Below are 72089 nucleotides of genomic sequence, written 5' to 3'. Positions count from 1 at the left end.
ATTTTTTCATGTGAGATCATATATGTTCATTTCTATAATTGAGATAGTCCACTTGACTTAGTACTAGTTGAGTATGACTTAATTGAATTGATCATTGAAGCTTCACTCTAGACTAAGGACTATTCCACATTTGATTCTTACACACAACACACAAGACTTTGTTCAATGAATGCTTATTTCATTTGTGTGATTGTACATGATCAAATGTGATGTGCATGCTCAATTGCTTGCTGATCAAATCCAAAAAGATTTTTAAGTATTTTATATGTTTTTTAAAGTGATTTTATAATTTCGTGCTTTAAGTTTTTGTTCAAAATGCATTTTGTATTGTTCTTCAAAAACTGGCTCAAAGGCATTTTCTTAAGAAGCTCGCGACTAAGAGCTTCCCGCGAAAAGAATTTAAGGGAAGTCTAAAAAAAAAACTCATTTTCATACAAAGAGTATTGCGATTGTCTCATGACTATTTTGCTACCAAGCACTTCCCGCGAAATGATTTTTAGGCAAAAACTGGAAAATACATATTTCAGATAGAGACTTTCGCGACAAAAAGCTTCCTGCGAAAGTGTTTGTACTTCAGTGGTGTTTTTCGCGAGTAATTTCGTGACTGTCTAACCCGCGAAAAATGCGTGTTTTCAGTTTTATAGGGCTGATGTGATTGAGTTTTTAAAAAACACTCTTAAATTCACACCCTTTACCTTACTCGAACCACTCTCAACCTAAAACTAATTTTTCACACAAACCCTCAAATTTCAAGTCCAAATATCTGCAAAATCTCTTCAAAGGTATGTTTCTTAACATTCTTTTAAGCTTTTCATTCTAGAATATGCAAAATATGTGTTAGGGTACTTGAATTGGGATTTTTGATAAAGGGGTTGGGAACTATGATTTTTGGGCAAATGTTTTTCAAAATTTTGTTTGGGATGAGTCCCATTTGATTTATGTGTAAATGTGTTGGCCCTTTGTCGCATTTTACTCTTGTATTTAGGCAGATTTCTTTGTGTTCATGCATTGTCCATACATGTAGAAGAGTGTTGCATGCTAAGTGTTTGACAAAATATTCAAGTGACATTTATGTGTTGAATTGGACTCAAATAAGTTCCAATGTTTTGGTTTACCCTTGATTGAACATGCTTGGCATGTTTTGATCATTAGATGTATGTTTTACACACTTTGCCCAATTTGTGCCTCAATGCCATGCTATGCATCACCTAGGCACACTCCTTGCATCACCCCATAAACACACATGATCAATTGATATATTCTTGCATTTTGCTAGTGTTTACATGGTGTAGATCTTAAAGCATGTAGTTTTAACACTATTATGTTCTTTTTTAAGTATTTGTGCTTAATTTTTGGACTAACTTGATGATAATCAAGTTTGTGTTCTTGTCTTTGTGTTTTTGCACTTGTTTTCTCTTTGTGTGTTTTGTGTCTGTTTATGCAAATTTCACCCTTCAAGAAATCAGTTGTAAAAGAGGGAAGTAGCAAAGGAAAAGAACCCGTGATAGATCTTAACAGTTTTACCCCGAAGCCAATGAGGACCAGGTCTTCAATAGGGCTTTATGATGTTGGCAAGTTCAGGTCATACGCCGCATCTCAAGATTATGAGAAATATTTCATAGATGCCCCCTTGTTGGTTGAAAGGGCAGTTAACCAAGCCTCTCTCCTCGATACGAGCATTCCAAAATGGTTTGCTGAACCGTACAAGAACATGGTGAAGGAATTCTATGTGAATGCCATTGTTGAGGGAGATGAGTTGAAATGTTGGGTTAGAGGAAAGAATTTCAAAATAACACCCACTTATCTTACTGACATTCTACGTATCAACCGGCCTACGTTTTTGAAGCCTCCGATGTACGATAAGTTAGAACCCGAGCAGGATTATCTTCGGGAAACTCTAGGGAAGAACTTGGAATTCTCTTCTAATGGAAAAGCGGTGAGTGTTGCGTCACTATCACCCAAATTGATGTTGCTCACATCAATCATGTTCCACAACTTCTATCCTCTCTCAAGTACTGGTTACATGAATCTTGTTTGGGCCTTATTTCTCCATGACTTGGTCATTGATGAAGAGATTGTTATTTGCTCTCATATCTTCCACTTCTTACGCAAAAGAGCCGAGAGGATTGCCTCAAGGAACTGCCTTCCCTTCAGTTGCCTTATCTCAAAAATTCTGAAGCTGAAAGGTGTTCACTATTTGGAAGGTGAGAGACCATACCCACGACCTAATCCAATCAACGCCCGTTCTCTCAATGCCAGCATTAGTCACACCTAGAAGGCAACCTTGCAAGAGAGTAATGCTCTTCATTCTAGTTCAAGCTCTAGCTCTCATGCCCTTGATGAGAAGTTAGACATCATTATGTCATCCATTCAAGACATCAGCACTAAGCTATCCGGACTTGCATCTATCATGCACTGTCAACACATTCGCTTCAACACGAAGTTCACTTCTTTTCAAACTCAATTAGATCAAATTCAAAGGAAGCTAGAGGAAGATGAAGACTAACTCCTTTGGCCATTTCGGTCAAAAAGGGGGAGAACATTTTGAGGGGGAGTTGCACATTTTGAGGGGGAGCATAGCATAGCACATGCACTTTATAGACATATTGGTTAATTTTTGGTGGTTTAGTTGTTTACTTTCTTTTGCCATAGTCTAGAACGCTTTCATTTACATTGCTTTCTGTTAAAACTTTAAGTACTTTGGTTAAATTTCAGTTTAATATTCAATACTTTGTGTTTATCTCATAGCTTTGTAGCATTTTTTTTTTTTTAATTTTAGTTTATCTTGGGTACTACACACTTGTGCCCTTGTTGGCTCTTGTATCCATAATGCAAATACTTTGGTATTTTGCATTGGCTGTGTGTTTTGGACATGCAATTGATTTTTTCTTTGCACTTGATTGCATTGTGTGTCTGGATGATCGTTTACTAGTTAAATGATTATTTTAGTCGTTCCTTAATGACTGTTCTTGTATGATCAAGTTATGCTTCATAGTTTATAGCTTGTTGTTTACCTTGATCGCATTATACTTGCTCCTATACGTTCCTTATATTCAACTTGTCATGAGCTTAATGAAAGTTTTGTTTTTGTTCAAGTGTTTCAAGATATTCGTGCAAGTGCTTCACAGCTTCTAAATTAGGTGTGAGTGAGTTTTTCCATTGTTCCCAAACTCACGTTTAAGTCTAGTCTATTATAGGGTGTTTTGTCACGAAATAGCCCAAAGGGGAGATTGTAAAGTTGTAATTTATAAATATTTTGTGTTGGTCTTAATCCGTGCCAAATTTGACTATAATTTTATTCAATCTTTTATACCCTGTATTTTATATGGGATTTATTTGTAAGGACTGTGTGTGTGAGAGAGAGCATGAAGACTCAAGGCATCTATTGAAGACAAAAGGAGTTTTCGCGGGTAGCTCACGACTAGCCATCCAGCGAAGTGATGCATTTGCTTAGCACATGACTGGAATGCAAAGAGTCATGACAAATGGTGACAGCTGGTTTTTACAAGTGTCTCGCGGGTAAGGCCTTCCCGCGAGATACCTGCGAAACAGTCTGTTTTGCTATTTTGTCCTATCTACTCTACTACATCCTCATACACACTATATATACCATCATTACCCACATATTGAGTAGAGAGCTTTTCAGAGAGAAAACCCTAGCCTCAAACCCTTGAGAGTGTGAGATTGCCATACCCACAGTTCTCTACACCATCCATTGTGGTTTTCCTCTACTCCTACCTCTCAATTTCCAAATCCTTGAGAGGTTGATAGCCCAAACACTTATCACACCCATACTGAGTATCCAATGAGGTTTTGGTACTGCTGGAAAATATTAAAGAAGCCAAGTTTTGGCGGATACAGTCAGGCGCATTGCGGGATCTAGAAAGCTAAACAAGACACGATTCCAAGAAGCCTTGTTGGAGTAGGAGCTTAAAGGGCTTAGGTGCACTGGGTAAATTAGGCTTAGAGGGTCTCTTGATATTTGTGTAACCCAACTTATTGTCTAGTGGATCAATTTATCGCTTGGAGGGCGGCAGAGAGGTTTTTCACCAAGTTCTTCGGTTTCCTCTTCGATAGCACGTCGGCGTGTTAAATTGTGTTTGCATCTATCTTCCCTACTCTTTTAGCTTTCATTTTACTGCTATGATTTGTTAAAAATGGCTTAGCATAGTTGTTTTGTTTGTTCTCTCGCATTTACTCTATTCTGCACTTAATTTAAGTTAGAGTAAAATCAACCGATCCGTAATTTTTAATTTGGGGTCTAAATAGCTCTTGTCTTTTTAACACAAATCCAAGCTTTCAGAAGTGATCATGGTAAAGAATTCAAGAACTCTTACATGGAGTCCTTCTGCACTAGATCAGGTATATCTCAAGAATTCACTGCATTTATTACTCCTCGGCAGAATGGTGTGGTAGAAAGAAAGAACAGGGTTATTCAGGAGATGGCTAGAGCCATGTTGCACAACAAGGATGTGGCTAGAAACTTATGGGGAGAAGCCGTCAACACTGTGTGTCATACGGTAAAAAGGGTGTATTTTAGACCCAGTACCAAGAAGATGAGGAAGCCCAATGTTACGTATTTTAGAATCTTTGGAAGTACTTGTTTCATTCTCAAGGACAGAGAGAACATGAAAAAATTTGACTCTCGAAGCAATGAAGGAATATTTTTAGGATACTCCTCTACAAGCAAGGCTTACTGGGTATACAATAAGAGAACCAAGAAGGTGATGGAAATTGTAAATGTTGTTATTGATCTTCAGAGTTTGGTTCTAAGAAAATTAGTGAGGAAATCCTTAAATAAATTCTTCCTCCCGAGCCCAAGGATTTTCAAGAACTTATTGATTAAGAGCTTGGATCTCTAAGTACTCTCGGCACTCCAAGTGTTGTTGAAGGTTTAACAAACATACCTACCTCACCTGATTCTAAACCCATTAAGAGAAAGGACCTTCTTTCAAGATTAAGTTGAATCATCCTCCTGAAGTTATTGTGGGAAACATGAATGAGCTTACTCTAAGGAAGCATACAGTTGATAAATGTGTTGCTAACTTTGTGTCATATTCTTATTATTTGTCGCAGGTTGAACCCACCAAGGTTGAGAAAGCTCTTTAGGATGAAAGCTAGATTGAGGCCATGCATGATGAACTGCTTCAATTTCAAAGGAATGATTTCTGGACTCTAGTACTTAGACTGGAAGGTGAGCACATCATTGGCACAAAATAGATATTTCGAAATAAGACTAATAAGGAGGGTAATGTGATCTGCAATAAGGCTCTTCTTGTGGCTCAAGGATACTCTCAAATGGAAGGAGTAGACTATGATGAGACATTTGCTCTAGTAGCCTGTATGGAGTCCATTAGGATTCTCCTAGCCCTAGTATGTCACTTGAAGTTCAAGCTTTATCAAATGGATGTAAAGACTGCTTTTTTGAATGGGTTTCTTAAAGAAGATGTATATGTGGCTCAACCAAAAGGATTCATTAATCCACACTCTTTGAACCATGTGTTGTACATCAAGAAGGCACTCTATGGTTTAAAGCAAGCACCTAGAGCTTGGTACGATCGGCTCACACAATACTCGGTATCACATAGGTTCACAAGAGGAAAAGCTGATCAAACTCTATTCATCAAAAGGGAAGATGGCAAGTTGATAGTTGCTAAAGTCTATGTTGATGATATCATTTTCGGGTCGACAAAGGATGAACTAGCTCATAGTTTCTCCAAACTCATGCAAGTCGAGTTCGAGATAAGCATGATTAGAGAGTTGAATCACTTCCATGGGTTGCAGATCCATCAGCAAGAGTCAAGTATATTCATATCTCAATCTAAATATACTAAAAACCTGATGATGAAGTTTGGTTTGGAATCTGCTAGTTCTGTTATAACCCCTATGAATCCAAATGTCAAACTCACTATTGATTTGTTGGGCAAAAGTGTTGATTCATCTCTCTATAGAAGCATGATAAGTAGTTTTCTTTACTTTAATGCTAGTAGACCTGACATTAGTTACAGTGTGGGAGTGTGTGCTAGATATCATGCTAATCCCAAAGAGTCTCATATGATTGCTTTGAAAAGAATCATAAAGTATGTCAAAACCATTGCCGACTTTAGTGTGTGGTATAGCAAGGACACAAATGATGTCTTAACTAGGTATTCTGACACAGACTAGGCTGGTAATGCTGATGATAGAAAGAGTACTTTAGGGGGTTGTTTTTATGTGGGTAATAATCTTGTCTCCTAGATGAGCAAAAAGCATAATTCCATCTCATTATCCACTGTAACGGCTGAATATATCGCTGTCGGTAGCTGTTGCACCCAACTTTTGTGGATGCCAAAACTCTTCCTTGATTATGGTATTCAATAAGAATATCTCACCATCTATTGTGACAATACTTGTGCCATCAACATCTTTTAGAATCTTGTTCAACATTCTCGAACTAAATCCATAGAGATTCAATATCACTTCATTCGGGAGCTTGTCGAAGATAGTACTCTTACTCTTGAGTTCATTCACACTGATCATCAGAAGGCTGACTTGTTCACCAAACCTCTTGATAGCAAACAATTTGAATTCCTTTGCCAAAACATTGGTGTTATCTCCATGGATTGATCTCCTATTCTCCTCCTCCTTCCTCATGCATTTGCATCTAGTTTTATACTATGCTTTGTTTAACATGTTTTTGTTTGCTTGTTTTTAGTTATTCTTTATTTTGTTTTTCATAAAAAAAAATTGAAAAATAAAAAAATACAAAAACAGTGTGTTTTGTGTACATTGGTACTTGTGTACCTTGGACGGCCAATGAAACAAAGTTTTCTAAACTTTATATCTTGTTTAGTTTAGATGAGCATCTTTATGCACAACTAAGCAAGTGTGCTTTGTGGCTCATGTTTGTGATGAGTAAGATTAAGTAATTTCTTGTACTTAACACTCATATCACCTTTTTGACGGGAAGGACTAGAAAATCCTAAGAGAAAGACATAAATAACCATCTTGCCACTATTGCCCTCCAATCATGAAATGACATTTGTATACTTCGGCATAGCAAAAGTTCAATGTCAAAAGTTTAAAATCATTGGGTATTTCTTCTCTCTCTCTTATCTGCCCATTCAGGTATGCTTAAAAGAAAATATGCAAAGAAAATCAAAAGCAAAAAAAATCAAAATGCTTTATATATGATTGCAAGTGTGTCTTCTAGGAGATGTGGAAGTTATAGGATGTACTTCGAAGGTGATAGTCCTCATCAAGCAGCTATGATTGTGTATGTATCTCAACATGTAGACACTTATGTAATCTTGCGATGTTTTTCACACACAACACGCAATATTCTTTGCTACTTTTGATACATGTGCGGATACAATGTGATTTGGTCATCACAAGGAATACATGTGTTAATGTATACTCACTAAATTGTCTTGGCTTGTTTTCAAAATATAAAATTGGTTAAAGTTGTTTAGTGTGTGTGTGTGTGTGTTTTGGATCTAAATGCTTGTCATTTTTTTTGTTGAGAGATGTTTTTGTGAGCTTAAAATGTTGATTGGATCTTTGGTTGAGTAGCATGCTTGATTGCATTCATGTTTGTGTTCTTCTCTTCTTTGAAAACCTATTTTTGAGCAATCTTGATAGCTTCTCAATACCTCTCAACAGCTAGGCTCTCTATCGAGCCTTTTGATCTTTCTTTCGCAACAGCTGCTATCGTAATTTTGATCCATCGAAGTTTCTGAGAATTTGTCTCGATAGCTTCTCGACAGCTTTCCTATCCATCAAGATAGTTTCTGTCTCCTTAATAGCTGCTCGATAGCTTCTCAATCCATCAAGGTCATTTTGTTGTAGACACCTCTCGATAGCTCTTCGATAGCTCCATCTATCGGGAATTAAATCTCAACACCTCTCGATCCATTGAGCTTCATGTTTTCTATATATAGTTTCTGCGCGATTTCTTTCTCATTTCTCTCGATAGAAACACTCTTTTCTCTCTCCCAAACACTTCTCACTAAACCTCTTCTTCTTCCCCACTCATTCTTCGGCCTCAAGAGTGATTTCTTCATTTGGTGTGATCTTCCTTCTTTCATTTATCATGCATTTCATCTCTTTTGATCTAACTTTTAGGGTTTTTGAATATTTTTTGGTTTTTTCAAAATTGATGATGTTTTTTCAAAATTTTGGGTTGGGTTTTTGTTTAAATGATCCTATATGCTCATGCATTACATCACATTTGCATTTTAACAATGTTTCATGGATTATAGATGTGTGTTCTCTATGTTAAAATCATATGTGCTAGTACGTTTGGATTGGGCTAAGCCCATGATGTTTTTATCGTTGCATGTCACATATTCATGCACTTTTCATACATACGTACCTCTCTTTTCTATCTTCTTGATATTGATTGTGTTGATACTCTTTTGCTTCTCTCTCTCTCTCTCTCTCTCTCTCTCAGTTCCAAGGCATTTACTTTTGATTCTACCCCTTCTCATGTCAAGTTTCGTGATGATAAAGCCCATAAGGATTTTTCAGAGAACTTTTCTCGACATGGCATTCATTTGGAATTCCAAGTCATTCTATCGTATTTTTTTTTATACTGACCTTCCCACTGTAATCTACAGTAAGGATTGGGAGTCCCTTTGTAACGTCCCGATCACTTGTCCCTCCGTGATCATATAGGAGTTTTACTCCAATATGTACGCATTCAATTACACCGTACCTCAATTCTCTACTCTTGTTAGAGGTACGCATATTGTAATCACTCCGGATCTTATATCCTAGATGCTACATGTTTCGAGGGTAGCACATCCTGATTACCCCAGCTATCGTCATCTTAAGACTGTGTCTAAAGACGAGCTCATGTCTCTATTTTGGAGTAGACGTTAAAACACCTCTTGCTCGACCTTTGCAAAAGGTCCGAGGTTCCTGAATATGGTGATGACATATGTTTGGGCTTTTTCTCATAACCCTAAATATATATATATATATATATATATATATATATATATATATAAGGATTATTTTAAGGGTCGTCAAAGGTTGTGCAAGAGTGAGTAAAAATTTTTGTTCATGCAAATTGTGACAGGAGATAGAATTTTCCTTAGTTCATCTTTCTCTTGAAGAAGCTACTGCGTTTGTACGCTGTTAGGTTTTGTAACCAAGGAGCTTCGTGATCTTCATCATGTTGATGAACTGAAGAACTTTACAGCCAACATCCTTCTCAAGTTAGTGTGTTAGTCATGTACTTGGATCCGTGCAAAGGAGTAAGCCACGTACTAGGATCCGTGCATCGATTGGTTAGTCACGTATTGGTAGCTGTGCATTGAAAAAGAGAGATTGTCACTATAGAACAAGTCCAATTGTATATTGGGGTAAAGGTTCAATCATAGGTTGGTATAAGGTATTGGGATTTCTTTACTTATAATCGCTTGTTGTGACAATAATGGATTTTCGAGAATGGTGACCTTAAAATCACCCGGTGGGGTTTTTGCCTTGGAGGTTTTCCTTATTCGTAAACAAATCACCGTGTCAACTTTATTTTTTGCTGCATTTAATTTTGTTGGTGATTTGTTTGAGCTACCATGGGTTTTGCATGTTAATTGAATAAATCAATTAACTTGACTAAATTAATTGATTAATTTAGCACAAGGGGTCAATACATTCTTGGTCTTTCAGAAGCTATGTTAGCAAAGCAAGTATAGCGCCTATTACATGATACTAGTTCTTTGTTCTATAGAGTGTTCAAGGCAAAAACTACAACAAAATGTATTTTTAGTAACGAAAATTAGTGAGGAAATATTTTTCGCCGCTTAAAATACAGCTTTAGTGACGAAATATGCATTTTGTCACTAATAATGAAAAAAATTATAACATTTAGTGACGAAAAATAAATTTCGTCACTATTGTGATCAGAAAAATGGGCACCAGTGGAGGGAAACTTTGGCACGAATTTAATTAATCTATAGTGACGAAATATTTCGTCACTGTAGGTATTGTTGTGGATAGTATTAGTGACGAAAATCTTTTCGTTGCTATAAGGAAGAATTAGCGACGAAAAATATTTGTCACTAAAAATAATAAGAGTTTTACACTTAATGTTTTTAGTAACGAAATCACAATTCGTCACTAAAAGTATGCTTTAGTGATGAAATATAAATTTCGTCACTAAAAACCTTAACAAAGTTGGGTTCTTTAGTGACGAAATTGACATTTGTCACTAAAAACTTAAAAACCTGATACCTTTTACTTCACTTCCCTTTCATTTCATAACTTCTTTCTCTAATTTTAGCTCCCAAAAGCCTCCCAAATACACCAACGCCGAACCCAATCGACTATTCCCATCATGCCGATCTCGAAGATTCACAGTCGTCGACTCCCATTCGCGAAGATTCTTGGCGAATCTCGATGATTCCCATTTGCGGTGATTCCCAGTCGCCGATTCCCAGTCGCAACGATTCCAATTCGCGACGATTCTCGGCGATTCTCGACGATCTTGGCTCCCACCGTCGCCTTTTCGAACCCATTCTCAGAGATTCTTGATGATTCGAACCCATTTGTCACCGATTTGAACCCATTCATCGCTTATCCGAACCCCTTCGTGGCTGATTCGAACCCATTCGCAACGATTTTAAAGTTTCAGACCCATTCGTCGTCGATTCGGAAATATTTTTCAGCTCCCACCATCGTTGATTGTAACCCATTCGTTGCCGATTAGGAACCTTCATGACGAAGTCTTCACCAGTGATTCGAACCATTCACAACGATCCGGACCATTCGTGACAATTCGGACCATTCACTGCCTTTCATTCCCTTCAGCTTATGTTTGTTGAGAATGGGTATTTTTATTTTTGTTGGGAATGGTATAAATCAAATGAACCTTTCAAAAAAAAAAATCAAATGAAAAGGCATGGCTCAAATGCTCACATGTTTGTTTTGTTATGGTGTGGCCCTCGTTTGTGTTTATTGTTTAATTTCGGATTGGAGGTTAATAATGTGTTGGTGTTTGCTCAAGTATGAAGTTTATGCCTTATTTGGTTGCCGAGAAATGTGAGAGAAAGTTAATAAAAACCCAGTTTTTGTTATAATGTTTTAGTCAATGGCGGCTCCAGGAATTTTTTCAGGGTGTTTCTCAACAAGTATAAATTACACAATCTAATAAAAAGAAAAATTTGTATATTGACAACAACAACAATAAAAAAACACACAAATACATAAAGTTTACAATTGTCTTCTATGTGGTTTTCTTATCAAATATTTGTCCATAATTCTAGCAAAAGAATAAACAATAAATTATAAGTTCATTTCAAATATTAATAAAATAAATTATTGTTGTTTAGTTGTTTCATTAATTTGTTTGTCTTTTATAAATTATAATTTGTTATATTGTTGTTTCATTAATTATAAAATTATTAATTGTTGTTTAGCCTAACATAATTTAATTTGTTTATCTTTTATAATGTATTGATTAATCAAATTATTATTTATTATTTATTAGTTGCTTCTGCCAATTAATTATTGATTAATTAAATTATTGTTTATTAGTTATATTAGCACACACCCATGTGTAGATAATCTTTTTTTTAGAAACAATGATGCAGATAATCTAATTTGACACAACCTATATATATATCAATCAATGAACATCAGAAGAGAAAGTGACCTAATGAGAAAGTACTTTGATAAAAGGAAATTCTAAATTCCTAAATTGCCCAAGACCAATCCAGTTTTTCCTTTGATTTTTTTCCTTTCCACCATTTTTTAAATCTCTCATCTTTATCTTCTCTTTTTTTTCTTTTTTCTTTTCATTTTTCAGAATGGTTCTCATCCACACATTTAAACTTCTCTTACTTTCCCAATGCCTTGACTAGTTGACTTACACCTTCCTAGCTCCCAACTAATCATCTCTCATCTACACAAAGGTTCTCTCTTTTTCCTATCTTTTTTTCTTTTCTCTTGCAAGTGTCTTCCTCTCCACCTTCTCAGTCTCTTCATTCTCTTCCTAACAAATCTCTTCCTCTCCCTCCTTCTCAACGTCAGTTACAAACAACAAAAATGCAAGATTTTTTCAATCTTTTGTCATAAAAATCTTGCAGAAACATTGTGTCTTCATCCGATGTTGGGCTTGTCGTGGGCTTGGTGTTGGGCTTGCCGTCCATTGTTTTTTTTTTTTTTGAGAATCCGTGGGCTAAGGGCTTGCTATTGCTCTGTTACAATTTTTTTTTTTTTTTTCAGATTTTAGTTCAAATATCTTTTTTAGGATTTTTTTTTTTTTTTTTTTGCTTGAAAGTAGAACAAATATATTTTTTTTTTTTTAAATTTGAGGGTGTTTCTAATTTTGATTGATGATGTTCCTCAATTTTTTTTTAAAGGTAAACAAATAAAAAAAATTAATTATTATATATAAAAAAAAATTTCCAGCTTAGGGTGTTCCTGGGAACACCCTGAGCTGAATATGGCGCCGCCACTGGTTTTAGTTAGTTCAATAGTTGCAAATCCTCCCATCCAAAGTTCTTCTAGTGTGGAGGCACAAACTACTAGCGCATTAACTAGCACGACTAGTAATTACATAGAACATACTTAATTACAACTGCACCCTGTTTTTACTATTGAGATTATACTTCACTTAATGTAGTAATAATATACATGGAATGTATAATTTCTTAACATTAATAATGTTTAAATATGATCTGCTAGCAAAAATACCCGTGGAACAACACGTGGTATAGTAGTATGGGCACTTGTTGAAAAAAGTGGTATGTTGCCAGTACGTATAGCTAAAGAATATGATACTCCTGTTGGGAAGAATGCGTGCAAGCTTGTCAATCACATTGGCTTACAAGTACAAAGTAATTTGCCCAGTTACAATGTAAAAAATTGGAAAAATGTTGATGCTGCTACTAGAGATGTGGTGTTTCAAAATATCGCGGTAAATTTACATTGATAACGTCTAACTCATCTTTGTTGTCACTAAACATATTAAATTCATATAACAGTATTTTTATAATACATATACACTTCATTTTACAGGATTAGTTGAGCTACAAGGGGATTCTAACTTGGTAACGAAAACATTAAATACAAAATGTGGAAGATTATTGAGGTTTAGCTCCCACAAGTTGCATCAAGCTTATAAAAAGCTTGTACAATCTCATGATGCTGACTATGCAAGAAGCCACCCGCCAAAGAATGCCAAACTTGAGCTGTGGACTGAACTCATTGATGGGAGATGGACCAACGAGGATTGGCTGATAAATTATTTATGCATATATTATTATTAACCAATATTTACTATATTATGTTGTAAATTGATTAGATTAATACTTAGATAAAGTAAATGTATAGTGTTTTATTCATGATCTAATAAATATCTTGAATGTTATTTATTAGAAAAAATTAAGAAAGAACTTTGAAAATAGGAAGAAAACTTCAGGCAAACATAGATGCGGGACAAAGGCACTTGCTGTTAAGGTTGATGAAGAGGTGTGTGTTTTTTCATTTTTCTTAAGCCTTAGTATATTACATGTTGTGATTAATTAAGTATATTTATCTAACACTTGAATGTTAATTAATTAGACAAATAGTAATGACGGTCAAGTTCCTGAATTGGTAAAAATCTTCAAAGATGTTCATTTCAATCCAAATACAAATATGTGGATACACTACGAGGATGAAGCGACATATGTATGTATATCATTCCATCCTTATCATTCCATCCCTATCATGTTTGTAAAGCTATAACATGTGTATTATTAATGTTGTGATTGTTTGTTTCTTTCTCTTTTTCAAATGATAGGAAAATATTCTCAAAGTGCAAGAGGATCATTGTCAAAATCCTAATGTAATTCCCCTTACACAAGAGGAGATCTCAAACTTGGTTTTTAAGAAGAAGTTCGGTATTGTAAAAGAACTTAGCATGAGATCTTCCTCTTCTCTAGTAACCACCGCCTCATCTAATTCCTCAGTGGAGTATATTTAACGGTTAGAAAATGAAATCATTGAGCTCAAAGAGGCAAGAGCTAGGGGCCAAGAGGAGCAAGCTAAGCAAGAAGAGGTCCAAAGAATATTCTTAACTTTTTAAGGAGGAATGGTTATGATGACGCTCTTACCTATGGGGGTGGTTCAACTTCAAGTTAAAACATTTTTTGGTTAGTACTTTCTTTTAGCAATTGACCAACATTACATGGTGTGACTACTCTTAATGCATTGTTAGAAATGTTTCTTATAACATAATTAATGTTTTTACTTTACAACTTTAATGTAATATTGTTTTTATATTTGTGCAGATTTCTTATTGGTGGCTTTTAGGAGATTTACTTTTGGCATTACTTGAAGACATATGAGGATATCTTCTGTTAGTTCTAATTATATTATGCTACACTTTTTGTATTATTATAAAATATCTTGAGTTATTGTATATGTTGCAAACAATTATTGTATGGAAGGAGTTTGAATTAGATACTTGTTTTATTTTTTTACTTGTGGACTATATGGATCTTTTTTTATAAATGTGTTGTTGAAATAAATGTATTATTCAAATGTGAGGTTTTAGTAATGTAATAACAGGTTACAGGTTAATATCTAAGCCATGAAAAAAATAAAAACAGAAAATAAGTTTTAGTGATGAAATATTTCGTCATATAATGTAGCAAAATTTTGTAAGAAATGGTTTTAGTGACGAAACTTTTCGTCACTATATGTGCATGGATTTTATTAAAAATAATTTTAGTGACCAACTTTTTTGTTACTATATGTACTCGAAAATAGTTTTAGTGACGAAATTATTCGTCACTAAATATGATTTAATAAACAAAAAAGTTTTTAGTGACGAAATATTTTCGTCACTAAATGGTGTTTTTAGCGTGGAAAACATTTAGTGACGAAACATTTTCATCTCTAAAAGGTTTTTTAAAAATAATTAAATTGGACTTTTAGTGTCGAAATTTTTCGTCACCAGGACTTTTAGTGACGGGGTTTCAGTGACGAAATAAGTTTCGCCAGTAAAAGTCCGAATTCGTCACTAAAGGTTCTTAGTGACGAAAAAGTAGACTTTTAGTAACGAATTTTTTCGTTACTGAAAATACATTTTGTTGTAATGAAGCATTTTCCTTCCGGAAATATCTTGGAGGAAAAAACAAAATCAAGGTCCTATGCATGGAGGAGTATACTGGGTGCTTGCAAGGTTATCTCTGCTAGTGCAAAATGGAGAATTGGAAATGGTAGATCGACTCTCATTTATCATGACAATTGGTTGCCTGGGGTGGATTGTGGTAAGGTGGTATCTACTCCTTCCTTTCTGCCAACTGATGCAAAGGTCACAGACTTGCTAGACAAAGATTCGGGGTGGTGGGATGTTTGTTGATTGATAGTCTATTCCAGCCTTTTGAAACCAAAGGAATTAAATCTATACCTATTTGCACGACCCCTCAAGAGAACATCCTTTTCTGGCCAAAATCGACTTCGGGTTTGTACAATATGGTTAAATCAGGATACCAGCTTTTCTGTGATCTTGAAAATAAGGCAGTTGCATCAGGTTCAAGAAGTGAGGAATCAAAAAAATTCTAGTCGGGAGTATGGAATTTGAAAGTGCTGAATAAAGTGAAAACTTTCATTTAGCGAGCATGTACAAATTCACTTCCAACTATGAATAATCTGGTGAAAAGGAAAGTGGTGAACTCAGCCTTATGCAGTACTGCAAAATGGAGGAAGAGACTGTGATTCATGCCATGTGGGGTTGTAGTCGTGTTAGACTAATTTGGGATAAGGATTTTCATAGGTTAAAGGTTGATAATTATAAACTAACCTCTTTCTCTGATCTGTTTGGCCTGACAGCTTCAAGCACGTGTGGCTCGGAGCTCTTTGCAATGATATGTTGGTCTCTGAGGATCAGAAGGAATAAATGCCGAAACAATGAACCAGCTGTACCACTAGAGAAAGTCGTGGGATTCGTGAGACAACACCTCCAAGAATTCCAGCAGCAGCACAGCTGGCGTAATCACCAAAGAGTCTCACGGAGTACAATTTGGAAACCCCCTAAACATGGCTCTGTCAAAACCAACTTTGATGGGGCAGTTTTTGAAGATCTGAATGCAGCAGGTATTGGCATAGTGGTTCACAACTCTCAGGGAGAAGTTCTAGCAGCTTTGGTCGAGATTATGCCTTTACCCTCCTCAGTTGTTGTCCTCGAGACCCTTGCATCACGAAGAGCAGTTTGCTTCGCCCAAGAGTTACAGCTACACAGTTCAGTCTTCGAAGGCGACTCAGAAGTATCCATCTCAGCTATAAAGAACAAGTGTTTTTCGCACCCTTCCTGTGGCCATATTATTAGAGACATCTTGTCTTTAGCTAGTTCTTTTCAGAAATTCTCCCTATCATGCACTCAGGCAAGGCAATACTTTGGCTCATGCTTTAGCCAAGAGAGTGAGAATGTCTTTTCCAATTGTAATTTGGACAGATACTATTTCTCTGAATGTTTTTAAGTTTTATGTTTCTGACTGTTTAGCAATAAAATGATCTACCACTTGGGGCTGTTTCTCAAAAAAATTTAAAAAAAAAGAAAAGAAAAAAGCTGCAATTATCCTATACTAATGCTTTAAAATAAATTTCACAAATCTTATAGAACCCAAACAAAAATCCACAAAAGGAATCAAAATCTAATAAAAAATTTGAATAAAGAAAGAGTACTTTTTGTGAAAACATGTAAGTATTGAACAAAAATTGAGCATGAAAATTCAAAACTAAGCTTTATATATTTTATATTTTACTTTTTCTCATTGGGCAATGCCCCCCTTGGACCAAGCATAGTTCCGTCGCTAATGACAATGAATGAAGTGGGTTTGGAGAAATTGGGTTTCAAGGTGGCTGGGTGGGTCAAAGTGGTCAATTGGGTCCTGTGGTGGGTGGGGGTGGGTGGTTCAATGGTAGGCGCAAGGCTGGTAAGGTTCTATTCTCTATGCTCAAAGTGGTGGGTGACCGAGTGTAAAATTCTGGGACTGAAATTGAATTCATAAATTGTTTACGCCAAAAGGACCATTATTTTACGGCCAAATGGAAACCATTTTATTGTGTCACCTAAGCCGTTGAGTTGTCCATTTTATGCAAGTTAAATAGTTTTGTATTATAAATTTATAATTGAGTGGCAAATAGGTGATTCATTGGACACGTTAGCATTTCCATGAGTTAGATGATAGTGAGGGTCACAATAAATTGTCCTAAAAAAAGTAGGAATTGAATTGGCATAATCAATTTACAAAACGAAATTAACCCTAATTATAACCTTTTTTTTTTTAAAGAAAACTACTTTTGAGTCCCTTTTTAAGATAGTTCGTAGGCTCAATGCTGATGTGAGGCCTTAAGTCACTAAGGTGGAGTTTGGATAGCATTTCCCAACTTGGGTTTATGTTTGCGTTGTTTTTCTGTGGGTCTCATGCATTGTTCATGGGACCTGCAAGTACTTTTTTCAACAAAAACAACTTTAAAATTGAGTCTTACAGCACTATTCACACATTTAAAAATTATTTTGTTACAGTGTTTTCAGTTTTCAGTTTTCAGCAATAAGCAGTATCCAACTAGGCCCTAAGAAGGGGCTGAGGTAGAGGTTGGGACTGTGTCCGGTTCTCTGCGGCCTATTAAGGTCTTTATATGAATCGATTTATGCACAAGTCACATAGAATTCCACAAGGCCACAAGATCTTTCTCCATGCTTACTATACAATGGATTTTTGTCCTTTCCCTTAACCTCTGTAGGTCTTGCATAAGAACAACTATACAATACAAATATCCTCAGATAGTTGTTAGTTTCTCAGTTTAGGATATACATTCCAAAGCATATACATATATGTAAATGAACTTCATATAAATGAGTCAGCCACAAGGTCCTCAGCTCCAATTCTCACAAATTTAGTGCTTTTTCACAAGACTTGTGGGATTTGGAACTCAAGTCCAAGTAGCTTTGCTTGGACATTTCCTTCCAAGGCAGCCAAGTGAGGAGGATTTTGTGGGAGAGAGTGATATTTGATGTGTGCATGTTTTTGTATGTTTCTTTGGAAGCTAAGTGATATTTTGAAGGACCTCAAGGACATTAGACAAAGTCCTCCTCTTTGGCTCTCTTGTTTTATTCCTTTTTTCTTCTTTCTCCCCTGTTGAACCTTTAGAATTCTTAGAACTTCCCTCTGAACCGTTGAACCCACCCCCTTCTATTATGCTTTAGTGTTCCTTTTATAGTGGACACAGTCTGGTTCCCCTAGGTGAAGATGTCCTTGGTCTGCTGGGTAAAACCATATCCTTTGACAGGAATCTGAAAGAGTTCATTGAGCAAAGGTTTAGCTTAGTTTGGCAATTATAACTCAAAAAGAGTATTTAGCTTAAACTACAAATGGAAGATGTCTTTTTGCAAAGTCAAAGGAGTAGGTGGGACCTTCAATATAATGGGTGACAGCTTTAATTGAAAATGATAGTTGAGAGGAAATTGAGGAGAGATGCCATGCACATGAAGGAATTGAGTAAACCATTGGTTCATGCATTCTAAGAAAATACATTAACCAAGAGAAAACTTCAAGTTTCTCATTTCACTAGAAATCACTCCCCTACTGACTAAAGCACTTCTCCCTTACTACCAATTCAAAATTCCATGGGCTTGGATCATGGGTTGCAAAGATGATATCTAGTTTGCTAGATATTTAATGACTTTTGCTAGGAATCTGAACATACACCTTGGCTTTCTCATGTGTAAACCAAGGTCCTCTTTTCAAGGCTTTAAAAGGACACATCAAGGTCCTAGGGCCTTGATGTTGACTTTTCTTGGTTTGACCTTTTTCCAGAGATGGCATAGATTCCTCCTTACAATGGGTGAGCTTAGAAAGCCTCTAACCATCCTCCCTTTTGTTGCTTGTCCTCTACCCTGATCAAGGTCCCTTAGTTCCTTCGTCAGGTTCTGAACCCGAGGACACCACTTGTCCCTTTTACTTCTCTTTGCCTCTTCATTTTGATAGGACATCTAACGAATCTTTCATTCTTTTCCTTCTTTCAAGGATACATGTGAGTGACTTGTTCCCAGCCTATCTTCTGGGTCGCCCATGTCGTTCTCAGGATCTTCTAGGATGTTTGCATCCTTATCAAGATTTTCAGGCTTTCTCTCAATGGATCTACTTCCTTGAAGATGGAGGACCTGTTTTCTGGCCTAAGTCTGCGTCCTCTTCTTATTTATTTATTATTATTTTTTCCTTATTTTTGGGCCTTCATGGTCATTCACAAGCTAGGTCTTCTTTTGTTAAGGTCCATAGTCTTCCTTACTTTTCATGGAATGGGATTATTTGTCACATTGTGGTCCTCAACACTACTCTAATTATAACAACCAAAAATTTCAAGGAATTTAAAAGTATGCTATTTATTTCAAATTATGTTAATAATAAATAAATTTATTTTTAGTTTGGATAAAAATTCTATCTTATACATTATTTACTATAAAAATTATATTAATTTTTGCCAAATGATATTATCAATACACTTTCTTTAAAGTAGATACAGTTTGGGTTAATTACTATTTAGCCACATGTTAGACCCATTTTAATATTATTTACCCATAGTTTGAAAGTTGTCACTTTACTCACTTGAGGTAACCTCTATTAACCCTTCATAACTCACCTTCCCCCTCTCTTTTAGAAAAACACTTTTAAGACTTAAAACATAAAAGAAAATGGATTAAATAGCCTCTTAAGAAAAACTTTGTCTCACTATTATGAACTCCAAGATCCATCATCTGAAAAATAACCAAAACAAATTGAAAGCCATTTTAATACATTCCCACATAATTTTTTTACCAATTAAAAAAAAAAGCAAGCACATAGCATCCTACCCCTCCACAAATACACAACATATTAGAGAACTAGATCAGATTAAAAAGAAAACGAAAGAAGAAGAAGAAGAAAAAGAATAACAGTGAAAAATACTATTTCTTGAGCTAAATATAGAAATCAAAAACTCACATAACTCCTGAAAAAATAAAAATAATAATAATAATAATAAGTTAAAAATAGTGATTTGACAAAAAAAAATTGTTGCAATGTGGAACTCATTTAATGAACACTGAACAAAAATGGAAATAGATTTGGTATTCACATCCCAAAAAAAAAAAAAAAAAAAAAGGAATGTCTTTTTTCAGTTCTGCCAAAAAAATAAAAAGTGTACTGTTGTGGAACAATGGATTGAGATCTTGGAATGAAAATTGAAAATGCGAAAATGCAATGCACAGTATTAGAAATCGGAGATCTCTCTCTAGGTTTGTTTTGTTTTTGGTGTTTAAAGAAGGAAGCTATTTGTTTCTTTTGCTCTTTACTTTCTGTCCTTTTTTTTGTCATTGAACTATATGTGGGGGTCAAATTGAATTAGAGGCAAAGTTTCTCATGAGTGCCCTTTGATCCATTTTATTTTATTTTTTATGTTTTAAAAGTGTTTAAGAGGGGAGAGGTGGGTTACAAATGGCTAACAAAGGTTACCTCATATGGAAAAAATGATAACTTCCAAACTACATGTGCCTATTAAAATGGATCTAACAAGTGGGTAAACTGAAATTAACCCATATTGTTTTTAATAAACTTACGCATTTGTATCAATGATGTACATGTATTGGTATATATCTTTGTAATCTAATTCTTTATGCAAATCTGTAGGAAGCCCATATAACAAAATAAAAACACAAAAAAAATATTTTATTATTTAAAAATATCTTTTTCTGCCTCCAAAATTTATTTAAGAGATAATGCAAATATTACAGATTCCTTTGGTAAGGATAGATCGGGCTAAGTCTAAAAGGAAAGAAAAAAAAAGATAGAAGAGCAATTACACTTGTCTACCCTAAACCATTATCTGAACTACACTTTACTCTCTGAACTACTGAACTGTGCACAATAACCCCCTACTCCAATAGTCCAATTCCAATTATAATTTATACATTATACTTAACCTCCTACTATCTATTTTTTTTTATTAATTCTAACATAATTTAGCATTAAAATACCAATTTACTCATTAATAGTAAGTTTTTATTGTAGAAATGGATAAATTGACATTTCAATGCTAAGTTTTGCCAAGCTTAACACCAAAACAAAATAATAGGAGGGCACTAAAACATAATTTCAATTTTGAAGGTTCAAACTTGCATCTCGATGTTCAGGGGTTAAGTGTAATTGAAATCAAAGTGATAATTTAAGATGAAAAATGTAATTTTTTCAAAAATAAATGAAATGAAATGAAATAATTTAAAAACTTAAAATAAAATGCCTTCAAACACACACCCACACCTTAAAAGTACAATTAGCTCATGGCATATTATCTATAACATCATCAATTAATTGTCCCAATGAAAAGTGAGAAGACCCACCATCCATCAAGGCCATCCTACTTCTTTCAGTCATTTCCTTCACCCTTTTCCTAATCAAGTTGTCACTCTCCATTACTTGCCTTATTCCATTCGCAACATCCTTTGAGGCCACATTTATTTGATTATCAATCATAAAATCTCTCCTAGAATCCAACATGATCTCCACAGCTAAATTCAACTCCTTCACCATCTCGAAGGCATTCAACTGTTGTTCAGCGTAAAGTGGCCAAGCAGCAATTGGCACACCAAACCAAAGGCTCTCCAATATAGAATTCCACCCACAATGCGACACAAACCCTCCAATTGCAGGATGTGATAAGATTGCCACTTGTGGTGCCCAACCAATGACCTTTCCAATCCCAGCTGTCCGATCCAAAAATCCTTCTGGCAAGACTTCCTCCAAATTCTCATAATTAGTGGGAAGTGCAATCTTACCTTTTGGAGGGGGTCGGCGTAGGGACCATAAAAATCGAAACCCACCTCGATCAAGAGCTTGTGCGATCTCCCTCACTTGATTGTCATCCAAACTCCCCATGCTCCCAAAACACAAGAACACCACAGACAATGGAGGTTGATTATCAAGCCACTTCATGATATCATCAATTCTTTGATCGTCCGATCCACTGGACCCCACATGACTATCGTCGCTCTTCAAGTTTAAGATAGGTCCCACTGGGTACACTGGAGGAGTATTTTTAGCATTAGAAATGGACAGAAACGCATAGGATTCAAGCTCCATAAACGTGTTCACAATGATGCCTTTAGTTTCTTTCCACCTTCTAGCACAATCAAGGATCAGAGATGCCCCTTCCTTGCTTAGCATTATGGCCCTAGCCGGGACTGGGTTAACAAAACTCGGCACGACCAACTTATCATCTGAGTCTTTGAATAACTCGGATGTATCCTGGTTGTGCTCATCACGAAGGGTTTGGAGATGAAGCACGAGACTGAGAAAACCTGCACTTGCAGTGAAAAACACGTAAGTTGGAACCCCAAATTCATTGGCGACGTCTACCATCGTTGCACAGAACAAATCGATCACAAATCCGGCGAGTTGAAGCGAGTTAGAACCTGACCTCGATTGTTTGAGATTGGTGACTGCTTCTTTGACGTGGGGTTTTTGACTTTCGATGTATAAAGAAAGAAAAATCATGGGATTGGTTTCTTGGTTTAGAACATACTCTGGGAGATCAATAAACTGTATATGTTCTGCATAGGAGGAAGCGTTGAGATTGAGAGATTCAGTGTAGGCAGCAACCTTGGGGTCAAATGATTGTTTCATGATGAGGACCGTGATGTAGAGCCTGTGATCCCGATCAACGAGGAGCTTTGCAATCTCTACCATTGATACAAGGTGACCAATACCCAGAGAAGGAATGAGAACTAGCTCTGCTTTCTTCATTGTAAACACTGGAGATTAATGGAAAGAGAGAAATGATGTAAAATGTTCACTCTTATCCTTTCGTTTTGTGTAGAGCTACAAAACGTGGTTATGAATAGGGCTAAACTGCCAAAGAATCTTTTGAAAACAGCACCAGGAATAAAGGGATCGACTTTTCCTGCCTGACATTAGTGGCCAAGTGTTTGATCCACTCATTACCATCATCTGCCGACTGTCATGACCCACTGATGCAATATCAATACACTGTAAGGATTGATGGCTGAAAAAATAAACTTTCAAACTCAACTATTCAATAAAAAAAAAGTTATAAAAAATTTAAAAAGTTAAAATTAAAAAATAAAAGTGATAATAATTGATATGAGGCTGTGGTGTAATTGCACCCAATGCAATATCTAAGATATTGCATAACATCCAAATCCATAAACAAACTGAGCAATGACCCACTAGTAGCTAAAGCCTCGTGCAACACAAGTAAATTCTCTGTACCTAAACGCCACCTACCCAACAAACCTCTTTCCCCAAACTCTCCTTTTTATTTTTATTTTTATTTTTTTTGTTTTTCACGCTAGGAAGAATAATCAAGAAGACCTGGATAGCTTTAACAGCTGAGGCCAAAAAGTGTTGGTGTCAAGAGATCCAATTAACATTGAAATTAATCTTTTTTATTTTTAATGTTTTTCACACCAGGAATAATGATCAGGTCATTAACAGCTAAGGCCAAAAAAGTGTTGGAGTGAGTTTGGCATCCGCTTTTATGTACAGTTATTTAAAATTTTATTTTTTCCTGCATCTTTTCATATTTTTAAATTTTTTCAAAGTAAAATATTTTAGCAAATTTTTGCAAAAAACTAAATAAATTGTACCTAAACAAACTCAAAAGCAATGAGTGAAAAGATCCAATTAAGACTGAAATCAAGCTCTTACTAACGGAGTCAACAAACTGGTGCTAAAAGCATATAAAGTCATCAACAGGAACAAACTGTCAAATGGGTTGGATCAGTTTTGGTAAAAAAAAACAGGTTTTAAGTGGGTTGGATTTTACGGGGTATGGGTTGGATGAGGTAATGGATTAACCTGTATTTTTTAATATGCAAAAAAAAAAAAAAAAAAAAAAGATTCAAATGTAGTTAGTAATTTTGGATAGTTGATGTCATATTATCACATGATTTAGCATTTAGAATGATTTACTAGTCTTTTTTTTTTTTTTTAATGGATCAAGTCACAGGTTAGACAATTTGATCTTTACTTCATGTTGGTTCTAGGTCAACCCGTTTTGCTCTTAGTAAAAAATTCTCAGGTATTTTTCTCTGGGTTAATGTGTTGGGTCCAAGTTTTGCCAAGTCTAGTGATATTCCACAAAAATTAGGGAAATGATCTCCTCCAATTGAATCATCAAATTCTCTCCAATTTTTAGCCAAACGTACAACACATCACATTTATTTATTTATTTTACATACTACATGTCTTACATCTACATAAAAATAAGAGAATTAATTGGAGGATTCAATTAGAGGGGATCTTATCCTTTTGAGTCCAACTTAATTATCCCGAATAGCATATCACTTACACAAGCAAAATTTCTCATGCGGACCGCTATCTTGAGAGCATAAGAAAGGCTTATTACTGAAAAGATGGACTTATTGAAGCCCATCCTTATGGCCTGTTTGGATGTTTAAAAAATGAGGGAGTGTAGAGTAGAGGGAAGGGGAGTAATTCAATTACCTCGTTTGGGAGTTTTTTAAGGAAGGAGGAGGAGGAGGGGTTTGGAGGGGTTTCAACTACCTCCAACCCCCTCATTTTTAATTCCCCCAAATTGGAGAGATTTGGAGGGAGAATAGAGCACATAAAATTATTAATAAAGTAAATTACCTAATTTACCCTTATTATATTTATAAAATTACAATGTTAAAAACAAGGGGAAAGGGCTAATTAGCCCTTCCTCCTTACTAATTATAAAAACATCCAAACAAGGTGGAAGGTAATCATTCTCCTCTACTCTCCTCCCCACTACTCCCCTCCCATTTACTCCCTCTACTCTCCTCTCTCTCTAAACTCCCAAACAGGCCATTAAAGGCTACATTTTTAAGATGGGAGAACTAAGCATCAACACGAACGGCCAACTGCAAGCTAGAAGCTAGAGGCAATAAGCAAAAGAGAAAATGCAGGGACAAAGAGCGTTAGTAGACCTCGCAAATTAGACCTAAACATATTAAAAACATGCACAAAAAAATAATTGTAAGAATAACAACCCATTTTTGTCTTATAAGTTTATAATGAGAGCATTGCATCGAAACATGATTTTATGCGTTAAGATAGTAGATCTACTTTAATTATGAATTCCTTATAGTAAATGACATCTCTTCTTTTTCTATTTCTTTTCTTTTAAATAATCGAGAGAAATTTTTGTTGAAAACAAGCTGCCAAAACAGCAACACATAATACAACAAGCAGATATGATAGCAAACACAAAACAAAACACTTGCTCATTAGGCTAAATAGAGGACCTACAAGACCTAAGAAAGTCCATAGATAGTCCCCATTAACAAATAAATTTCTTTGCAAGGGAATCGAATGACCCTTTCAATGCAAGGGATGACCATTTGCACTCAGTTCTCATTTTCACCTTCTTAATGGAAGTAACAACACTATTCAAAACTAGGACAACCTTGAAGCAGCACAGCATTCCTGAATTCCAGATTTCATAGACAGTAGCCCCGAAGCCAAGTTTACAAATTACAGCCTTTAAGCTCTGCCCTCTCCAACTGTTTAACAGTAATAATCTAGTCTTCAGAAACGTGTTGTGCATTATTTATAATAAAAGTTCCAGCATGTGTTCTCAGTATTTCATTGCATAAAATAATAAAATCAAAGAAGATAAAAATATGTTTTAATTTTCCTTGTAATTTGAGTTATCTTTTAACATTCAATGTAATTTCCATTTTTTTTTAAATAAAGTTATTTATAAGTTTTTATTATAATTAATTAGTAATGACTCCATGTAAGAATTTAGATTAGGGGGAACAATATCGACAATTGAATCTTCACCTTAAAATTTTCTTGATTCTTTTCTTTACCCACTAAAAAGGAGAATCTAACCAATCATCTCGCTATTCTCACATTGGGTGATATGCCTCTTCCCATATGTGGCTGGATGTATAATGTATTGTTGTGATGGTGGAAATACAAATTTCCAATTAGAGATGGTGATGGAGATGGTTGGAGTTGGGACTCAAGGGTGTTTTGAAAGGAGGCACCTACAAATTTCTTACGAAATTATAGTTATTAAACGTAAATTGTATCGTGAATTGATTTTTTTAAAATATTTTTTATATCATGTTTTTTTTTTTTATATCATGTATTATATCGTATTGTGTCATAAGATACACAAACACTTAATAAAATTTATAAAAAAATTATATATATAAAGAATATATTCATTATAAATTTTGAATATATTTAACTAAATTTTTTCATCACTTATGTAATTATATTTAACAGGCTAACTAAATAAATCAAACTAGCATGTGCTTATAATATACACATTCAAATTGATTAAACTCAAAAGTGATAATACATTACAAATGACCCAAAATAATAATTCATTATTATTATATTTGATGAAGCAGAAAACTGCCGTTTGTCAGTATGCTCCTCGTCACGGGTATGGACAAACACCAATACCTATTTCAAAGAAACAATGTAAGAGGGCACCTGGGGAAACAGAGTAATGTAAGAGATAGTCTCAGTATAGTAAGTGTATGCGTCCCCCCCTGCTTACTTGTAAATGCTCAGGACATTTATTGTGCCAGACATGGGAGGCTTTGAATAGTCTGTTGAATGCCATTATATCCTTGTTTAAAGTCTTGTAACGGTTTTACAACGGTCAGCTTAGCTATTTGAGGCTATCTGCTGAAGTTCGTAATGTTCAGACCTTTAGGAAAGGATTTAAGACCAGATCATTAATGTATTCAATGCTCATCAGTATTATTGACGACTTATTTTACTGATGGTTTGTAATCTTATAGTTGACCAAATTTACAAAAGGTCTGCTAATCAAATGTGGCTCTTTAGTTGCCCCATTATTCCTTAATCGTTCCTTCTTTGAGACGAGTAGAGGAGTAACTCTGGCATTTTTTATTGCTTTCCCTCTTCTCGAAATTTTCGTCCCATCACATTAATGGAGACATAATTTTTTGTCAAGTACGGGCCACATGTAGCTCATGCCTTGGTTGTGCATGTGAGGGCTTTTATGTGTTTTCAGCTTTTGGCAACATAATCCGAGCTTTCCTTTTTAGAGAAAAGAAAAACTCTTCATCTCCTTCCTTCCCCTCTCTACACCGGTTTCATATTTGAGGTTTTGAAGTATCAAAACTCCTTGCTTCTCAGAATCTCAGTAAGATTCTTCTTCTTAGAACTCCATTTATGGTTGATTTGTCTTTGGTTCGGAGTGAGTGTCCTTCTGTTTCCTTCTTCTTTGCTAGATTAGGAGTTTTTCTTGAGAAGTCTAGTGGAAAACGCCCTTGGGTTGGGTCATTTCTTCCCTGTGATTGTTCTGCTTTTAGGCTTGTGCTTCTTGATTTCTACCCCTTAATTTGACACTCTTTGATCTCTTATCGCGTAGAGATTGGTGATAGAGAAATTAAGGCTAGGGCTAGTGAGTCCGAGTCTAGTTCCTCTTCTAGCAGTGACTCCATTTTTTCAATTACTCCGGCAAAGCCATCCTCTTCTTTAAGACCTTCAGTTCCCTCTAAACTTCTCAAGTCCTCGACTCCTTATTCGCGTACTCGCTCTTCTCTGTGAGCTTCTTCATCCTCGTCTATGACTCCATTCCATGCTCTTTCTGAGGAATGTTTCTTAGATGACAAGGATCTGGAATCCATTAGGGGGAGATTCCAAATTCCTGATGAGGTTGTCTCTACATTGCCCTATACTAGTGAGAAAGCATGTAGCTTTGCTCACGGGGAGGTGAGCTTCTATGAAGCTGCTTTCTCTTGTGGACTAAGGTTTCCTATTCATCCTTTCATACACCACCTTTTATCCAATCTTAATATCGCTCCTGGGCAGCTTGTTCCTAATGCCTAGAGGACGATTGTCAATTGCATGGCCATATGGTTCATAGTTCATGACAGGGAGATGATTACTTTGAATGAATTCCTGTTTTTATATAAGTTGAAACCTTCTACCCATTACGGGTACTTTGAACTCTCTCCTTGGGATAAACAGACCAAGATAGTCCATGAGTTTCCTACTTCCTTCTATGATTGGAAATCACGTTACTTTTTTGTGTCTAGAGAATTTGAGACGTTGACCAACGACCTTTAGGGCGAGGTCCCGAGGTTATTGCGAAGATGGGAAATGCCCACTCTTGGTGCGCTCTTTTTCTTTACCCGTCTGTGTTTTCTTTTCATTTTGCTCGTTTATGATTCTCTAACCTTCTTTCATACTTGTTTTGCAGCTGTTAAGCAACCTGAGTTGGAGGAGCAATACCAAGGGCGCATTGAAGCTGCTCTGGAATTTGCTCTTACTCTCTCATCTGAGGATTTTAAGGGTCTTGTAGGTGCTCGTCGGTTGTACGAGTGATGTCTTGGACCTGAACCTTCTAAATTGGTGCTAGAGAAGATTGCTCTCGAAGAAAAAAGTAAGTTCTTTTTAATGACGAGCAATTTTCCTTACACCGACAACTATGCACTTCTTATGACGAAAAATTTTCATGATAATGACGAGTGTCTGACTTTTGTAGAGGTGGTGACTAGGCAAAGCAAGGATAAGTATGCTCGTCTGAGAAGCATGAAGACTTAGCCTCTGTCTTCGCTGGCCCTAACGTAAAAAGGTGAATATTTGGTGAAGGAAAGTTTGAAAGGCCTACCCCTCTGGCCTTGTTCCAAGCTTTCATTTCCCTAACTCCTTATCTGGAGGCAGTGGCTATGCTTCCTTCGTCGACCTTCACTCCTCCAATTACCTATTCTAAAGGGAAAGTCAAGGTTGGGAAGAGTGTTTGGGAGGATCGAGCTACTGCCGTTGGCCGAGCCCATAACGTCATCACTGACGAGGAGCTAAAGGGCCTTTCTGTTGTACCTTCTCATGAGCTAGTTAGCCGTCATATCCATAAGTTGGTGCAGGTATGTTATTTATTTATTTTTCCTTTGGCACTTTCTTGAATTTCATTCCATAGAGATGTGAGATTCAGCCCTGTGTTTATTTTCCAGGTCCTTGGTGAGTCCCTTCGACTAACGACTGACTACTTGAGTATTGAGGAAAAAGTGGTCATTGCTCAATCTAAGGCCGACTCCACTGAGGCTGAAAGCTCACGTCTGAGGAAGGACTTAGTGAAAGCTATGGACCAAGTCGTGAAATCCAAGGAGAAGGTGGATGAGCTCAAGAAGGCCTTAAAGGTTGAGAAGAAGCTCGTCGCTCAGAAGGAAGACAAACTCCAAGCTGCTCTCCTTTGGACTGCTGAGGCCAAGGAAGGGGTGATTGCTCAGTTTCAAGAGTCTAATCATTACTATGACCTTCTGTTCACCAAAGGCTTTGAACTTCTCTATAGGTGGATGTTGAAGCACCAGGGTGAAGCTAGATCATCCTTCAGAGCAAGCTTAGTTTTTTTTTTTTTTTTAATCTCCATTACTTCAAAGTCATGAACAATGGGTGCCTCCTATTTTTAGGCTTTTATTTCCAAACAATGATTGCCTTCATGTTTTGAGGCTTATTTTGCTTGAAAACAATGATTGCCCTAAAGTTCATCTTGTTTAAAAACAATGGTTGCCTTTTTATTGAGGCCTTTTAAAACTTCGTGCTTTGCTTGTTATCATGATTTTTTCTCTATTGTATGCATTAAAGCTTGCTGTTTGAACCTTGGTATCAACTTCCTTAGGAATTACATAGCCTTGAAGTTTGTCATGTGATCAATAGGGTTTGCAATATTGTTATGCTACAAATAAGTTGTCAGAGCTGTATAGAGAGAATGTAGGCTCAACCAATTTTAAGCTCAGCAATAGACTTGGAATGATGTATATTGAGCTTTAAGCTTGTCATTAAAAGACATAGTTCAAGTTTGCTTGTGAGGTTTGACCTACCAATTGAGTTTGTGCTATCAATTGTGGTGAAAACATGCCGTTGAACTAGCTGCGTAAACTTATGCTCATCAGTGAAGTTTGCAGCTTTGAGATGATGTGATCTGACTACTGAAGATTTGATAGTAGAGTTCGTATCACTGCATTGATTTAAACTGGCTACTGAAGATTTGCTCTTTCTCAAATTTGATCTTGCCAATATAGTTTGTACCATTGTGTTGATTTAAACTAGCTACTAAAGATTTGCTCTTTCTCAGAGTTGATCTTGGCAGTAGAGTTTGTGTCATAGATCACCCACTTGAGTTGATACTCATCAGTGGAATCTATTTTGATGTAGATTGAATGCCTAAACTTATGCTCTTCAGTAGAATTTGTATCATTGGTCTGATGTAGACTGACTACCTGAGCTTATGCTCGTCTGCAAAATATGTATTGACGATTTGATGTAGATTGACTACCTGAGCTCATGCTCATTAGTAGAATCTGTATCATAGACTTTCTATTGAAGCTTTGTGTTATCCTTGGAGCTTATATTACTTTTGAACAATCAAGTATTTGAATAGCTTGCAAATTCTTTTATTTCATTTGCCTTGATAAGGGAATTGCATGGGAAATAATCTAAAAAGAAATGCATTAATAAAATTATTTCTGCTTATCTGATACTTCGAAATTTTTTGCTGGAATCGAGCCATTCTTTGAGTTGCCTCGTCTCTAACTTTAGGTAGGTAGTCCAGGGTTAGCTTTAGTGTTAAGAGCCTCGTCATAAATAGTTTGTCTTAGACTTGTTAGTCCAACTCAAACAGGAATCATAGTTTCAGTACCAAAGACTAGCCTGAATGGAGCTTCTCCTATCTTGCAGTTCTTCTGGCCATAGCCCTCTTACCCCCTCAAGTCAAGCTTTGATAATTTTCAACAAAGCTTGATTTATGACTTCTGCCTAGTTATTTGCTTGGGGGTGCCCAGGTGATGAATTGAAAGCTCCAATTTGTGTGAAAATACAAGAGCTTGTTTAGACCCCCAATGAAAAGTTATGGCTCAATTGTTTTAACTCTAACTTAATCAAAGTGCGGAAACAAGAGTAAATGTGGGCAATGAACCGATACTACTCTAGTGCATAAACATGAACAACAAACAATAAAACTAAAGCACAAGAGTAAGGGAAGAGAGATTTAAACACAAGATAATACCAAGACGTGTTATCGAAGAGGAAACCGAAGAACTTTGCGAAAAACCTCTCCGCCGCCCTCCAAGCAGTAAGTCGATCCACTAGAGAATAAAGTTGGAGTATACGAATAAAAAAAAGACCCTCCAAGCCTAGTCTACCCAATGTACTTGAGCCCTCCAAGCTCCTGCTACCAATGGACTTCTTGAAGTCATGTCTTCTCTGGCTTTCCGAATCCTGCAATACGCCCGATTGCATCCGCCAAGCTTCACCGGCTTCTTTTGGCAAATCTCCAAAGCTTTCCAAGCTCCAAAACACTCTCTACACTCTGAAAACGTATGTGTTGTGTTTGGGTACAAATCTCCTTTTAAGGTATGACAATGGGAGAGGGAAGGAGAAGAAGCTAGAACAATTTTTCACTAAGGATGAGTAGCTTTCTCTCTAAAAGATGGGCGTGTGTATGTTGTAGAAAACCTATCTAAGGTTGTTCTCTCTGAATGGTCTCTCATACTTTTAAGGGTAATGAGGGTATATATAGTACGGGTGAAGGGTAAGAAAGTCACACTTAAAAATCCTTCCAGGCAGAATGTTTTGCGGGTATCTCACGGGTAGGCCTTTCTTGCGAGACACTAGCGAAACTGATAGCTTGGCACAACTCTTCAACTTTCAGCATTTGCTTCTCACGTGCCCTTTTCGCGAGTAAGCTTCTCGCGATCTTCTCGCGAAATCCACTTGTTCATCCAATACATGCTCGATTCTTCACCAACTTAATACTAAACCCAATACAATAAAATCCACAAAATACAAGGAACAAAATTGCAGCAATTACAACACTTTTTGTCATGAATAAAGCCAACATAAAATATAGTTGTAAATCACAACTTTACAATCTCCCCCTTTAGCTATTCCGTGACAAAACACCCTATAACAGTAAGTTTGGGAACAATAGCAAAACTCACTCACACCTAAATCTAAAACCTGTGATGAACTTGGAACAAAATACCTGTAACCTGAAACACTTGCATAAAACGCATTGAACCCTCAAGGTAAATCAAGTGATAAAAGGATAAGTATAATGTAACAAGTAAAAGTGCAATCAAGTAAACATGATATGAAACATATGAACAACTTAATCAAACACAAAACAGTCATATGTAAATGACCACAATGATCATATAACAAAGCAAATGATCATCCGAACATACAACCAATAAAGCACAATGGCATAAGGATGTATGCATGTCCAACACATAAACACGATGCAATGAGAACAACAAAGCATAGATACAAAGTGAAACTTAAATCACCATAAAGCAACGAGAAAACAAGCATAAAGTAAAGCAAACAAAACAAGGTTTTCTCATAAAAGTTATCTTCTCCCCCTTAGTATATGCATCTCCCATATGGCTTTCTCCCCCTACAAATGTGCACGAGGTAGAATTTCTCCCCTTAAGAATGTGCACATGAGTCATATAGAAATGACGATACACACCAGTATAGTCTCTAGTATACTCTCCCCCTTTTGTCACGAATAGAAAAATAAATCAAGAGGAATGAGGGAAAGAAAAGAATATATGAACAAGGGTAAAAGATGATGCATGAGGGGTGCAAGATGAATGAGAAAATAAAGCTCAAATGAAAGACAAAAACAACAAAAAAATGCTACAAAGCATAAAGTAAACACGTCATGCTAAGGATGATGAAACAAAGTATATACCAAGACATGACATAGACACAAGAACATGTTATATGTGCTAAATGATTTAAAACGACTTAACTAGCATGAGTGAAAGCAAAATATGTCAAGTAGTAGAGTTTGTGCATCAAGTGTGCATGTGGTGTGCATATGTGATGCATGACTAAGAACATTTGGGTCAAAGTGTGTAAAACACACAACTAATGATCAAAACATGATAAACATATAGAATCATGATAATCCCCAAAGTTTGGTACTCATCGGAGTCCGAAACAACACCAAAATGTCATTTGGGCAATTTATCAAACACCTAGTATGAACCAACACAACTAACATGTAAGCAATGAATGAACATGTGTAAATCTTGCCTAAATAAATATTAAAATGCCACAAGGGGCCAACATAAACACAAACAAAGAAAATGGGAGAAAGCCCTATCAAGAAATTGAAAAAAAAAAATTCACAAAACTTAAAGATTCCCAACCTTTTTTCAAAAGTATACCCAACTCATGCAAAACCTATAATCAAAGGCAAAATCTTAAGAAATAAAGAGAAAGGATTGATCAAACATACCTTAGAGATGATTTTGAGAAGATTTCTCTTGAGTTTTGGTTGGGTTTTGAAGAGAAAATAGGTTTAGGGTTGAGAGATGCTCGAGGGAGGCAAAGGGTGTGAGTTTGAAAAAATTGTCATGTTCACCCCTTTAAAAATTGAAAACACGTGTTTTTCGCGAGATAGCTTCTCGCGAAGTTACTCACGAAAAATGCCATTGAAGCTCAAGAATTTTCGTGAGTAAGATTTACTCGCAAGACAGTCACGAAAGTTTCTGTTTAAATTTCTTGTATTTTCATTTTTGCCTTTCTCATTTTCACCGGAAAAGCTTACTTGTGAGCTTCTCATGAAAATGCCTCTAAAGGAGTTTTTGATAAAACATTAAAAATGCAAAATGAAAAAAAACACAAAACACAAAAGCATAAAAACGCTTTCAAAAACATATAAAATACTCAAAATCTTTTTGGGTTTGATCGACAAGAAATTGAATATACACATCACATTTGAACATGTACAATCACACAAATGAAATAAGCATTTATTGAACAATAGACTTGTGTGTTGTGTGTGTGTGTGTGTGTATCAAATGTGGAATAGTCCTTAGTCTAGAGTGAAACTTCAATGATCAATTCAATCAAGTCATGCACAACTAGTAAGTCAAATGGTCTATCTCAATTATAAAAATGAACATATATGACCTCCCACAAGATAATGATTACAAAACTTTGAAGCTTTTCTTTTGGCTTCTTTCAACTTATAACTTTTGATCATTCATGAACAATACATCTCATTTTGAGAGTAAGCCTTTTTCCTAGTCAAATACTAAAATGTGCGACAGCTTTTGCAGCTCATTATCTCTTTTCGCGATTTGACATTTGTTGAGCTATAGAACAAAAACATAAAAACGTGGGAAGATATATAGGCACAAGTCTATGCATGTATCAAAACCAACAAGACTATTGACTAATCATTCATGACAAGCTTGAACATCAATTTACAACAATCACACATAGATGTCAAGATTTTTCCCACAAAGATAGATGTACATACAAAATAAGCTAAGCTCGTAAATGCACTACGCCATTAGTACGAAGGTACTAGGCCAAACTCACATGTGATAAACACAACACTAGCGATCAAACTTTTTGGAGATTTTTCAATTTTTATGAGTTTTTTAATTGTTTTTCAACACACTCAAAAATAGAACATGTAAAGTAAGATCAACAAAAAAAAACAATGCATATAAAGAGATGCATGATGCACAAATGCATGACAATGAAGCATTTAATGCGTAAAGGGTCCTACAAAGATCAAAAGAATTAGGTCAAGGACCAAAAGAGCATAAGCTCAACCGTAGGAACCCTTCCTCATCCAAACGGAACGATTGTTTGAAATGAGTGTCTCATGAGAAGTGGGACGAGGGTTGGAAGAATAAGAACTGGAGATGCACATAGACAAGGAGGCAAGAACATCAAAAACTTTCTTTAACAACTTACCATTTTCTCCCAAATCCTGTTTTGCTTTTATAGCACAACTTTCAAAAAGCTCAAGTTTCTCTTTTCTTTTGATTCTTTTAAGAGCTTGAAACTTAGAGAAATGAGGTCTAAGATGACCAAAGGCACTACAATGGTGACAAATAATAAGGTTAGGTCCAATAGGACTTTTAGGGAGGGATCTAGCAACATGGTTTTGTTCTCTCTTCAACTTGGGACATTGAGGTCTTATATGACCGATCACACCACAATGGTGGCAAGTTGGAACAAACTTAGATCCATCCAAAACCTTAGGTTAAGACCTAAACGGAGGCTTTGGCTTAAGAGCCTTTCTCTCCACCTTTTGATTTCTTTTGTGTGGAGGAATGTACACTGATTTGTCCTTTGAGGTAGAACACACAATAGGCATACAATAAGGTACCACAACATGATTTCAACAAATATTTTCATCCTTTTTAGCAATAGGTTTAGCAATCAAACACTTGGCATGCATCTTAAGAGATTCATTTTCACATTTAAGATCATCAACTAGTTTGTTAGACAAAACAAGTTTAGCATCCAAGTCCAAATTCAAACATTCAAACTCCTTTAATTTTTCAAGAGAATGTTCAACAAGTTTCTTATACTTTTCAACTAATTTGTTGGATTCATTGAGCTTAGCAATCAAATCATCCTTTTCACAAAAGAACTTGCTCAAATTCTCATGAAACTTCCTAGCCTTTTTCTTCAATAGTTTGACATATGGAATATCAACAACACCCATAGATTCATGTAACATGTCATCACAATTATAAAGATTAACACTCATAGAGGCATTTTCACTAACACATGGCATGTTACACTCAACAACATCCATAAAAGCATACAAAACACTATCTATGGCAAAACACACAAGGGGTCAAGGATCACACATAGGTAATGAAACCAAAACAAGTGTACCTCTTTGAAACCAAAACAAGTGTACCCTCTTTGATACCAATTGAAAGCTCGGATTTGTATGAAAACACAAAAGCTTGTTTAGACCCTTAATTAAAAGTTACAGCTTGGTTGTTTTTACTCTAACTTAATCAAAATATGGAAACAAGAGTAAATGTGCACAATGAACCAATACTACTCTAGTGCATAAACATGAACAACAAACAATAAAACTAAAGCACAAGAGTAAGGGAAGAGAGATGCAACCACAAGATAACACCAAGACGTGTTATCGAAGAGGAAACCGAAGAACTTGACGAAAAACCTCTCTGCCGCCCACTAAATTGATCCACTAGAGAATAAAGTTAGAGTACACAAATAACAAAAGACCCTCCAAGCCTAGTCTACCCAATGTACTTGAGCCCTCCAAGCTCCTGCCACCAACGAACTTCTCGGAGTCATGTCTTCTCTAACTTTTCGAATCCCACAATACGCCCGATTATAGTTGCCAAGCCTCACTAGCTTCTTTTGGCAAATCCCCAAAGCTTCCCAAGCTCCAAAACACTCTCTACACTCTGAAAAGATGTGTGTTGTGTTTGGGTACAAATCTCCTCTCAAGGTATGACAATGGGAGAGGGAAGGAGAAGAGGCTAGAAAAACTTCGTGAAATTATCTCTCGGTTGATTGACAAATGCACCTATGGAGTGATCAACAATATGCAGAAAAACTTCAGTTTGGCCTTATGCATCGTGAGAAAACTTTTGCTTTGCTTTGGGAGACGCAGTTTCGTGGATGCTCGAGCCATAAGTGTTGTGAATCAAATTAAGGATGGTGATAATCCTGTTTCTTTGATCTTGGCAGAAACTCTTCTAGGACTGGATGTTGTATTTCATGGTGGAGAAACTCATAACTTCTTAGGGAGCCCCTTGACTTTGCAGATATGGTTAATAGAGCGACTATAATTGCCAAGCCTACAACTGGTAATTATGGGTCTAGCAGTTTTCTTATCAAGGCTATAATCAAAACTGAGTGCCAAACTGTGAGTGATTGGGTGAAGTTCTTGAACAAGAAATCCAGTATCTCAATTCAATGGGACTATTATTGGTGGAAATGCCCACCCCCTCTACTGCGGTCTCCAAAATCAGATCACATCTTTCTTGTTGGGTTGCGGAGGGCAACTTTCTACAAGGGAGATAGATTCGTGAGGCAATTCAAATATAAGCAAGGAATGCCTGGTGGCAATAGAAGAAGGCATTTCATTCCTGTAAACACAGATCCTACTTCTGTAAAGAACATGCTATTGGATTTAGAGATGGCTGACCAAGTGGACCAATCTTTTGTTAAGGTTCACTTTCACAGGATGACTACAGAATACTTTAACTGGTTGATAGAGAAGATTGTTGATAGGGAAGCTGAGAGGGTTATCATGAGAGAACAGTTTCTTAGAGACAACCGGGAAAGACTCGATGAAGACAACTATGAATTCAAAAGAAGGGACAGGGAGGATGAAGCACCTAACACAGAAGAAATCAATGATCAACAAAAAAAGAAAAGATTGAAGACAATGTGATCTTCTTTTTTTTTTTTTGGCTTTGAGCATGTTTATTTCGAAGTTGATGTAAAAACTCTTATGTTTAGGAATTATTTAGGACTTGCATGTTAAGGATTCTGTTTAAGATGTAGGTTTTTGGAGTTTGGTTTTTTTGGATTTTGTGTAATGTCATGGTTTAGTGGAACAGGGGAATTTTTGGAAAATTTTGGTTAATGGGCAAATGGTGGTTTTGGGAAATTGTGACCAGACCAATGCATGGTTGCCTTCGTACCCCCTTTGATAGAAGGATCAGCTCATCATGTAGTTCATTGATTTTTTTTTTTTTTTTGCTCTAATTTTTTCCTAGACTACCCTTTTGAGTTTTCAACCTAGTGAGCTTTTTTTTTTTTTTTTTTGAGGCCAGGAAGGGAAATAACATAATTGACAATCACTTCAGACATGATTCTTTCAAACTATCACCTCAGATGTGGTATTTCTTCAATTGATCCATGTTGGTTGGCTCAGTGAAAGGGTTTGCATCTAAGTCCTTCAACCTTACTGCTCCTCTAGAGTATATCTGCTTGATAATGCATGGGACTGCCCAATTTTACTTGAACTTCCCGTTTGCATCTTGAACCGGGGCTCAGATTTCTTTCAATACTAGATCTCCCAACTTCAAATCTCTAGTTCTTACTTTCTTATCAAAAGCTTTCCTAAGTCTCCTTTGGTAGCCCTGAACGTGATGCAGGGCTTTGAGTCTTTTCTCATCCAGCATGCATAATTGGTCATATCTACTTTGCAACCAATCTGCCTTAGGGATTTCACTTTCCAATACTATCCTTGGTAAATGGACACCCATTTCAATGGGAAGGACCAATGAATAAGGAATGGCTCCTGTGGAAGATCGGATTGATGTTCTATACAGCCAGAGTGCATAGGGTAATTGTAGGTGCCAGTCCTTGCAATTCTTTGTGATTTTCTTCAAGATTCACCCTATATTTTTATTAGCAGCCTCAATAGCTCCGTTAGTCTTGGGACGGTAACGTGAAGACTTGTGGTGCTGAATGTTGAACTGTCATAGTAGCTTCTCTGTTTGTCCTTTAAAACGTAACCCATTGTCAGAGATAATTTCATGAGGTACCCCATATCTGCAAATGATGTTGATCTAAATGAATTGAGAAACTTTCTTTGAATTTAAGACTTTGTATGAGGCAGCTTCTACCCATTTAGTAAAATAATCAATGGCTACAAGTATGAATTCATGACCATTGGATGTTGTTGGGTGGATCTTCCCAATGAGGTCTATTCCTGATGTAAAGAATGGCCAGGGTGATGTCATAGTATGTGGTGGCATGGGTGGCATATGTTTCAGATCTCCATGGACTTGGCATTGATGACATTTTCGAACATGAGCCACACAGTCGCCTTCCATAGTGGTCCAGTAATAGCCTTGTCTCATTATTTTCCTTGATAGCATGTGTGCATTCATATATGGCCCATAACTTGACTCATGAACCTTTTCAATTATCTCCTGTGCCTCCTTGGCGGTTACACAAAGGAGATGAATTTCATCATATGATCTTCTGTAAAGTCTTTCTCCACAAATAATGTAATTAGTAGACAACCTTCGGATGGTCAATTGGTTATTCTTGCCTGCATATGGTGGATATGTACCATCCTTAAGGTATTGTATGATGTCTGAATACCATTCACCTTCCCCATTTTTTCCCTCATCTTCTTCTATTGTCATGCAGTAGGCTGGTTCTTCTTTCTGTTCCAACACTATTGGCCTGGCTTTATCTTCTTCCGACCCATCCATCATGAATGCTATGGTTGCTAAAGCATCTACAATTTGATTATGCATCATTGGCACATACTGATATTGGATCTTGCTAAATTTTGATGCCCACTTTTGAAGACATTCTTGATAAGGCATGAGCCTTTCTTCTCTGATCTTCCATTTATTATGAATCTGAGAGATTATTAGAGCTGAATCTTCATATACCTCAAACTCCTTCACTACTAGGCCTAAGGCTGCTTGTAGACTCATAATGCAAGCTTCATATTCCGTGACATTATTAGTGGCAGGAAAGTTGAGTCTACCAGAAAATGGAATGTGTATCCCTTTTGGTGAAATTAAGAGAACTCCAATTCCACTTCCGTTTTAATTTTTTGCTCCATTAAAATACATCTTCCATGATTCTACCTTAATCCCCATGATATCTTCACCAGAAAGTCCCCTTGGATCTCTTCCGCTTCTTCTATTGAACAATGGGCTAAGTGATCGGCAATTTCTCTCCCTTTGACAGATTTCTTAGTCACATATTGAATATCAAATTCTGACAAAAGCAAGACCCATTTAGCAGTCTTCCCATCTCGCACGGGTTTTTCCATTAAGTACTTCAAAGGATTCATTCTTGCAATAAACAAAACCTTGTAAGCAAGCATATAATGTCTGAGTTTGCGGGTTGCCCAAACAAGTGCTACACATGTCTTTTCTAAGGGTAAATACTTTTCTTCATGAGGCAATATCTTCTTGCTGATGTAGTAAATTGCATTCTCCTTCCTAGTCTCTTTTAGGTATTGAGCAAATAGAGCGCCCATTGTTGTATCTGTAAAGGTGAGATACAACAACAATGGCTTTTCAGGTATTGGTGGGACAAGTATTGGTGGTTTCATCAAATAATTCTTGATCTTATCAAATGCTTCTTGGCACTATTCATTCCACACTGTAAGGACTTCCTTCTTAAGCAGTCTGAAGATTGGCTCACATTTCATAGGAAGTTGGGCTATGAACCTGCTAATGTAATGTATCCTCCCTAGAAACCCTCGAATCTCCTTCTCAGTTCCTGAAAGTTTCATTTCTACTATTGCCTTGATTTTGTCAAGATCAACTTATATTCCCCTCTGGCTTATTATAAACCCTAACAGTTTTCTGGATGTAACTCCAAAAGTGCATTTCTTTGGATTCAATCGTAACTTGTAGAACCGGATTGTTTCAAAGAACATCCTTAAAGCTGGTATGTGTCATTCAAGGTCTTTGGACTTCACTATCATGTCATCAACATAAACTTATACTTCTTCGTGGATCAAATCATGCAACAAAGTAGTGGATACACGTTGTTAAGTAGCACCAGCATTTTTAAAGCCAAATGGCTTGACCTTGCAACAGTATGTCCCCCATGGAGTGATAAAGGAAGTCTTCTCCATATCTTCTGAAACCATCTTAATCTGATTGTATCTTGATCCATCCATAAATGATAGCAAAGCATGACCTGCTATGTTGTCAACCAGGACGTCAATGTGAGGCAGAGGGAAATCATCTTTCAGGCTGGCCTTATTCAAATCTCGAAAATCTACACACATTTTAACATTTCCATCCTTATTTGATACCAGAACCACATTAGCTAACCACTCTAGATAGTTGACCACTCTTAGGAATCCAACATTGTACTGTTTCTCCACTTGTTCCTTGATCTTAAGAGTCCACTCTAGCTTCATTTTTCTCAAGTTCTGCTTGACTGGCTTCATGGTAGGATTTGTTGGAATGCAATAATGTACTATATTTGTATCAATCCCAGGCATGTCTTCATATGACCAGGCAAAGACCTCCTTGAACTCTGTCAATAGCGCCACTAATGCATCTCTCTCAAAAGTGGTTAGGGTATTGCCCACTTGTATCATTTTAGGTTCACCATCAGTTCCCAGGTTAATAGGTTGGGTTTCTTCTTTTATAGGTTCTAGGTATCCATGTTTTAATTCTTTATTATTAAGAGTTTCTTTATCAATTTTAGAAATAATAAATTCAAAGCTAGCAAATAAGCAGAATCGGAAATCATATTAAAAGGAAAAGAGTTTTCAATATACTCTACAAACTCAATAGACTCAACTGGAAAACTATCACAAACAGACTTAATAGGAACAAAAATATTAGCAGAACTAGACCCAATAGGAACTAAAATAATGTTCTTGGCAAGGGTGACTGGCTCGGCAGTCTTGATTTTTTTGGCAAAAGTGACTGACTTGATGGTCTTGATCTTCTTCAAGGAGTCCTTCATGGGGTGGGCGGCTCCCTCCCATGCCCAATTCTTCAACTCAGTCATGGCTTCCATAGTGGCAAGTGGCTCCTAGTAAGTTCCTTCTTCCCTCAGCATCAGTACTGCAGGATCTTCGTCCATATGAATTGTGGCTTCATCATCAATCTCCATGTTTGTGGGCTTGTCGGTCACAAAATGTAGGGGTTTGAAGTATCTCCCCCCTTGTGATGTGGACAATTTTTATTGGGTCATTTGGATTCGCATCTTGGGGTTCAAAGTGTCTCCCCCCGTTTGTGGGTATTGGGTCGTTTAATTGGGGTTTGAAGTGTCTCCCCCCGTTTGTGGGTGCTTGGTAGTTTGATTGGGTTTTGAAGTGTCTCCCCCCACTTATGGATGTTTGGTTATTTACTTGGAGTTTGAAGTGTCTTGTAAGTCTAATATGGGATTGTGATGTTGTAGCAGCGGAGTTTCTTCTATGCTTATGGGCTTCAGTACTGTGATGGGAGTGACAAGCTTGGAACTGGAGCTACTGGCTTGATTGTCGGGCTTAGGTTCTCTTTGCAACCTTCCTTCAGATCTTGACCAAATTCTCCCCTAATGACAGGCTTGGTCTGGTTAATCAAAGCTAAGACCCCATCCACATCCATCAATCAACCAAAACAAATACACACAGCATGCAATGCAATTTTAACCAAGACTAACCTAAGGATAGGTTCTAAGTTATTACGTTGTAGGGTGGGTTTGTTGTTTCATTGTTTCTCATAGCTAGGATGTTATACCTCCCAACTTGTAATGTAATGAATATTGCGTTGGTCCAAACGGTTTGGTTTGTCCTTTACAGCCAACAGGAAATGATCCAATGACTTTAGGCTATAGGTTGGTGAGTTCACCACCAGGTACCCGAATCTAATGAAGACAGATGATCCATAGTTACTACCACCATAAGTTGTTGAAGAAAAGTGCATACATTGCTGTTTAGGTGGCACACACAATGACAGTTAGGGAAAGCTTTTAACAAACAATACAAACAACCAAATATCATACACCAAAATATCATACAACATCCCATCAAACATAAATAAACAAACAAACTACTATATCATGCAAGACCATGCAAAACAAGGGTACACATTTGGTCACTTAAGTCTAATATGAATCTTAGCCCTCGACATCCCCAGCAGCGTCACCACTGTGAGAGACCTTGAAAGTGCCTCTCAAATAAGAGATTTGGTTACTCTTTAGGGCACTTCTCTTTTTAGGTAAGTGGTGTGGAGTCGCCACTTATTTTTTATACAAAATATAGATAGATAGATAGATAGATAGATAGATATATAATACATGACTGAATAGTATCCTTCTCATTGATTAAATGAAAAAATTACATATTTGAAAATTTGAAAATTACATGGCTTTGGGTCCTAGTTACAAACTACCAAATAATTACATGGCTTTTTGTCCTAGTTACATTCTACCCAAAATAAAATAAGACAAGACTTAGATCTACTTATCCAAAGACCTAAATCTGGAGGCTAGGTTACGGAATGAGAAGGTATTAGGCACCCATTTCGCTTATACAGAGTCTGGTCTTCTAGACTCTTGTGACCAATGTATCCTTTATGCATGCTATGAATGTCATGTTGTATACGTGAACAAAACTAAATTACAAAAATTTATTTATGAATGAATCATCTTCTATGTTTTAAAAAAAATCAGATCTATTTTAGTGATAAAAAAAATTATCTTATTTTTTGTTTAGAAAAAATCATATCTGTTTTTAAGAATTTGAAAAATATGGTTTTTGGAGATAAAAATTCAAATCTGTGTTTATTACATAAAACAAAGTCTTTTGATTTGAAAATATCAAATCTTTTTTTAAGAATTAAAAAAAAAAAAAAAGTTTTTTGATGACAGAAAAACTAGATTTGTTTTTATATGTTTAGAAAATATGAAAAACATATTTTTGAGAAGAGAATTTCATTCATAAGATAAATTTATGCAACATGGACTAAACACAACAAACATCAAACACAACAATGTAGGATCTTTTTCGTTATTTCAAAATCTGCTATGTTAAAAAAAATCAGATATGTATCTAAGAAAGATACAAATCAGTTTTTGATTTGAGAAAAATTCAGATCTGCATTTAATGAAGATGCAAATCCATTATTGTTTGAAGAAAAAAATCCAGATCTACATCTAAGAAAGATGCAGATCCGTTTTATTTGAATAAAAATTCAGATCTACATCAAGAAAGATGTAGATCCGTTTTTTATTGAAAAAATTCAGATCTACATCTAAGAAAGATGCAGATTCGTTTTATTTTTTAGAAAAATTCAAATCTACATCTAAGAAAGATACAGATCTGTTTTGTTTAAAGAAAAATTTAGATCTACATCTAAGAAAGATGTAGATCCGATTTTGATTAACAAAGATGCATATCTATTTTTATTTTAAGAAAAAGAATTAGCTATATGCAGATTATTGAAATTAAGAAAGAGATCACAACAATTATATATATATATAATAAAAATAAAAATAAAAAGATCATGCTTTAACAAAAAAAATGATTAATAATTCATGTTATTGGTACAAAAAATACATCATCATAAGAGACGAACATAAAGAAAAGGAATAGGGTGCTTGAAAACAACCTCTTGCATGGAGCACTTCTTGTTCTTGAGAGGATGTTTTAGGGTTCAATGAAATTTATTCAATTATCTTTGAAACCTAAAAACCCTAATTTCAACAACGAATATCAAAGAGAGGATCAACAAATATGAGCAATTTGAGTGTGCCTCTCAGCATGTGAAAAGTCTCTCTGGTGGGGGGTGAAAAAAGTGTCAAGAGGGGTCCCTCCTTGAGCATAAAAAGAATATGGTAAATTTTGAGAGGCATCCCCTATTTATAGAGGTTGGAATTCTAAAAAATCAGCAAAAAGCATATGGGGGAAAATCCTAAAAAATTGAGATTTGGATAAGAGTAAGTTTATTCTTCAGATCAAAACCAATTTTATATTTTGATCATATCTCTTTTCTCAAAATTAGGATTAAGCAAAATTTTGACAACTAAAGGAAAATTCGATTATCTACAACTTTGCCAGAAATAGCCTAGTCCAAATTTTGAGTTCTACTATGCCAAAAGTGCCTCAGAACGTGAATCTTAAATCTGCTACTTGATTAGCATGTTTTTGAAGTGTCTTCCAACTCTAAAACTGTATTTGGACAAATTTCAAAGTTATTTTCATGATAAACCTCATTCCAAAGTAATAATTATGTCTTTTAAAATAATTATTTTGAATATAATTATCCCAAAAGCCTAATTATTCACCGCCTTTAAATATTATCAGCTTATTTGTTTTAATCTCATGCAACAAATCTCACTTTAAGAAAAATATTCCAGCAATCACATAAATTTATTTAATTAATTTTAATCATTGATCAATCAAAATTAATTTCAATTAATCACACGTGATCGGCTTCACCCCATATAACGCGTGTAGACTATGAAAATTTGATCTTGTGATATCTTTCAATCCAACGGTTCAATTTAGAAACTGGATACACCGTCGCAACCATTAGAACCTCAAAATCACTTTTATGATATGCAATGAATGATTTAATGCATGTAATGCAAAGACAAACTGTGCATGTAATGCAAAAACAAATTGAGGCATGTAATGCAATCATGATTTTTGGGTACTATGGAATGTTTGATGAGAATGTGGGCTCCCAAAATGATTAGCTTTGTTGCGGAGAGAGATGGTAATGAGTTCTACGGCCAAAAATGTAGGATCTTCCTTTTTTGAGTTAGTTGACTTTAGTGGACATAGGGCGGAGGGACTATCAAAGGTTTGTAGTATAGGAGGAAGGTTTTGTGTACTTACAGGTGATGAGGATGTATTTGGAAAGTTGTTTAAGGCTTGGTCAATTTCGATGATATGGATATGGAAAAGGACAGGGTTAAACAAAATATCCTTATAGGTAGAAGTAGAGCGTGAGGTGATTACTGAAGTCAAGGTTGTTTTCATTTCAAGGGTTGAGGTTGACTTTTCTGTTTGGTTGGCAAAGTTGGCCAGTGAGGGAGTTGGTCTTGGCGGAGGTGTAGGTATCGATCTGGTGGTGCGGGAGGGGTGAGGGAGGGATAGGAAAAGAATGCACTACCTAGGGTTGTCGAAGGTTTCCCATGGCGGTCCGCAGCCAGGCTCTGTACTGTTGCTCATCCTTTGATAATGCACCACCACTATCGATCCAGAGTTTGCAGTCCTCCTCATCATGGTTTAAGAGGCTGCACCAATAACAAAAAATTGGCATGCGTTCATACTGAAAAGATATCCATAGTGGCTCAGATTCGCCCAAGTTTACGAACCTACCCCGGTAGAGAGGTTAGTTGATGTCCATGTTAACTTGGACCCGTATATAATGACCACGACATTCACCATTCGGAGACACATCAACTTGCTCCACTGTGCCCAATATTTTTCCTATAGCCTCAACATTGTTCTTGGTCATATGTCCAAGAGGGAGATTATGGATTTGTATCCAAAAAGATGTCTAAAGAAACATTGCATCATTAGTGAATTCATTGTCCTTGGGTTTGAACAAACCGATCAAATACTTATCAAAAGACCAGGGTCCTTGTGTGAGGATTTTCATTGTCCAATGTCATCGTCGAAAACGATCAAGACTTTGTTAGAGCTAAGGTTGCGAACCTTGAAATTCTAAACAGAGCACTGCTCCTTTGTTAGAAGAAAATACAAGGATGATAAAGTAAATCAACATAAAGGGCCAAAAAAAAGCCAAAAGACCAAATAACCCCTACACTATTTAGCCCATACTCCATATATAACTTTTTAAGGATAACAATGTAAATCTGCTGATATCCCGCAGCCAGTTTCTTTACCATCATCTTGTTTGCCGTTTAGCTCTTTCGGGATCGTTTCTTGCAGCACATCCTTTTTCAATGGTATTAAGTTAACCGAGCAGCAAAATTAAGGCCGTTTGCAACATGTATTTAAATTCATATTTTCAGTTTTTAAATAACATTCTACCTATTCTAACTGACTTCTTTTCCCTGTATATTTTCAAAAAATACAAACATACCAAAAACAGCTCCTAAAATACTCCACAAAACTGCCACCCAATGCAATACAAAACCGTTCATACTCTCACTTTTTATATATAGATTAAGATTAAGATTAAGATGTAAGATAAGGGCTCAGAATAAAAAAGATTTAAAAATATATATATATAACAGAAATGATTTAGAAACATAAAGCACAATGCTTAAAAAAAAACACACACACACACACAATTAAGTTCATGGCATACTATCTATAATAACATCATCAATTATTCGACCCAATGAAAAGTGGGAAGATCCACCATCCATCAAGGCCTTCCTACTTTTTTCAGTCATCTCCTTCACATTTTTCCTAATCTTGCTGTCATTCTCCATTAGTTGCTTTATTCCCCTTTCAATCTCCTCAGAAGTCACAATAATTTGGTTATCAGTATATTCTGTTCGATAATCCAACATGATCTCCGCAGCTAATTCCATCTCCTTGACCATCTCAAAGGCATTAAACTGTTGTTCAGCATAGAGTGGCCATGTAGCAATTGGCACACCAAACCAAAGGCTTTCCAATATTGAATTCCACCCACAATGCGATACAAAGCCTCCAATTGCAGGATGTGATAAGATTGCCACTTGTGGAGCCCATCCAATGATCTTTCCAATCCTAGCCGTCCGATCCAAAAATCCTTCTGGCAAGACTTCCTCCAAATTCTCATGCTCAGTGGGATATGCAAGCTTACCCTTTGGAGGGGGTCGGCGTAGGGACCACAAAAATGGAAACCCACCTCGTTCTAATGCTTTTGCAAGCTCCTTCACTTGATTGTCACCAAAACCTCCCCTACTCCCAAAGCACAAGAACACCACAGATGATTGAGGCTGATCATCAAGCCATTTCATGATATCAGACCTTTGATCACCCGACCCCACATGACTTTCTTCACCGTTCAAGTTCAAGATGGGTCCCACGGGGTAAACAGGTGGAATATTTGTAGCATCAGAAAATGAGTGAATTGCATAGGATTCGAGTTCCAAAAACGTGTTCACAATGATACCTTTAGTTTCTCTCCACCTTCTAGCATAATCAAGGATCAGAGTGCCCCCTTCTCTGTCGAGCACCACACCAGGCAAGACCCTAGCTGGGATTGGGTTCACAAAACTTGACAAGACCAACTCAGCATCTGAGTCTTTGAACTCAGTTATATCCTGCTTTTGCTCATCACGAAGGGTTTGGAGATGAAGCATGAGACTGAGAAAGCTTGCACCCGATGGGAAAAACAAATAAGTAGGTACCCCAAAGTCATTAGCCACGTCTACCATAGATGAACAGAACATGTCTACCACAAATCCGGCAAGTCGAGGAGAGTTAGAACCTGACCTTGACTCTTTGAGCTTAGTAGCAGCTTCTTTAACATGGGGTTTCTGACTTTCAATGAATGAAGAAATGAAAACCATGGGGTCGGTTGCTTGTTTGAAAGAAGTTTGAGGGAGATCAATAAACTGTATACGTTCAGTATATGAGGAATCATTGAGAGATTCGATGAAGGCGGCGAACTTGGAATCTATTGAAAGCCTCATTATGAGGACTGTGATACAGAGCCTGTCATCTCGAGAAAGGAGAAGCTTTGCAATCTCCAGCATTGAAACGAAGTGACCCCTACCTGGTGCAGGAACGAAAAGTAGCTCTGCTTTCTTCATTGGACACACTGGAGAGTGGAGAGTGAAAATATCAGAGATGCGTAGAATGTTCACCCACTTTTTCCCTTTGGCTGTATATAGCCAAGGATGACATCATGGCTTTGCTGGGATTTGTATAATAACATGAGTCAAGGTTCTTTTGATTAATGCTAGTTGGTGGCATATAATCATGAATTTATGATGTCTCGTATTTATCTATTGAAATGAGGAAACTTCCTGTCCACGTATGAGAAAAGCTAGGGACATACATTTTTACACAATTTTAGTCACAATTCACCGTATGACGAGTTGTAATTAGTTAAAATATGTCTCCACATGGCCCACTAATATAATTTAACCAATCCAACACGTTATATAACGAGTTATGACATAAAATTGTACAAAAGTGTGTCCCAAACATTTCTCATCCACGTATACATAATTGAAAAATGCAAAGATTTTTCTAGCATTAACCGCAGCGGCATTAAAATATTAAAAAAATATTTTATTTATTTTATCATTTCACCTTACAATACACTTAATATTAAAATTTTTAAGTTTAAATTCATTGTATTAAAATAATATAAATAATAAAGTGAAGGAGAAGAGAGCATGTGATGAGTGAGGCCGGGACAGGGGAATAAAAATAATAGAGTGAGAAAAGATAGTAGAACAAAGAGAGAGCATTTGCCTTATTTTTATGGTAGGAATTTGGTGAAGTTTCATGTTTGGTATGCTATAGTGCACGGGCAAAGTTTTGTACCTGTGTATACGACATGCTTTAATATGTTCATACTAAGGCAAACTGGAGTTCACCAAAGCATTAAACACATTGACGTATGTCATATATACGAGGAAACTAATGTCACTAGTTGACATGAATCGAAGACAATCACTCCGCGATTATAATCATGCACACAATGTAGCATGAATATGCATCACGAGAGTAGTACCCTCCTAACCAAGTGAGTTTATCATATAAAGTGCATGACCATATTTAAACAAGCATATATATATTGTAAGAAGCAGAACAAACAGTCCAGCCCAAAGTGGATGAGAGTGGGCTAGAATGGAGGCCCAATACAACTAATTTGTAGATATGGATGGTTAGGGTCAACCTTTTAAGGTTTGATAACCTCAGTATAGTAATTCAAAGAAATGAAATTGGCAAGGACAACAATTTTAATAAAAAATTGCAACAATGAAAGAGAGATTTTTATTTATGTTCTTCCTCGGGTTGGTCGAGGAGGGATGGTTCTTTTGACTCACAATCTTCAGATACACAATGATCACTTTCTCTTAATATTTCCTTATTTATCTCTCTCTCTCTCTCTCTCTCCACTTTTTCTGATCCCCCTTCCAGGATGATCTTCCTTCCCATATATAGCTACTATGATTGCATCCCAGCCTTCCACTTAAAGAACCATTAATCCCTCCTTGGATACTTGTTCCATTACTGCCTTACTGGTGGTGGTAGAGTAGACTGGAGGCTATGGGGGCATGTTTAGGAATCATTCCTCCATTAATGCGGTAAGCTAAATTAGTATAGAGCATTAAATGTAGAGGTGATGAATACTTTATCTGGAAGCCTCTTCCTTCCCTTGCTTGCACATCACTACTTCCTTTCTTGGCCCTCACCCCTATGGCCTTGGTGGTTTGTCTCCAGTCTCTAGAGGAGTGTCTATTTCTCGGACTCCTCAGGCGGTTCGCCTTCCTTAGTTTCACTGACTGGACTCTCTTGCTTTTGTTGGGCTTGTTATGATAAACAGTTAGGCCTAACTACTCATCGAGTTGAGCCCATTGGCCGATCTTCCCTCTTTAAGCTTCCCCCTCCCACAATAGCCCCCTAAAACTTCACTCCTTTTGCCACTTGAGGGAGTGGGCGAGTTGGTATGCTCTGGGTGTGTTCCCATGTACGAATGTCTTTCAACTGCCCTAGACACGCTCCTAAAACTTCAATTTCCTTAATGCTGCAGACGGTTTCGTGTCCTCTATGTTCTATGGTAAGATAAAGATCCTACGTTTGACGTTTTCCGGACTAAATGGGTGGGAAAAATGCTGCTCTCTTTTCATCCCTATATAAAGGGAGGTGGAGGTCATTCTTTGCACTTTTAGAAAAATTTACTTTACCTTTAGAAATGCTACTCAAGGAGCCCAATTTCCTACACTCATAAGTGTTTCAAGCTTTTGTTTAGTGTAAAGTTTTTTTTTTTTTCATTTTTGTATTCTTTAGAATGGGTAGATTTGGTTTTTTTTTTTTTGGTAAACAAAATGGGCAGATTTGTTAGCTTAGTAGACACTCCTGAAACATATATGTTAAGAGATGAAACTTGAAGCATATAACTGCATACAATCAAAACCTTGATGGGATAAAGTCGTTGAAAGGAGTTTATAGAGATGATATCCTGTAGCTTCACAATGTTCTAACTCAATCCAAAAATCAAGATTTGCTTCTTCTAGCTATAGTATATTTCAAACTCAAAAAGAACATTTGTCCCAGAATATTTGAAGAACCTTAAATTTGGTGCTTCAATGACAATCTCATTTGAAATTAGATCACAGTAATCTGCAACCAAACCTGAACATTGAAGAGTCCTTTATAGATACAATTGAAAATTCAGTTATTCATATATATACAAATTGAACATTCCGTTATTCATATACAAATTAAACCTTAAATTTGGTGTTTCAATGCCTTTTGTGTGATGTTTTATGCATATAATGTGTTTCGTTTTCTTCTTCACCCCTAACATTGTTTTTCATATATTTTTCTAAAATTTTGAGTTGCCTGTAATATATCAAAGGTCCGGTTAATGTGTGCCCTTAGAGCACACGTTAACCCATCTATTTTTAGAAAAATTTTATCGGGAATTGAAAAAGTTGTCAAAACTTTTTCAATTTTCGAGAAATTTTTTTCAAAAATGATAAATTATTGTATGCCCTTAAGGCACACATTAGCAAAATCTATATAGCAAAGATGAAAAAAGGCAATACAAGAATGCATGAACATATCCACATTGATTTATTTTATGATATAGACCATGAACACAGTAATATATATATATATATATATATATATATATATATATATATATATATATATATATATATCTATACTACTATTTAAGCGGCTGCTTCTGTTTGGACTGGATTTTTTTTTTTCTAAAATACCCCTACATTCCTATGTTTAAGTAAAAACATAACTAAATGATAGTTTGATAAAAATACAAATCTAACTTCTACTAAAAAGTTACCTAAAAAATAGAGCCACTCACCTATTGATTTTCAAATTTATTTATCCATTTATAAATTAGATTATCAAAATAAAAATTATATATAAAATAAAAAAGCTTAAATTTTTTTTTTTTTTTGCTACAACAACTAAAAAAAATATAAAATAAAAAAAGCTTAATATATATATATATATATTTTTTTTTTTTTGCTACAATAACTAAAAAAGAAAAAACATGTCTAACTCCACTCTTCACGTCTTTTGCAACTTCAGAAACTACCCACTACCATTACTTTCAGGAAACTACAAAACGTGCAAACTGTTACTTCCTCACCTACTCAATTTCTCTTCCTTATCCATTGAGTATAATTTATACTACTTGTAGGGACACAATTCAAATTCCCAAACCACGACTGGGAGGAAAATGGGCTTGAAAGGCCTTTCTTCACAATGAATTTGTAGAGGATGGGTTTGTAATTTAGATTTCAAGGATGGCTTAGACAATCACAAAAAGAACGGGCTTTGGGCCCAATGGAACAAAACAAAGGATTGTTTGCAAAAAGTAAGATTGAGAATTCCTCCTCGGACTGTTTCCGAGGATAGTTTCTAATAGTATTTCACAAGTTTGGATACAAATATTGATTATCATATACTTTTTCTTTCTCAAAAAGCCTCTCCTTTCTTCGTATGCCTTCCCTCCTATTTATACTCCTCCTCTTCTCTTCATCATCTTCCACTTTATGGCTGCGACCCTGATTTTTGGATACTTGTCCCATCCATTCTTCCCTAAAGCCCGCTGGGATTTGGGACCAAGTTCCAAGCTCTATGCTCAGGTCCCATCCTTCCATCTGTACTGTCAGCGTATCAATTACAGGGTCTTTAATATATGGGCGGTGGTAGCAGCTTTACTTTAGACATTCCACCGCTCTTCCTACTGTCCTCCACGTATACTGTGTATCCTCGGCTTAACATTCCGAGGACAAATCTACTCCTCGGACGGTATGGGACACTTAATTACTCCACGATCATTTTGATGTTTTCGGATTTGGGTTTCTAGCCCAAAAGACCTTGTTGGGCCGTCCCTTATAAATTACTGGGCTCAATACCCCTACACTACTATTTAAGTGGCTGCACCTGTTTAAACCAAATTTTTTTTGTTCTAAAATACACCTACACCCCTAGATTTAAGTAGAGACAGAACCAAAAGATTTTTTGGTAAAAATACATGTCTAACTTACATTAAAATATTGCCTACAAAATAGGAACACTTTTCCACTAACCCACTTCTTCAAAGTAACTATACGTTTATTGTTTTTTTTTTTTTAAATAGAAAAATAAGTTGTAAGTGCACAATTGTACCCGGACCCATAAACAAGTGTTGGGCTCGGGCCCAATGAGCCTTATACAATAAACTTGTAGAGAATGGATTTGAAATCTAGGTTCGGGATGTTGGAAGTTTGATTAACAGACTAGAGTGCCACAATCTAAACAAATGGTAGACGAATATGACAAAGAGACCTCCTCAGACGTAAGCCGAGGACAATATGTGTATATATATTCTTTTTCTATGCCAAAATTTACAATTCTTAGTTCATGTTTTCTCTCAGCAGAAAGTGCAGATCCCCCTCTCTTTCCTCTTTCGTTTCCTTATATATTTCTTCTTCACTGGTTCATCCACGTGTCATACAAATCTTCCCCTTGGATACTTGTCCTATCCACCACCTTCTTAAAGTCTTTAAATAATAGCAGAAAGGGTGAATCCTACTGTTCAGATGTCATTTCCCCATTAATGCGGCCAGGGAGGTAGATGCAGGGCCTTTAATGTGGTAGTATCAGCTTTTTCCTTAGATATTTCTCATATGTCTCTGCTTCTAAAGGGTGCTTGGATCACCCTCTTACCCACCAGTTCTTCCAAAGTTCTGTCTCTAACTCATTTAGCAAGTCTCAGGATCATTGCTGGATCTGTCCGAGGAGACACTCCTCCTCGGAAAACTCCTCGGACTACTACAAGGTGGATTGACTTGTGGGCCTAGAGGCCCTGATCAAATTAAACTGGTACCAGCCAATCAGGCCCAAAGCCTAAATGTTTATTCAAGAGTTTTTACCCCCCACATAAGTTAAACATGACACGTTTGTCTAAAAAAAAATTTAAATATACTAGCCGCAAAAAAAAAAAAAAAACTATGTTTTTTATTATATATATAATTTTTATTTTGAGAATATAATTTATAATTAGACTAGCCTCTGAGCACACGCTCACGTGCATGCTCCGAGGCTTTTCTATTTTTTGGGTAAGGGTTAATTTAGAGCATTTATTATAATTTGGTATTATTATATTTCTAATAACCAAAAAAAAAAAAAAAAAACTTAGGGATGTGATGAGTATTATGTGTGGTGAAATAATTTTTCATCACACCCTTAAGTTTTTTTGTGATTGAAAAATGTAATACTCATCACGCCTCTAGATTTTTTTTGTTATTGAAAAATGTAATAGTCCCAAATTATAATAAATACTCTAAATTAACCCTTACTTAAAAAATAAAAGACCCTCACGCGCGTGAGCACGTGATCAAATATATATATATATATTTATATTTTATAGCCAAGGATGACATCATGGCTTTGCTGGGATTTGTATAAATAAAGCTGACATAAAGGATACGTGAGTCAAGATTCTTTTGAATACAGGGCAGTTGGTGGGATATAATTATGATGTCTCGTGTTTATCTATCGAAACGTGGAAACTTCCTATCCACGTGTACATAATTGAAAAATGCAAAGATTTTTCTGGCACTAACCATCGCGGTGTCAACACATTTTAAAAATGTGTTTAGTCTATTTCACCACCTTATTTTATAATACATTTAATATTAAAATTTTAATCTTAAATTCTTCCTATTAAAACTAGTTTTAATTTTAATGATCACTTTCTCTCCCTATTTCCTTATTTTCCTCTCTCTCTCCCTCCACTTTTTCTGATCCCCCTTCCAGGATGATTTTCCTTCCCATATGTAGTCCATCCTAGCCTTCCACTTGGAGGACCATTAATTCCTCCTTAAATATTTGTCTCATCATTGCCTTACTAGTGGTGGTAGAATAGGTTGGAAGCTGTGAGACACTGTTTAGGGGTCATTTTGTCATTAATGTGGTAGGCTGAGTTGGTACAATGCATTAAATATGGAGGTAATGTATGTTTTATCTAGAAGCCTCATCCTTTCGTTACTTGCACGTCACTACTTCCTTTCTTAGCCTTCACCCCTATGGCCTTGGTGATTTGTCTACGGTCTCCCGAGGACTGTCTGCTCTCGGGCTCCTCAAGTGGTTCGCCTTTCTCGATTTCACTAACTGGACTCTCCTACACTCAAGGAGTCCAATTTCCTACACTCATAAGTGTTTCAAGCTTTTGCTTAGTGTAGATTTTTTTTTCATTTTTTATTCTTTATGATGGGTAGATTTGTTAGCTTAGTAGACACTCCCGAAGCAAATATGTCAAGAGATGAAACTTGAATTATATAACTGCATACAATCAAAACCTTGATGGGATAAAGTCGTTGAAGGAGTTTATAGAAATGATATCCTATAGCTTCACAATGTTCTAACTCAATCCAAAATCCAAGATTTGCTTCTTCTAGCTTTAGTACATTTCAAACTCAAAAAGAACATTTGTCCCAGAATATTTGAAGAACCTTAAATTTGGTGCTTCAATGACAATTGTTAGGATTAGTGCCCTTAAATCCTATTGTATGATGCTATGTATGTTATTATTTATAACATTATGTATGACTTAATGTTGTGTTTAATAAAGTTGTTTTGTTATTATCTAAAAATAAAGGTAACATGAATATTGGGACATTATCATATAGTCCATGAGATGCATAGTATGTGATTTATGTGAAAAGTCACAAAAGATATAAATCATAAGTTCTTTGTAAACTCAGAATTGTAGTTCATAGTCGGTGATGAAATTGGGCATTTCATCTGCGAAGACTATAACATATCAACTAAGATGATTTGTCTTGATCATGGAAATGGAGATTTCTAATTGATATGTTGATATGTTTTAAGAGTTAAAACATATTGAACTGGACCGGTGTGAGATTTATTATTCTCTTAACGACTGTCAAATGAACAATAAACTCACGACTTGTATTTACATGAACTCTTAATCCTAAGAGAATAATGGACTTGATCATGAGATGTAGGTTGTTTTGATATATCAGGAGTGAGATCTAGAGTTACGGTCAAAACCTCAATATGTTGGGCAACCACATTTAATGTTGATGGAACGTATATTCTCAAGATAGAATTCATAGTCTCTTAACAGAGATACAAAATATTCCCTTGAGATAAGTTTAATGAGTTTATTATTCAGAATGTTAGGCCTAACTACTTTAGTAAATTGTTGCTAGAGTATATATTTATGAAACTGGATTTCATAAATACATGATGAATAATTTAAAGGATTAAACCGAGTACTCAAGGATAAGATGTAGTAATTTACAAAGTGGCAGTCTACATTCATGACTTTGTGTTACTACGAGTATTTTATGAAGAGGTTGCATGTACAATAAAGTCTTGAGATATAATTTATAAATAAGGCCTAGAGTGCAACTATATTTATATAGTGGTATTAAATATAGTTAATGATAATTTTGGACTTGTCTAGAGTTGACAGAAAAGCCCAAGGCCCATTGGAACTAGTGTCTAATTGGTCCCTTTTGGTCTCACTCCGAGCCACACACTTAAGCCCAATTGGAAAGGCCCAAAAGACCATCCCAATTAGATAATCAGTTAGATACAAAGGGAGAAACATACAAAATTTTCTGTAGAGTTTTGTAAGAGCACTATTGTGAAAATGTGTGTAGTAAGTGTTAAACACTTTGACATTATCCTTTTGGAACTGACTGAGAGACTACACATCTTGAGCGTTAGTGGAATTGGAGTGAAGATTGAAAGTGTTCCCAAGTGATTTTGATCTTTGGTTTTGAAATTCACCGCTCCAAGGTACACTATCTTGTTCTAGAATTCTGAAACTTACATAGTGCATGTTAACCATTACGAATGAAGTATATCCGTTTATTTTCCGCTGCATACATGCATTTTCCCATCAACAATCTCATTTGAAATTAGATTACAGTAATTTGCAACCAAACCTGAAAATTGAAGAGTCCATTATAGATACAATTGAAAATTCAGTTATTCATATATATATATACAAATTGAACATTCTGTTATTCATATACAAATTAAATCTTAAATTTGGTGTTTCAAAAGGCAATACAAGAATGCATAGAACATATCCACATTGATTTATATTATTATATAGACCATGAACACAGTAATCATATATATATATATATTATCAAATGGATGGATTTATCCAAATTTCGGTCATGTACATCATAATTTTTACAAATTACAGCACATTGAGAGAGAGAGAGAGAGAGAGAGAGAGAGAGAGATTTTATTGTTCTTTATTTACCACAATTTTTATTACTATGTTATGGTGAGGTGACTTATATAATAGCATTTTTAGGGCATTATTTTACTCACATATGTGTGGAAAATTAACTAGTACATCCCTATCCTAGGATACAACAATTTGATACTTCCTCCTCTCACATGATTGATTAGTCTTATTATGAATTTGATTAGAAGAATCTAACATTCATAAGAAAGGAGGAGGGAATTGCACAGTTTGTACTCCACAAGCACAAACCAATCACTCCTTGTAATTATAAACTCACTAAATGCTTATGTCAATTGGTTTTCTTTAATAACTGTAAGTTTTAGTGCACGAGCGTAATGCATGTTATATATATATATATATATATATTTATTAATGTCAAAATTTGGATGGGGAGGTTGCTTGGTTGGGCGAGGGAGCAGATATTGGTGGGGTCAAAAAGTTTTCTTCTTGGTCCCACTAGTACCCTCACCCACATCCTCCTCCCCTCCAAACAAATTGGTGAGAAATTGGGGGACGATAACGGATTTGATGGGAAACCATCCATCTACCCCTCTCTTTTTCCTCTTCTTTAACTCAAATTTAAGAGGACCCCTAAACTATTGAAAAAAAAAATGTATATAATAGAGGAATGTGAGTAAATTTATAAAAACTATATTTGCTATCCTTTCATATTTTCTTTTAACCAAACAAAAAAGTTTTTTGTCTCCCAATATTCTATCCTCCTAATCAAACACACATGAGAGAAAATGAAATATTTTCTATCTCCCACTTTTTCATCCCCAATCAAACAAAGCCCTAGTTTAAGGTCTCATGTCACTCGCAACTTTTTCTATGATTGCTAAGCATATAAACTTCACTGGACAAATACATAAATCTTCCATCGGGATGAATGAGAAATTTTGACCTTGAAAAAAAGCTTCTAAACATGCTTGTAGGGCATGAGGCTAGTTTTTATATAAATGGCTTGAAATTGCTGATGAGCCTTGACTCACATTGTACTTCTTCTTTTCACAACTTTGGGTTGAGGGTGAGGTTATAAAGTTCAAAACCCAATGGGTGTGTGTGTCAACACAATAAAATAAAATAAAATAAAAAAACTTGGAAAGTTTAGATATTCCTCAACTTCAAAGAATTCTGGTGATTCACTAATTCGATCAAATAAACAAGCATTGCCACCATTTTTGGTATTTTCTTTTTGTTGTTCTCTGCCTTTTGAAGCTTTTGCTCCTAGGCCTCCTACACTTTGTCCTCTTCCTCTACTAACTATAACTGTGTTTATTTTCTCAAAAATCGTTGAGACTATAATCATACAATTCCAAGGCTTGGTAGTTGAAGCCCCTTCAAATGCATAAAATCAAATAGATTTGTTTACCAAAAAAAAAAATCAAATAGATTTTGTATAATATATATAGGATGATGGTATAGTTTTTATGGGAACGAAATATTATAAGACATAAAATAGTATAAATCCTGGAATATCCGGCATAAAATATGAAATCTTTTGGAAGCAAATCTAATGGTAGTCATTACTTGCCTTTTTACATGCGTTATATTAATGATAATGGAATAGTTTTTACATAGAAGCTCTGCTTGCCCCATATTTTTCCACGTCTGTTTACACACTAAACCTAAAACTCACACTTTCCTTCCTCCAAAATCAAACCCAACTCAGATTCTCCCCCCTCGCCGCCGCCACCGCTGCCGCCACAGATTTCCGCCACTACGGATCGCCGCCACCACAGAAAGGCAGCCTACTGAATGATGCAAAATCTCACACAACCACCGTCACTTCTGTGAAAACATTACCGGTAAGTTTTTAATTTTGTTCTATTGTTTTTGGCTGTTAAGTATGATTTAGGGTTACGTTTGGGAGTGTTCCTTTTGAATGATTATCATAGATTGATGGGTTTGGAGGCGGTAGTGGAGCTAAACTGCCTCTGAAAACATGTATAAGCAGATATTCTCTGATTTCAATCAAAACTGCGTCTTGGATTTTGTTCTATTGTTTTTGGCTGTTAAGTATGATTTAGGGTTACGTTTGGGAGTGTTCCTTTTGAATGATTATCATAGATTGATGGGTTTGGAGGCAGTAGTGGAGCTAAACTGCCTCTGAAAACATGTATAAGCAAATATTCTCTGATTTCAATCAAAACTGCGTCTTGGATTTATACATGGCTGTATTTTGATTGAAATCAGAGAAGCCCCAACACCCGGAGGCAGAACAACCCCACTTGAGGGTGTGGTTGAAGAGAACAGAATCCCAACCCTTCACCCTTAAAGTGTTCGACGAAATTCCTGAGCCAAACTGAAAAAGGGACCCGACTTTAGAAAGTTTATGTCAAATAATTGAAAATTGCTTCATATGTATTGAATGGGGAAAAAAAGAGTCAATAGGTTGATTCAGTTTAGGAATAGAGTCAGATAGTACTTCAATGGAAAAAAAGAATGAAGATAATCGGATGGGGAAATCTGTGAAAGTCTAAATCCTATGCTAGCAAGGTTTTGTTTCTAATTATGAGCTTTGTTGACAATTGGTTTTGGTGTCATTGAATGTGGATGTGTTTGAAGTGATGACGTGGGTGGTTTTTATCAATTTATGAGTTTGAGAAAGTTTAAATTACTATCTGGGTTTTCATTTTTGGGAAAGCCTATATTTAATCATGGGAAAAAAATGTGTAGATTGTGGACCTGGAATTAGTCACTGGGTTGTGATCAATGGGGAGGTCACCTACTTCTGTATTTTAGTTACTTTGGTCCTGCACATCTACTTCTCTATTTGGTAACCAAATTTGGTTCTATTTGTGGAGCTAAATTTCAGTTTCTTTGTTATTTGTATATATCAGTATGTATTATATCTTGATGTTGTTTAGTCATTTTATCTTCAATCATAATTGCAAATTGTTCATGAAATCCTTGATTAGAAAGGAATTATCTTAGTGTGGTTTGTAAGTAGATTTTAATATGGTAGAAACATAAAGTCAAATTTCCATTTTAAATGTTGGGTATGATTAGGCGCACATCAATCAATCATTAGAACGTAAAAGGAAGTTAGAGGATTTGTAAGATAAATGCACAAACCCAGAAGATAGTTGGAGAGGATTGCATAATTTGATGGTGGTGGTGGCAACAATGTTCCCTCATCAAGTAGTTTTTTCATCTTATTATTGCAATTTTTTATTGAAAGCATTGTTTGTTTGTTTTTTTTTTTTTCTTTTTTAATTTTTTTTGCTTTAGTTTCAAAATTTCAATTGATGGTTTCAATGTTTTATATACTTCTATGGTTTGAAGAATACTTCTTTAATGATTATAAAAAAAAAAAGAAAAGATTAGTGGTGCTAGCATTGTAGAATTCAACAAGTCATGGATAATAGAGCGCCTCTATGCACAAATTTACTAATCTATTGTTTGGTTTGTTATCCGCTCATCCAATAACACCCTTGATATCCCTGCTTCAGGAGGTACAAAACAATGCAAAAAAGCTTGACTCTATTGCAACATGGATTATTTATTACACCTTCTTGACTCTTCAGATACCCAATTGGATCTCACGTTGTTGGAGCTTTCATCATGCCTTGTGGTAATTGTTTCTTCTGTTTCATTGTAATATCACTTTGAGATGCTACACTTTACCTTGTCCAATTCTTTACTATTATTTTTAATGCTGTCAGGACTACTTTGATAAATGTTGTAATAATTTGCTTCATCTTCTAAGAAAAATTATGTAACACAAAATTGATTTTTTTTTTTTTTGTAATTGGGCGAAGGGTGAAGACTAATTATGCGATGATTTCTCTGCTTATAACCGGGCAAAAGGAACTCTTTTTGAATGTCAACTTTGGTGTTAGTTTGCATCTTGCTTCTTTTACAAAAAGGCCATCAATTTTGGTTTGTTTACTTATGTTTACTTCCTACTGCTTAGAATGGCCTTTTTGGTAATAATTTGAAATACTTTAGGGGAAGTCTCAAACTTCACCATAGGGTAGGGTGTTTCTAAATAATGTCAATGGAAGAACCAATGCGGATTCTCTTTAAAAAAATAGAAATAAATTCATATGGTGTGTAATTGAATGGAACTTGCTATTTAAGTGATTCTTTATTTTAATTTGTTTTAATAGTTGGGAGTTAAATTCAGTTTCGATTATTTGATTGAAAAGGCAGAAATTGTATTACTATCAAAAAGAAAGTATGAAAAGTATAACATGGGAATGATCCAAGCCAACGCAGTGGCTTAGGTTCCAGGAAAAAAAAAATAGATAGGGAAATAGATAGTGTGAGTATTAGAGAAAGCCTACAATGTTATCTCAAACTTAAGCCCCAAAAGCCCACAGTGTTAAATTAAAATATCCACAGAAAGCCTTTGGTAGTTGTCTAAGAGTGTTGATTGTTTATTAATGGATTGCCTACAATGTGTTTGATTATAGCTATCAACAACTCTCAAGCTGGTCTATTTCAAAAAAAAATCCCCTTGAAGCAACCAAAGTTTAGAAGATGGGACTTCTATTGCAAGGAATTGGTGGACGAAGGTACTGCTATTGATAATGCTTCTTTCTACATTTAGATTGATGTTGCATTCCTCAATATATTTGTCTCTTTCAATATATGTTATCAATGTTGATCTCAAGGTTAGCATCTCTAAAAAACCTTTATCTGGTATACTGGGAAGCACGGGTGCGGCGTTTGGGCCACCGCACCCGCGTCCGACGCGGGGACGCGCAGGCGATGCCGCTGCCTGCGTGTCCGTGCCGCGTCGGGCATTAAAAAAACCATTTTTTCGGCATGATTCGCGCCGATACGGCGCCGATTCAGGCCGACGCGCGCGAAATCGGGCGACGCGCGCCGATTCGGCCCGAATCGGTCCATATCGGGCTCAAACCGATACCGGCCGAAATATGCCAATACCGGCCGAAATCGGCCGGTACCGGCCGAAATTCAAAAAAAAAAAAAGGTGTAGTAGAGAGAATAGGTGCTGTTGAATGTCTCTGGAGCATGTTGTTGGACTTGGATTGGCGGGAAGTGTTTCTTCAACTTGCAATCTTAAATTTGGTCAATCTTAAATTTGAGCAATCTTCCACTTCCATATCCTATTATTCTTAAATTTGGTATATATTTATATAATGTAAAAAAATTATGTTTAGCAATATATTAAAAATATAAATAAAAATATTTTTAATAATTTTTTAATCGCCGCACCCCGCCGCACCCGCACCCTACTTTTTCAAAAATTGCCGAGTCCCGCACCCGCACCCGAATCCCGAAACGCACCCGTGCTTCATAGCTGGTATATGTAATTGTAGGCCATCTTGACATCGGTATAATACTTAGATTAAAGGCATTTTTAATGTCTATATTACTACATATGCATTGTTGTTGTTGTGCAGTCTTATCATGGTTTATGAGAGAAATAATGATTGGCTAGCACCTAGTAAAGGCTGATGGGGATCATTTGTTTTTATGTACCTTGGTAAAATTATTGATTAAACTAATTAGACACCCCCCCCCCCCCCCCAAAAAAAAAAAACTTAACACCTGAAGTAGAGGAATTAGTACATTTTCATAGAAACGTATTGAACTAGCTCTCAATCGGCTTGATTTTCTGTGCAGGAGAACAAAAATGCTGGTCCAATAAACATGAACACCAAAAAGAAATACAACATTTACGGGAAGTTTGGATTAGTTGAAGTCTCCCATCAAATGATGAAATATTTGCTGTCCATGAATTGATTCTTACCAAAAACTTATTGATTACAGGGCTGCATTCATATCGCCTATAGCTTCAAACAATTTGATAAATTGGATTTGGTTTGTTATCTATTTATGCTTTTGACAATATTTGAGTTTTTGAAAATTGTGGCTATTTAAGAATTGTAATCTACTTTTTATAATTTAACATAAAAGCCCAGTTTTAAAATTTTAATGCTTTTGTTCTCATGCAGATTTTGATTGTTTGAGATAATTGTAGTGATTGTAAACACCTTCAGGTAAGTAATTATTTGATGAGTTTATAATTAGATCTTTGATAATGAGTAAATCCCAAAGGATACCACAGTCTGATGGGAACCCTCTTGAAGTGAGGTTAGAAGTTTGAATCTCCCCTTCCCCTTGGGTCAAAACCTTACTAATAATAAAAAAAATTATGACCAAAAAATCCAGTAGAACCTCATTATGTTTGAGGAATTTGCCTTTTTTTATGTAATCTTTACATCTATGAATTCATACTGCAATTATGATTAAGGCTTATTTGAGTTGACTGATGGTTGCTTTGTTATTTTAGGTGTTAAATTTTTTATGCATGTTGAGGTTGTTCCATTTTGTTAGACATCTCCCGCCAAGAGGTTTTAGGTTTTACTTGAGGACTTGTGTTGTGTTGGTTATCTTTGTTTTTTTTTTCCTGTGTTTGTTTAAATTTCTCATCGAATAAGATTTGTTTTGCACTATTTTCCTGCATAAATTTGCGTTTTGCATTTAAAATCTGTACTTTTTTACAACCAAAATTTGCACTACACTGCACTGTTTCAAACTTTTTGCACTGCACTATATCTCTTCTATTAATGTTATTAATGTTTCTTAAACGTTGGTTGGAAATTGGATTCTTATTGTTTTGTAGATAAGGATTTGGCATTTTGTTATCTAGGTTATTTGGAACTATGGATATTTATCTATGTAGACTCTTAGCACTATTGCAAGATGAGAACTGTCATTTTTTGTATATTTATTGGTAATATGTTTCTAGAAAGAATTTGAAATTGGAATGTGATTGCATATTTAAGTTTCTTGGTTATCTCAAACTTGGTTTTATGTACAAATTTGATATTTAACTTCTATATATTGTAACAGCAACTTATAAAGTAAACAAGGTGGTGATTTTACAAAGTTTCAAAAAGTTGATGCTGAAAGCAATGTACAACTCACACTAACATCTGTAATAAAGGAAAACAAAAGGAGTTGTTCAGTGTCTTCTACGAAGCAACAAGGAAGAAGATACAAAGATTAATTTAAAGTTGTTTTTCAATTTATCTGAAATATTGATTATTAGTTCTTTAAATTTTTGTATCATATATTTAATGGATAATTGATATTGTGGAAGCCTAATTTTAATTTTAATCTAAGTTTGATTTCTATTTTTCATAACATAATTTAATTTTTCATATCAAGGATAGGAAACTTTGAGATTGAAATCTTAATGTACAATCAAAGATGAAGAGACAAAATTATTTACATCTTTATACACAATAGATTTTCAGTGCATCGTACGGGTTAGCGACTAGTTTTTCTAGCTTTTGAAGGAATTCAAATTTTATAAAGACAAAAACAAAATATAAATCCTAGAATATCCGGCATAGAATCTAAAATCTTTTAGAAGCAAATCTAATGGGTAGATTACTTGCCTGTACGCATGCGTTAAGCATGTGTGTTTAGAGAAATTTTTTTTAATACATTGTTACTAAGGCACACACACACACACATATATATATATATATATCCAACATAGAATCTGAAATCTTTTGGAAGCGAATCTTATGATAGTGTTTCTGCCTTTTCGAATGCGTTATATATTGAATAATGATATAGTTTTTAAGAAAACCAAATTTTATAAAAATACAAAAATATAAATCCTAAAATATCCGATAGAATATCTAAAATCTTTTGGAAGCAAAATTAATGGTAGTGATTACTCGTCTTTTCCAATGCATTATGTGTGTGTGTTTAGATTTTTTTTTTCTCAATACATTTTTTTTAGATATAGTTTTTGTGCTCTGATAATTGTCTTATATCATCAATCCAAGACACTAATTGGTTTTTTGGTATAAGCGGGAATTAAACTTCATTTCTCTTATTCAACAATATGAGATTTCATTAGTTGAGTTAATTTTTTTTAATACATAATACAACATTTAAAAAACATATATCCTATAATTCCAACATAGAATCTGAAATCTTTTGGAAGTGACTCTAATGATAGTGGTTATGCCTTTTCCAATGAGTTATACATAGGATGATGATATAGTTTTTAAGGAAACCAAATTTTATAAAAATACAAAAATATAAATCCCAAAATATCCGGCATTAAATCTAAAATCTTTTGGAAGCAAATCTAATGGTAGTGATTACTTGTCTTTTCCAATGCATTATGAGTGTGTTTAGATAATTTTTTTTCTCAATACATTTTTTTAGATATAATTTCAACGTACGACGTTTGCTCTTGATAATTGTCCTATATCATCAATCCAAGACACCAATTGGTTTTTTGGTGTAGGTGGAGATTGAACTCCATTTTTCTTATTCAACTACATGAGATTTAACTAGTTGAGTTAACTTTTTTTTTTTTAATACATAATACAACATTTTTAAATTGTAAGAACAACTAGTTATAGTGTGAATAAAAAACATGTCCTAATTTTAGGCGTTTGCTCCTAACCCTAGATTTCTTAGTCGATTATAAAAGATTTTACTAATTGAGCTAACTGCAACCCACTTTTTCTTTCATAATACATAATACAACATTTTAAAATTGTATGAACAAATAGTTATAGTATGCATATAATATGTGTCCTAGTTTTATGGCATCCACTCCTAATAATTGTTCTTTATCATTTGACCAAGACCCCAATTGTCTTATGGTGTTGGTGGAAATGGAATCTCAGATATCTTATTTGACTACATGAAATTTTATCAGTTGAGCTAAATGGAACCCACATTTTTTATACTTAAATCATAATACAAAATTTTAAAATCATAAGCACAAATAGTTATAGTATGAATAAAATATGTCCTAATTTTATGGATATAAATTTAAATTTTTTAGAATTATCAATATACCCTTATTTTCTTAATGTGTTTTATTGATGATTCACTCTTTATTAGGAAGTTTGTTTCCCCCCCCCCCCCCCATAAAAAAATAGTATTTTTATTTTTGGAAGTATCGAATTGTGGACACAACATAATTCTATTTTAATTTTACAAAAAATCTATCAAAGTAATGAAGTCATTGGAATACTTTAAGAAGTAGAGGTGAATTCCTTAACTAGAAAAATAATGCATATAGGGCAGTTGGGGAGATCTATGTGATAAAATAAAAATATAAAATATTTGTTAGGGACATATTTTATGTAATTGGCTAATTCTTTGACAAAATGCACTTTACTTGTATTTGGTTAGATATATGATGGGTTTAGTACTTCAAGAAACATGTTGTTTAAGTCAAGTATTAAAGTCATGAAAATTGGACCAAGAATCAAGTAAAGAAAAGCTATTCATTAATGCTTGACAGCAATCTTGACAGAACAGACTTCTATCGAGATTTAAATTCGAAACTTGACACAAGTTGTTTCTGTCGAGACTTACGAAATCAGAATTTCTAGATCTGATTTTTGGCCATGCTTGTATATTTGTATAGGGTTTCTTTTCTCACAACCTTAAACATACATAAAGTTTATTTTAAAGGCTGTTATACATGGAGAACATATGCAGAAGTGACCTAGTGCCTTATTCTCTTTGCAAGAAGTTACTGCGTCTCTACACCTTAGGGTTTTGTAACCAAGTGCTTCTTGATCTTCATTGTTTTTGAAGTGAAGAACTTTGTAGCCAACAACATCTTCTTCAAGTTGCTGGAGTTAGTAACGTATTGGGATTCATGCAAGGGAGTTAGTCACATGCTAAGATCTGTGCATCATTGGTGGCGTTCATATGCTAGAGAGTTTAGAAGTTCTGAAGCGGCAGAATGTTTCTGTTGTAAGTTTATCTGCGGGGATTGTAGAGTTCAGGGACAAAGGTTTTGTACTAGATCTAAAACTTTTCTTTACTATAGTGAATTGTTTTTCGGGAAGGTTTCCTCCTAGGTTTTTTTTTTGTGAAACTAGTTTGTTTCGTTGATTTTACTGGGTTATCATATTTTGTCTTATTTACTTTTTCTCTGTGCATGATATTGATGTTTGTTTGTTTTAACAAAGTTTATTCATAATAAATCTAATTAACAACTTGGGTTTAAAACTTGTTAATTCTATCAACCGGGGTCTAAATTTCCAAACAAGTGGTATCAGAGCGGAGACACTCTGATTGGATTAATTTCCTAAGTGTGATCCTTGACCCCTGTTGTCATCGAAACTCTTGATTGTGTTGATTTACATGATCTTGTGTTGAATGATGATGATGATATTCAAGATGCCTATTGCAAACTTTATATTCAAGATGCCTACAAAATTAAAAGCTAATTTTAAAAAGGTCAAACTTAAAAATCAAATTTCATCTCAAGAGGACAAAATTAAAAGTTTGGAAGAGAAACTAGTTGAATCTAAAACTAAAGTTGAAAAATTAACTATTGCCAAACTTCTTGTTGAGCCTAACTCAAAGGAAAAATGTGTTTATATTCCTCCATTTAAAAGGAATAATGAAGAGTTGAAGGCTATTTTTTTCTAGGCTAGACAAAGGTAAAAATTCTGATGTTAACGCTGAAATTTCTAAACCTATGTCTAAACTCCTCCTAGGATGTAAGAAAAATTTGAATTTGTCCCCACTTCTGATCTTTGTCATATTGTTGGTCATACTAGGCCCAATTGTCCTAAGTTAAGGTCTCTGTCAACCTCTAAGGTTAGACCTTCTTCTAGGAAGCCGAGTAGCTCTAAAACTACTCATATTTGTCACCATTGTGGTGTTTCCGGTCACACTCGTCCTAATTGTTTCAAGTTGTTTCCTCATAAGCGAGTGGCAAATAGGTCTTATCCTTTGTCTAAAGGCTCTGTACCTATTCTTGGTGAGTTATTAAAAGTTTTGAGCTTTCTAACTCAATTTCAGGGAAATTCTATTTCCTCTATGTCACTTAGTAGTCATACTAGGACACGTGCCTTTTCATCTTCACGGCCAAAGACTCGTGCTGTGTGGGTGATAAAAGAGCTTAGGATTTAATTGTCTTTCTGTTTGTCCTCTACTTTAATTCTTTCTATCTGGAGTAGACTCTCTTTTGCTTGTTTTCTCGTGCTTTTGGAATCATGCTTCATGCATTTGTATCTAGTTTTTATGCTTTATAGATGTTTCCTTGTTTTTGTTTTTCAATTTTTGTTTTATTCATTTCAAAATTTTTATAAAAAAATTGAAAAAAAATTAGAAAAATACAAAAACAGTGTGTTTGTGTATATTGGTACTTGTGTACCTTGGATGGCCGTTGAAACAAAATTTTCTAAACTTTACATCTCTTATAGCTTAGATGAGCATCTCAATGCACAATTAAGTAAGTGAGCTTTGTGGCTCGTGTTTGTTATAAGTACGATTAAGATTGTCTCTTATGTCTCATATTCATATCACTCTTTTTGACTGAAATGACTAGAAAATCCTAAGAGAAAGGCATAAATAATCATCTCACCACTAAAACCCGCCAATCATGAATAACATCTGTGTGCTTAGGCACAACAAAATTGAGATGTTTTAGCTTACATAAATGGGTATTTCTTCTATCTCTTATATTCCCATGGATACTATTCTCAAAAGAAAAATATGCAAAGAAAATAAAAGCAAAAAGATCAAAATGCTTATAATATGGTTGTAAGCGTGTTTCTAAAAGATGTGGGAGTTATAGGATGTACCTTGAAGGTGATAGTCCCCATCAAACAATTATGATTGTGTGAGTGTATTTGATTTTCTCATGTCCCAAATCTTCATAATATGAGACACTTATGCACTCTTGCTTTGTTTCACACACAACATGCAAATTCTTCGCTACTCTTGATACATGTCCAGGTACAATATAATTTGGCCATCACAAGGAATACATGTATTGATAAATGCTTGCTAAACTGTCTTGACTTATTTTTGAAATATAAAATTGGTTAGACTTGTTTAGTGTGTGTGTGTGAGTGTGTGTTTTTGGATCTATGAATGCTTTGCTTCTATGTTGAGATATGTTTTGAGAGCTTAATATATGGCTTGGATGTTTGTTTGAGTAACTTTTTTGTTGCATTCATCTCTATGTGTTTTTCCTTCTTGAAAAACCTTCTTTCTTCAAGCTTGATAGCTTCTTGACACATCCTCAACAAATTCCTTTCTATTGAGCTTTCTTCTTTAGGACTTGACAGAATCCTCAATAGCTTCTCGATCCATCGAGATTTCTGGGTTTGACCTCGATAGTTTCTCGGCAGTTAAGTCGATCCATCGAGCCACATTTTTGTGCTCTCTATTTGCTCGATACATTCTCGACAGATTCTTGATGCATCGAGATTTCTGGGTAGCTTCTCAATATATTCTCGACACAATAACATCTCGACAAATAACATCTGGGTAATTTTATGTGCTCTTTGCCAACTTAATAACATCTCGACAAATTCTTGATCTGTTGACACCCTCTTGCATGCATTGTTTTTCACATGTTTTGCATCTTTCTATTATCTTGTCATCCATTGCATCTTGTTTCATTACATTCATACATTTATATGGATTCCTTGTGCTCCCTTGATCATCTTTATGTTTCTCGAGTGAAGCTTTATAGTTTCTTGTACCATTTGTCAATCATGACAAAGAGGGGGATAAAATGTGGTTTCTTTTTAAGATTCTACATGCTAGGGGAAGAAATATATGTCTTCGTAAGGAGGAGTTGTATTTCATCTTGTTAGGGGGAGTGTTTACCTCTTTTATTGTTATAGGAGCTTCTTTTAACTTCTTGTTCACTAGTCTTGTGACCATCTTACTACATACATTATACTTTATATATATATATATGATGATGATATATGTTTTCTTTACCTAACTCTACATGTGTTATTTCTTTTCTCTCTTTATACACATGTTTCTTTATGTACGCAATCTTTATTTCTGTTTCACACATGATGCCTTGATGAGTTTTGTTTAGGTGTTTCAGAAAGACAGGTTGTGAAGGTCTATCTTACCATGAACTCTCTTGTTGCAAAGTTTTTCAAGAGTTTGTAGTAGGGTTAGATTTATTTTGTAATACAACAAGTGGTTATGAGTTGAGTGATTTAAGATTTCTATCATAATTATTTGTTTTGTTGTGGTTTTGTCACGAATTGCCAAAAGGGGAGATTGTTAGGAACATATTTTATGTAATTGACTAATCCTTTGACAAAATGCACTTTACTTGTATTTAGGTAGATCTAGGATGGATTTAGTACTTTAAGAAACATGTTGTTCAAGTCAAGTATTTAAGCCATGAAGATTGGACCAAGAAACAAGTAAAGAAATGTTGTTCATTAATGCTCAACAACAATCTCGACAGAAAGGACTTCTATCGAGATTTAAACTCAAAGCTTGATAGAAGCTGTTTCTGTCGAGACTTACGAAATCAGAATTTCTAGATCTGATTTTTTGCCCATGCTTGTATATTTGTATAAGGTTTCTTTTCTCAAAACTCTAGAAATATATATGGCTTATTTTAAAGGCTGTTATACATGGAGAACAAACGCAAAAAGTGACCTAGTGCCTTATTCCCTCTGCAAGAAGTTACTGCGTCTTTGCGCCTTAGAGTTTTGTAACCAAGTGCTTCTTGATCTTCATTGTTGATGAAGTGAAAAACTTTGCTGCCAACAACATCTTCTTCAAGTTGCTGGAGTTAGTCACATCTTGGGATTCGTGCAAAAGAATTAGTCACGTATTGGGATCCATACATCATTGGTGGCGTTCATATGCTAGTAAGTTCAAAGGTTCTGAAGTGGTAAAAGGTTTCTGCTGTAAGTTCATCTACAGAGATTGTAGAGTCTAGGGACAAATGTTTTGTACTAGATCTGAAACTTCTCTTTACTATAGGCAACCAATACATTATTTATAATGAGACAACCTGGAACAAAAGCACTTTGGGAAAGAGCTATCACTTGTGGGAGAATCAACTTTAGCCTATTAGCAAGGACCTTAGAGATAATTTTGTAGATGACATTAAATAGCCTTATTGGTCTATAATCAGACATTTTCTCCGGTGATTTTATTTTAGGGATAAGAACTATGTGAGTGTAGTTAAGGTCAGGTTCCATATATCCAATATTAAAAAATTCCAAAACTGCATTAACCACATTATCACCAACAATATGCTAAAAATTTTGGTAAAAGAGAGCATTCATACCATCGGGTCCTGGAGCCTTTGTTGGTCCCATTTGGAACAACGCCGCTTTAATTTCCTCTGCACTATACTCCCCAATCAAAATTGTCTACATATCATTAGTCACCTTGTGTGGGACTACAGCAAGGCATTCTTCCAATCTATCACATGTACCTGACTTGAATAAGTTCTCAAAATACTTGATGGCCACATTTGTAATATCCTCTACCTCCTCTAGCCAAATATTGTCTTGGTTTCGAATTCCTAGAATAAAATTTCTCCACCGTCTTTGTGATGCTTTGGAATGGAAATAATTGGTGTTCTTATCCCCATGTCTCAACCATGAAATACGAGACCTCTGTGCCCAATAGATCTCCTGTTTAAGTAAGAGTTCATCTAACTCCTTGCTGACCAAGACAAAGTCAGCTTTAGTTACTTCTATCAGTTTGGACTTGGTGAGGAATTCCACTTGTTTTTGTAATACTTTAATCCTTTCCGTGGCTGGAGTTGTTCTAGCAGCCCTTTATGCATGCAAATCAGTCCTACACCTTGTAATTTTTTCCTTTACATCACTAAGAGCCAAGAGTGCCTCTCCGTTTGTAGTCCACGCTGCACGGACCACATCCTCACATTCAGCCCAAAGCAACCATGCTTCTTCAAACTTAAAGCGCATTCGGCTCCTTAAGTTTTGTACGCTTATTAGTCTTGGTTTGAAGAATAATGGGCAAATGGTCAGAGGCGTGAGAGAACAAATGTGTGACCATGCTAGCTGGGAATTTCGAACTCCACTCCGCATTCGCCACAACCCAATCTAGTCGCTGCCTCGTGTTTACATGTCCAGAACACCTATTATTCCAAGTAAATTGGTAGCCTAGAAAACCTAGATCAACCAAGTTACACAACTCCAATGCAGTCCGAAAATCATCCATTTGAACATATGAGGCAGGCCGAATACTTTGTTTCTCTGTAGAATGTAAGATGGCATTAAAATCTCCTATACAAAGCCACAACCCATCTACAAACATGGCAAGGTGAGATAAGAGAGCCCAAGACTTAACCTTCTGACTGTATTTTGGCCATCCATAAAATTAGGTCAGGGACCATTGAAAACTATCTTCCTCAACCACCTTAGCCAAAATGTGATGTTCAGTGAAATTAATGACGTCTATTTTCGCTTCCGCTTTCCACCACAGGGCCAAACCACCACTGGAATCAGGCTTTTTGACAATGAATTTGTTGGGAAAAGGTACTTCTCTACAATGCTTCGCAAAACCCTTTTTGTCTAACCGCGTTTCCATTAGAAAACACGCCATGGCAGCTTGATCTTTCACAAGTTCGCAAAGGCTTCGAACTATCCAAGAGTTCCCAAGCTTTTGGCAGTTCCAACTTAATAGCCTCATTATG

At 35.6% G+C, this 72089-nt stretch overlaps 3 protein-coding genes across 3 annotated transcripts; all 3 read right to left on the bottom strand.

Annotated features, from left to right (window-relative positions):
• Window positions 1–21213: 21213 nt before the first annotated feature.
• LOC142614874 (putative UDP-glucose flavonoid 3-O-glucosyltransferase 3) lies at window positions 21214–23105 on the bottom strand. Its single transcript, XM_075787519.1, has one exon. It carries the CDS (start codon window positions 22749–22751, stop codon window positions 21288–21290), a length of 1464 nt encoding a protein of 487 aa, XP_075643634.1. The 5' UTR covers window positions 22752–23105; the 3' UTR covers window positions 21214–21287.
• Window positions 23106–38335: 15230 nt separating this feature from the next.
• On the bottom strand, window positions 38336–39774 carry LOC142616258 (uncharacterized). Its single transcript, XM_075789140.1, has 2 exons — window positions 39377–39774; window positions 38336–39269 (listed from the first exon to the last, which is right to left on the bottom strand). Exons 1-2 carry the CDS (start codon window positions 39772–39774, stop codon window positions 38336–38338), a joined length of 1332 nt encoding a protein of 443 aa, XP_075645255.1.
• Window positions 39775–46421: 6647 nt separating this feature from the next.
• LOC142614650 (anthocyanidin 3-O-glucosyltransferase 2-like) lies at window positions 46422–48031 on the bottom strand. The gene has a single exon (XM_075787212.1). The coding sequence runs from the start codon at window positions 47973–47975 to the stop codon at window positions 46524–46526; it is 1452 nt and encodes a 483-aa protein (XP_075643327.1). The 5' UTR covers window positions 47976–48031; the 3' UTR covers window positions 46422–46523.
• Window positions 48032–72089: the final 24058 nt, after the last annotated feature.

This window comes from Castanea sativa, chromosome 11 (genome assembly GCF_040712315.1).
Source record: "Castanea sativa cultivar Marrone di Chiusa Pesio chromosome 11, ASM4071231v1".
Lineage (NCBI taxonomy): Eukaryota > Viridiplantae > Streptophyta > Magnoliopsida > Fagales > Fagaceae > Castanea > Castanea sativa.
This window is presented reverse-complemented; position numbering and strand designations above follow the sequence as displayed.

Excerpts from the sequence above, each read along its gene's own strand:
- LOC142614874 (XM_075787519.1), bottom strand. The coding sequence starts at position 22,751 with ATGAAGAAAGCAGAGCTAGTTCTCATTCCTTCTCTGGGTATTGGTCAC.
- LOC142614650 (XM_075787212.1), bottom strand. The coding sequence starts at position 47,975 with ATGAAGAAAGCAGAGCTACTTTTCGTTCCTGCACCAGGTAGGGGTCAC.
- LOC142616258 (XM_075789140.1), bottom strand. The coding sequence starts at position 39,774 with ATGGGCGCTCTATTTGCTCAATACCTAAAAGAGACTAGGAAGGAGAAT. Across the intron at positions 39,270-39,376 it reads AAGATATCATGGGGATTAAG|ACTCAACTTTCCTGCCACTA; the intron begins GTAGAATCATGG and ends ATTTTCTGGTAG.